Source organism: Pituophis catenifer, unplaced genomic scaffold (assembly GCF_029215685.1).
Source record: "Pituophis catenifer annectens isolate HBS135680 unplaced genomic scaffold, rPitCat1.0.hap2 SCAF_6, whole genome shotgun sequence".
Classification (NCBI taxonomy): Eukaryota; Metazoa; Chordata; class Lepidosauria; order Squamata; family Colubridae; genus Pituophis; species Pituophis catenifer.
The window spans coordinates 43,329,868-43,401,956 of record NW_027256886.1 but is presented as its reverse complement, the minus strand read 5'-3'; the positions used below and the strand labels follow the sequence as shown (position 1 = coordinate 43,401,956).

At 37.7% G+C, this 72,089-nt stretch overlaps 2 protein-coding genes across 7 annotated transcripts; both read right to left on the bottom strand.

Moving 5' to 3' along the window:
• Positions 1 to 19,569: 19,569 nt before the first annotated feature.
• Positions 19,570 to 31,705, bottom strand: NPM3 (nucleophosmin/nucleoplasmin 3). Of its 6 annotated transcripts, none has more exons than XR_011600491.1 (7): positions 31,625 to 31,705; positions 30,332 to 30,417; positions 29,571 to 29,690; positions 28,664 to 28,757; positions 27,791 to 28,245; positions 22,652 to 22,805; positions 19,570 to 19,863 (listed from the first exon to the last, which is right to left on the bottom strand). XR_011600491.1 is itself a non-coding variant. In XM_070945358.1 (6 exons), the coding sequence occupies exons 1-5, from the start codon at positions 31,698 to 31,700 to the stop codon at positions 28,139 to 28,141; spliced, it is 483 nt and encodes a 160-aa protein (XP_070801459.1). In that variant the 5' UTR covers positions 31,701 to 31,705; the 3' UTR covers positions 19,570 to 19,863; positions 28,127 to 28,138. The 6 variants fall into 6 exon arrangements, 2 of the variants coding, with proteins under 2 accessions (XP_070801459.1, XP_070801457.1); XR_011600492.1 differs by having other exon boundaries at positions 19,570 to 19,830; XR_011600494.1 differs by having other exon boundaries at positions 28,127 to 28,245.
• Positions 31,706 to 34,614: 2,909 nt separating this feature from the next.
• On the bottom strand, positions 34,615 to 68,882 carry OGA (O-GlcNAcase). The gene is made up of 16 exons (XM_070944986.1): positions 68,389 to 68,882; positions 64,971 to 65,022; positions 62,524 to 62,621; positions 59,731 to 59,861; positions 59,101 to 59,272; positions 55,590 to 55,688; positions 55,167 to 55,451; positions 54,169 to 54,327; positions 51,048 to 51,658; positions 50,119 to 50,293; positions 46,138 to 46,223; positions 45,187 to 45,291; positions 44,441 to 44,526; positions 42,797 to 42,989; positions 39,688 to 39,847; positions 34,615 to 38,125 (listed from the first exon to the last, which is right to left on the bottom strand). Exons 1-16 carry the CDS (start codon positions 68,612 to 68,614, stop codon positions 37,989 to 37,991), a joined length of 2,775 nt encoding a protein of 924 aa, XP_070801087.1. The 5' UTR covers positions 68,615 to 68,882; the 3' UTR covers positions 34,615 to 37,988.
• Between the last annotated feature and the right edge of the window lie 3,207 nt (positions 68,883 to 72,089).

The following is a 72,089-nucleotide window of genomic DNA, read 5'->3' as shown; positions in this document are numbered from 1 at the left end:
AAGCTCTCTGAGCGACTGAAGTAACAAATGACCAGTTGAGGCACCCCTTAAAGCAGGGGTGTCCAGCCTTGGCAACTTTAAGCCTGGCGGATTTCAACTCCCAGAATTCCCAAGCTAGCTTTGCTGGCTGGGAAATTTTGGGAGTTGAAGTCCGCCAGGCTTAAAGTTGCCAAGGCTGGACATCCCTGCCTTAAAGCATATGACTCAGAAGACTGTTCTCATTTTCTTAGGTGACAAAGCAAAGAGAAGGGGGTCTATCTTCCTCCCAATACATGTTGTCTTCTCCAACAGATGATCTCCAACAGATATGCAGTTAGGAACTCTAGGAGCTGTAGTTCCACAAACTGAAGCTTACCAAGGTTGGTCAGACTTCATAAAACAAGTGGGTGAGCAACCTGCAACGACAACTCACAGAGCTCCTTCTGGCCTCGAGTACTGAAAACTGAACTCCCCTTATGTTCAAGAAATAAACGAAAACAGCTGTAAGTACCCAAAGTTAAAAAAAAGAAAGAAAACACCCCAAACTCACCTGTAAACAGAGGTGGGTTTCAGCAGGTTCTGACCAGTTCTGGAGAACTGGTAGCGGAAATTTTGAGTAGTTCAGAGAACCGGTAGTAAAAATTCTGACTGGTCCCGCCCCCTCTATTCTCTGCCTCCCAAGTCCCAGCTGATCGGGAGGAAATGTGGATTTTGCAGTAACTTTCCCCTGGATTGGGGAGAGAATGGAGATTTTACAGTATCTTTCCCCTGCCATGCCCAAGCCACGCCCACCAAGCCATACCCATAGAACTGGTAGTAAAAAATTTTGAAACCCACCACTGCCTGTAAATCCAGCTCTGCCCACACTGTAATGTGGCCCCTCACAATTTGAAAATCTTACACAAAAATCCAACAATATTGACCCTATCACAATAAAAACAAAGCAACCTCAAAGAGCAGAACATTTTACAGTATAACTAAAAAACACAAAGACATACCAGAAGAAGCTTATGAAAATGAAAATGTTTGTTTACACTTAACCTAGTATCACCACCTCAAGCTCCTACCCAGCTCCTACCCAGAGGAAACCCTTATTAGCTGATTCTTAAAAAGAGGAGGCTTTATGTAGGAACCCCATCAATTTTGTTGGTTCCAGGTTGTTTGCAGCCAAAAGATGGGATGTAATGTAGATCAGTGGCCCCCAACCTTTTGGGCACCATGGATGGGTTCCGTGGAGAGAGATTTTTCCTCAGACGGGAGGGGTTGTGGCTTCACATGCTGCTTGCATCCCGCAGATGGGGCTTCGCTTGTTTGCGTGGCCTGGTTTCTGGCATGCTGTGGACCGGTGCTGGTTTATGGACCGAGGGTTGGGGACCCCTGATGTAGATGATTCCATTGCTGTTGGACAATAGGTCTGGTCAATCTGAAGCACTGGTCATGCTGGCTGAAGCTGATAAGAATTGGAATCCAAAAATATCTGACTATAGGTTCCCTACCCCTTTTGTTTAAAGCTGAAATAATTCAATTACTTCCAGACACTGATGCAACCAATAACTTATCATCTCCCTGCCTCCCCACTCCTCTACCTGTACATAGCCATGCACATTATTTTGGAATATACATCATTTAATTATGGGAAGAAATCAAGGGTGAAATCCAGCAGGTTCTGACAGGTTCTGGAGAACCAGTAGCAGAAATTTTGAGTAGTTCGGAGAACCGGCAAATACCACCACTGGCTGGCCCCAGAGTGGGGTGGGAATGGAAATTTTGCAATATCCTTCCCCCAGGAGTGGGGTGGGAATGGAGATTTTGCAGTATCCTTCCCCTGCCACACCCACCAAGCCACACCCACAGAACCAGTAGTAAAAAAAATTGGATTTCACCACTGGAAGAAATAACATATTTTTAAAACAAAGTTATTAAGATGAGCACGTACAACTATGTACATGATATACTTACCTATCAAGAATATAACAGAAGAAAGAGGGAAAAAGAGAAAGAGCAGCAGATGCCAGGATGCAACCCAACATGTCTTTGCCAACTGACAGATCAGTCTGGATATGTTTGTCCATCTCCTGCAATTTTCTTGCAACCCCCCCTCCCCACAGATTTGAACTTTGTTCCTGAAGCCCCACCTTAGCTAGATCCCTATATCCAGGCATAACACATCTGTAACTATGAATAAGATACAGTTGGTTCAAAAATGATCATAGTAAGCGTCTCACAGATCTAGATACTAAGCTGGGAAAAGAGAAGCTTGCATTCCTTCTCTACCACCACCACCCAAACTCTGGGAAAGCAACTGTGTTTTACTGAAATTCAATCTCCTTGTATCCAACCACAGCTCTGTTAACAGGAAGGCACAAGCTGAAGGCTGCCCTGCTTGGCTGCTTGAAATAAGGACATTTCTTATGGATCAATCCCAGAGACTGTAGATAGTAATAAAATATGATAAATTGATATTTTTACAATCACTTTCTCAGGTCATCCTGTGAACCAACAACAGATAAGCTCAGCACCAGTCCAGAGGACCATTCTGTCAACAGCATCTAAGAATTTATTCACTAGATGATGGGGTAGTATATTCCGATATACTGTAATGTTTCCATGATTATATAACAATTTCTTATGCAATTCCTTAATTTGAAATTTATAATCCACAGTGTGACTTTCTGGAGCAGGTGGAGTTTTTTTTTTTCTCTCCCATTGTAATTTTGTTTCTGGTAATGAGAGCAGCCAAGTGTTTGGGGAAAAAATGTTCACACATTGACAGTCAAACGGCTTGTCATGTTCAACACTCATGGGTGACATCAGCTGCAGTTTTAACCTATGCTATACTGCAGGCCTCCTGCCCTAGTGGCCTCCCAGATGCTTTGAATGTTACCTTCTATAGGCCTACTTCAGATTAAGGATGATAGGAATCGGCAGGGTCCTAGACTGGAGGAGGTTGGCTGGGTGCTCCTACCCCACTGCGACAGAGTGAAGGAAGGTGCTGGACTTGAATCATTATGCATAGAGCTGTGGAAATCTGGTTTTGTGGATTGAGACAGTCGACGCAAGCTACCTACAGCAAGTGATAGACATTCAAAGGATTAGAGTAAAGAACAAGAGTTTCGGGAGAGGAAAAACATGCTACTAAACAAATAAATAAGCCACCAAACCTATTATCTGTACTAAGGCTCATTATCCGCTTACCCGACTTCTCTCACTCTACTTTTAAGTCTGCCTAAGCCAGATTTTGTGATGGGGAGAAAACTGGTGGCATAAATACCTAGAAAACCATTAAAGGGTTCCAAAGTAATAATTCCTCTTGTCTGCTGAAGCTAAGATCAAGCAAGGATACAGTTAGCTAGAGGGCCAGAAACAACAGAAGCAGTGCAGCTTCTGTCTGAGAGGTAACTCTATCTGCTCAGCACGCTGATAAGGCCAATGGTGACAGCCTTGCTCACTTTACTGGGCATAGAGAGAAGTAAGGAGGCATCCAAAACACAGAACATTTCTTTCAGACTACTTTGCCTTTGCAAAGAGCTATGCTTTTTTCTTGATTAGGAAAAACCAAAATCTCAGATCTAGTATATAGTCAGTTTTAAATGGTTCAGACTGAAGTGTAACTCTTTGAAAGATCCATGGGGTCACCCTGCAACAGCTATAAAAGCCTTGTTACCTTAAAGATTAACTTTTTTTATTAGCCACAATAAGTTTGATAGCATTTAAGGTTAGGATAGGTCTTCACTGTTATAAGGTAACACTTTATAAACAGTTATTTCTCTTTATCCAAATCAATTATCTAAATATTTGGTCACCTTCCCCCAGCTGGCTGAATAAAGGAGTAAAGATTGAATGAGAAAGGTGTTTTCTCATTATTCTGCTCCAAAATCATGAATCTCAGGGAAATATGAATCTCAGCTGTAAAAAAGAGGTGTGGGTGAGCTATTCTATAAAAGTTGTGTAATTCCAGGCAATTTGTAAAGTATATCTATATCTGTATCTGTGCCTCTATCTATCTATCATCTATCATCTATCTAACTAATCTGTCAAAACTTTTACAAACTTTTACAAAACCCAAAGAAAATGAAAAAGAAAGGTATTTCCATTTAAGTGAATTCAGAGCACTGTATTCTATCTCCAAGGATGCCCATTGTTACTTTGACGGGGTTACACTTTATAAGAACTCATTGGATATTCCTTCATAACAGTTTGTGATATGTGTCTATGGAGATTCTCAGTCATCCATGGTTGTCTCAAAGGTGCTTTTTTCAAGAGGCAACTGCACTTTCCAGAAACTCCAGTTACTTCTTGAGAAAGCACCTTTGGGACAGTTTGTGATATAGTCAAAAAAAGCCAAGATGGTAGCCACAATCATACACTTGAAGTTCTGCTCCTATTTAACATGTAACATATTGTATATAAAAGGGGCAAATTGTACAATTTCAATTCAATTGTACAGTTTTGCAGTCAACTTGATTTTAAAAAATAAACAGATGCCCCTGTTTAGTGACACCTTGAATTCTAACTAAAATGCTTTAAATATAAATTTTCAATCAAATTCCAATAGGAATATAATAATAAGTGAAGCCATATAATTTTCTTTTAAAAAATGTAATATTTCAGCTGTTTCCAGTTACTATTAGGAGGACAGTTAAACCTGCTGTTTCTTTAGAGAAAAGACCAACAAGGAATCAGAGTATTAATATTAATTGAAAATTAAAAGGAAATGTTAGAGTAGCTTCTCCAATATGTATGACAGCCTTTTCAATTTAAATATCCTTGAGATATGTACATACTCAGCAACAACGGTTGTGCTTACTAGAACAGTCTGGAAGTAGAAATCCACATATTTGGAAGATGCCTTCAGTAAGAAGGAAAAGGAACAGCTTTGTGTGGCTCTATACTTCTATTTGGAGCTACTATTTATAAACAGGAAACAAACACCATCGCTTGCACTGATGGTGTTACCTGGTTGGGTAATAAAATGTCTGCAAGCAAACAATCAAGCTCAGAGAGCACCAAGGACTCCATGGCTCCATATTTCATACAGCATAAAAGTATAGGTGGCTTATCTCTGGAAGTTGTTTCAACGATTCAAACAGGGCTGTGTGATATCTTCACTGTTTTTCAAAAACCAGGTATAAATTTAAACTTCCAAAAAGTTTTCAAAATAAATAATCATTGTGTGGGTTCATTTGTTCTCATTCAGGTGCAGCATTTTAAAACTGTCTGCTTCGGTCATTCTGTGCTAATTTATTTATTTTTGTATTTGCAAAGCTATCCATTTCAAGAATGGCACAGACACATGTCCTCCTTCATAGAAACTAAATTGGTATGGTACTCTATTTTGGGCCCTTTTTGTGAATTGGGAAGACTATTTATATTTTTCTCAGATTTTTCTGTCTTAAAATCTCACTTTTTAAAGATTTTGTCCAAATAGTCTTTTACAGGTACTGGTTATGGTCATGTTTTATGTTGTATATTTTATCGTGTTTTGGGAGTCTTGTTTCTTTTTTAAGTTATTTTTTCATGTTAGAAATTTTATCATTGTAAAACATAAAAAAAGGAACTTTTTTTAATATATACTGTATCCATTTACTGAGTTAGTCATATTGTACATCATTTAGAGACTTCTGATGGGTAGCTGGAATAGACAATGTTTATACTGGACAAGAAATGGACATTAACTCAATGTACAAGGAAAACATGGAAACAGGTTATCAGAACCAGCGGTATTTCTTGCTGCTAAACAAAACTCTCTGGGTGTATGTGTGTGTGTGAGAGAACAAGAGAGACATATCAACCCAAACAAAGCTTAAATACAGCATTCATTTTGGCTTGATTTCTTTCTTTGATTAGGGATGAATGTCTTCCACGTATGGAATCATCAGTCATATTGCAGAGCATGGTACATAAGCACTGCAAGCAGAACTACGGTAGAAATGGGTCATTAATGTCACAGCACTGGTGTATGTAACAGACCATCTGTCCAGTCTGAGTCTGTCTGCTCTGTAAAGGAATCTCAAGAGGATCCACTTAAGCCAGAAGTAAGAGGAATAACTAGAAAGCAAGACTTCTCTGCAATAGCCCTTGCATGATGGAGCAATCTCTTCTAAGGTTGAAGAAGATACTGAAATTCTTCCTTTTTAGAGAGGCTTTTAATATTTAAGGTCACATATTCTTTGATTTTGGGCTTTGCTGGTTAGATAGGTTTGTTATTATAGAAATGGTTCATAAATATATTATTATGTAAAAGTAAAAAGTTGGAGTTCTATACTATTACCTTATTCTACTGCATCAAATGGAGTTGGAAGTCCATGCTTTTATTTTTCTCTTCCCATTCACTTTTTCCTCCTCCCCTTTTCCTCCCCTGTTTTCCCATTGCTTTCATTTCTCTTTGTAGTTTTGTATTTTATATTCTGATCAACTAATTAGATTAGAATATTGAAAAAAACCCATATATTTTATTGATGGGTTTTAATTGAGATAATTGATGTGTGTCACTTTATGTTGTACACTGCCCAGAATCCTGCAACCGAGCAACATAGAATATAATAAACCGATACAGGTAGTTCTCATTTAACAATGCTAATTTGGAACAGAAACTCCAGTGGTGATGAGGTTATCAATTGAAAAATCATGTTATCATGCCACTTAGCAATGGCAATCCCAGCAATCCCAGGTGCTGTTATTAAACTAGGACCACATCAGTTGTTAAGCAAGGACATCATGTGAGTGCAACTTGCACCTTCCTGCCAGCTTCCCCATTGAGTTTGCTTGTAGGAAGCTGGCAGGGAAGATTGCAAATTGCAATCATGTGACTGTGGGGACGCTGCAACAACCATAAGTATGAGGTCTGGCTGTATCTACCACTTGTTTAGTGCTATTGTAAGTTTGGTTGCTGAATAGTTGCTGATCCATCCATATACATCTTATTCTTTTGCCTACTTACAAGAAATTAAATGCTTAATCACTGGCATACCTAATCAGAATTAAGTCTCACCAAGTTCAATGGCACTTATTTCCCAGTATGGCAATATGGGATTAGTGCTTTTGTTTTTAAGTGGAAAGAAGAGTTTTAAAAAAATGACTTGCCAACAGTGGATGGTCCTGTTGTACAAAAATGAAATAGAGAGGAAAAAAAACATAGCAAAGGGGCATTAAAACATTGAAGTGCAAAAATATCAAGAGACATATTTTGAACAAGAACCTCTCTGCTAAAGCCCTGCTGGGGATCAAACCAGAGAAGAATCTTGTTCAGAACTAGATGGCAAATGACCTCACAGAGATATGCTAAGTACTGATAATTAAAACACTTGCAAGAAATGAAAGGAGAAATTGAAGACTTCAATGAGGCACACCACAAAAACATGAGAAATGTTTTTGCTACGGTTCCAGCTAATTAGCTAACTACCACTTTGATTTTAATCTCTGTCTGCTTACTTAGGAGTTAATCCCATTCAACTCAGGCAGAAATAAGGAACTGCAGAACTGGACTGCACAGCACCAAGTCATTATTTCGGCACTTGATAAATCCCAGGTCATCCAGGTCTGCACTGATTTCAGAAAACTGTAAGATAGACGTCCTGTTGTTAAGGCATTTTCAAACACAGGTTGCCCATAACAAGAGAAGTCCTCGGCAGTGGAGGGGAACAACAAAAGGTTCTCACTCATTTTAGGAAGATTAAGGATAGCTTTCTTGAGGACCTGTAGATTGCAAGTGTTACCATTGATCAGGAGGCAGTGGCATGAGTGTCAGTGAATTAGTGAAACTCAGGTCTCTCACATAACTCAGGGAGAGAAAGGGGGAGTGAAGAGAGAGGGAGGGAGGTAGAGAGAGAGAGAGAGAGAGAGAGATCATCTATTTTCTTATCATAGGTCAGGTGTGGGGCCATTCACACTTGTACAGAATTTGGAAAGGAAAAGAGGATTCTCCTGTGGCTAAGATACCCTCTAGCTCTTCTACTTTACAAATAAATTATAGAACAAAGAGTGCTCCCACTGTGCTCCTGCCCAGGATGGAATGAGTGACAGCTGCTAATTCAGTGTAAATGGCTGGTGATGGCTCAGGACTCTCCCCTCCTCCCCTCAGAAGACCTTATCTTATCAAGGCCCGTAATTACAACTGCTATTTTGTTTCCTCAAATCAGCAATCAGTGCTTTTTGCCACCGGGACAGCTCCTGTCAGCCTGAGCCATGAGTGACAGATTAAAGAGCTGGTGCCCTGTTTCTCTCCCCCACCTCTCTCTCCCTCCTTCTCCCTCTCTCTGAGAGAGAAAGAGACAGACACAGAGCGAGAGAGACCCAAAGAGCAAAATAAGGGCACAGCTTGCTTCAGTTCTTCTTTGTTCCTTCAACTCCCAAATAAATGAGGCTCACATTTTCATTTGAGTAGAAAATAAAAATTTTTTGGTAGAAAGACAGTGGTGAAATCTAAAATTTGTTACTACCAGTTCTGTGGGTGTGGCTTGGTGGGGGGTGGGATAATGTGACTGGGTGGGCGTGGCCAATTAAATTTTTTTTTTTTTACTTTTAAAACCATTTTTTCTACAACCTCTTTAGTGAAGAGGTTGTAAAAAAATGCTTTCAAAAGGCTCTGACGATCCCAGCTGAGTTGCCTGATCGTCAGAGGGTTTTTAAAAAACCCTCTGATGATCAGGCAACTCAGCTGGGATCGTCAGAGCCATTTAAAAGAAAAAAAGACTCTGATGATTGCGCGGCTCAGCTGGGCATGGGGAGAGGCAGGGATTTTTGCTACCGGTTCTCTGAACCACCTGCCTCCATCGCTACCGGATCGGGCAATCCGGTCCGAACTGGGAGCATTTCATCCCTGTAGAAAGGTATTTTGAATTGACATATTTTTTTTAAAAAAGTTTCAAATTCTACCCCCTCAGGTATTACTTTGCTTAATAAAGCATTTTTCTTGGATTCATTTCACTTTTTGGACGTAAAAGTATGCCATCCTATTTGGATATTATAGAATTTTTGGACATCAAAGATTTTGAATATGCAATTAGGTAAACATTAAGGAATCTGATTTCTGTTGACCATGATACTTATTTCAGTTGGGGTTGTTTCTAACAAGGGTAACATTGGATAGGCAAAAAGTATGAATCAATCCATCTATGACATGTGATAGAGAACCAGTTTTCTGTGGTGGTTAAGATATCAGGCTGGACTGTGAGTTCTAATTTGGCCTTAGGCATAAAACCAACTGGGTAACCTTGAGCCAATCATCTTTTCTCAGTCCTAAGAAGGAGGTAATGGCATATCACTTCTGAAAATATTGCCAAGAAATCTACAAGGGCGTGCCCAGGCAGTCACTAGGAATCAACACTGACTTCAAGCCATATATATGTGTGTGTGAGTGTGTCTCTCTGTGTGTACATATGTACATATACATATATGTTTACACATACACACAGACACAGACACACAGACACACACACACACAGACACACACACACACACACACACACACACTAAAAATATGTAAAAGTTCAAGGAAACACAAAGGGGTCCCTGTTCTTAACATACTTCAGGGAGGAAGGGAAAATAATGGGCTGTTATAAAGATATCAAAAACAGTTAATTAGTTTATTCATCCAACCCCAATTTTTCTAAATGTAGCTCCCAACAGGCCCAGTTATCCACAGGGATAAACTACCAGCACTCAATCAGACCTATTGTAGGAACTCCTAGTACCAGTCAAGTGACATTTTTGCTTAGCTAGACTTCCAAGAAAAAGAGCTGGAGGAAAAAAGAAGAGGGAAAACCAAGTCTACTACAACATTCACTGTCAAAGCCTGCCAGCAAAGGACATTCCTCCTTACTGTGACTACCCAGTGCTTACCCTTGTCCCATTGACCAACAGAGTTGAACTACAATTGTCAGGCAGTCTTAGCAATACTTGTCTGGCACCAGAACTAATGGGATATCAGGCAGGTCCTGGTTGCAGTTCCAGAATCTCCAAACATTTATTATTGAGTATAATTGTGTGCTGGCAGAATCACTAAAATCTATTATCAGTTTATAAGCATGAGCTTATAAAGACTTAAAGAAGCAATTAATGAGGCAGTCCTGGATACATTCTGATCATACAGAAGGTCATGAAGAGCCAAAAACAACTGAATGGTTAAACAATGACAAATTGACCCAAAAGCAACTGGGTAATTTTGTTTTGTGAAGAAAAGATTCGTAAGTATATAAATGTGTCCATGCATCCTGATGGTGAAAAAGGTCTTCAAGTGGTCAAAAAAGCCAGAACCCATACCAAATGCATTATGAGAAATGGGAAGTGCTGAGAAACAAAAGAGACTGGTTATATGGGGGCAGGGGCGGGGGGGGAAACAAGCAATACTGTATACAAGACAAACCTATACAGAACTCTTCTAAATAGGACTATAGTTCCTATTATTTCCAAGATCATGGCACAATCTTGATTAGGATGGAAACTAATCCCACAGACATGGAAATCACTGTTAGAGAAGACCACTTTACGATTATGTGCATAAGGTATGTTTGCTGTGTAAGCTTAGCTGTTGTCCACCAGATGGCATTCATGCCCCTCTAAAGACATTTTACAGACCTGAAGAAAAGCAAACCCGGAAATTCAAATAAGTTTAGCTTCTTTTTGAAGCTTTTTGCAATATAGTTCATAAGGCATCTTCAGATTTGTTACATCTTCAGTTACCAGATTATAACCTTGTTGCTGGTATCCTTATGATTTATATTGACTGTTTCCTAATATGATTTGATTGATTATTTGTACCCTATGACTATCATTAAGTGTTGTACCTTATGAGTCTTGATGAATGTATCTTTTCTTTTATGTACACTGAGGGCGTATGCACCAAGACAAATTCCTTGGGTGTCCAATCACACTTGGCCAATAAAAAATTCTATTCTATTCTATTCTATTCTATTCTATTCTATTCTATTCTATTCTATTCTATTCTATTCTATTCTATTCTATTCTATTCTGCTTGCTTGTATTTATTTATGTATGTATGTATGTATGTATGTATGTATGTATGTATGTATGTATGTATTGGTTCGATTTATATGCCGCCCTTCTTTGGAGACTCAAGGCGGCTTACAATGCGTTAAGCAATAGCCGTCATACTTTTGTATATACCTGCTTAATAGGGCTTTCGGCCCCCCCTAAGCGGTGTTCTTTTTTATACAAAGTCAGCTTATTGCCCCCACAATCTGGGTCCTCATTTTACCTACCTCGAAAGGATGGAAGGCTGAGTCAACCTTGAGCCTGTTGAGATTTGAACTTGAAGTAATTGCAGGCAGCTGGTGCTACTTAACAGCACTTTAATCTGCTGCACCATCAAGGCTCTTGTTTGGGCAATTATTTTCATGACATTTATCCGTATTTTCATCTCAGGACAAGCTGTTTCCTTTTGAACAAACCTTTCTTCTCAGTTTTATTCTAGTTTGCATTCATCTATTTCAATCACAATTATTTTCATGACAACCAGAGTTAGCAGCAGAATCCCTGCAAGGCCTACTTTAGTGACACGAATTCTGTGCCTCTTGCATGACAAAGCTAGGTATCTGATATTAAAATATACTACAATCCCTGGTATAAAATTGCATCAGAAGAGGACTTGTAATTAAAATATGAGACTCCTCACAGTTCCTCCTTTGCTGGTACTGATGGTCCTTGAATCAGTATGTAACACCAGCTGCCTGCAATTACTGCAAGTTCAAATCTCGCCAGGCTCTAAGTTGACTCAGTCTTCCATCCTTCCGAGGTGGGTAAAATGAGGACCCAGTTTGTGGGGGCAATCAGCTGACTTTGTATAAAAAAGAACACCGCTTAGGGCCTCCCGAAAGCCCTACTAAAGCAGGTATATACAAAAGTATGAAGGCTATTGCTTAACGCATTGTAAGCCGCCCTGAGTCTCTGGAAAAGGGCGGCATATAAATCGAACCAATAAATAAATAAATAAATAAATAAATAAATAAATAAATAAATAAATAAATAAATAAATCTGATACTGACTAATATTAAAATAAACCAATTTTCATATAAGTAATTTTCTACTTGATAAAAAAAAGGGACACCCCTCCCCCCCCCACACACCCAGTAATTAACAAAGGAACAAAGGACAAATTGGAAAAAAAGGCTATCCTAATCCAGTAAAGGAGATTCCTTTTCCCAATTGCCTTCACATATAAAATCGGGTGCATATCAGAGGTGAATTATCTGGTAAGGACATTTTGCAAAATATTCGTTATCTGGAATACATTTTGCAGAATAGAAGAGCCTGCACATTGTTGCATAATATCACAGGGTTGCTGGCTTTCTAGGTCAGCCCATGAGAAAAATTTAAAATTCATCCACATTTTGTGTCAACAGGGTTGGTCCTAACTACTCAGACATGGATTTTAAATGAGAATGGGCTACCGTGTTTCCCCGAAAATAAGACCCTGTCTTATTTTTTTGAACCCTGAAATAAGTGCTTGGCCTTATTGCCATGCGCTCAAAAGCCTGATTGGGCTTATTATCAAGGGATGTCTTATTTTGGGGGAAACAGGGTATGTGCATTCCCTTATTTTATATCACACTATCCAGAGTGGAGTCCATCTCTCGTCATTTTTAGGGAACACAGTGTTACCAAGCTCATTTTACTCAGTTCATTTTAAGTGCTTCTCTGGTTTCCATTTCAGTTTGTACAAGGATCAGCATGAATGATATGTTGGATATGCTTCTCTGGAAGCACTAACATGCATAAACCTTTTCCTGATTGTTTTCTTCGCATACCCACTTTTTATGGATATTGTTTCTCTTATATTGTATATTTATTCCACAACATAAATATTTTGTTCTTAAATAGTATCCTTTTCCCATTCTAAAAAATCCTGGACATTCATAGTATGAAGGAAAAAGTGGGAAATGAACATTCAAGTTCTCTGCAACAGAAAATTTACAATTATGTGATAGATACATCAAGCTAACGATTGAGGGCAAAAGAAGAAGGGGACAGCAGAAAATGAGGTGGCTGGATGGAGTCACTGAAGCAGTTGGCGTGAGCTTAAATAGTTTCTAGGGAATGGTAGAGGATAGGAAGACCTGGAGGAAAGTTGTCCATGAGGTCGCGATGGGTTGGACATGACTTCACAACTAACAACAGCAACAATACATCAAGCTAATTTTAATAGATTAAAAAGAAAACCTATCAAAAAAATTTCCATAAAATAATTGAATCATAGAGTTGGATTACTTCTAGATCAATCCCCTGCCCAAAGCAGAGTCCTCATGTCACCCCAGAAAGAAGTTGTCCAATCTTTTCTTGAAAATCTCCAGTGATGGAGCAGCCACAATTCTGGAAGACAAGCTGTTCCACTGCTTAATAGTTCTGAATCAGCTGTAGAACTGTTTCATCACACTGTTATAAAGTATTTGTTACAAATTCCATGGAAATGGGAAGGAGTATCAGTTTTTTGCTAAAATGGAAGAGATAGAGTTATTCACTTCTAAAACGTAAAAGTAAACAATTGTGGGGACAACCAACCAACTCAAACACAAGAAGACTGAGTGGCTTTCAGTTTTAGGGCCTCCTGAATCTAGTGATTTTCATCTTTATTTCTGGACGGGCTTACATCACTCCAGACAGAACCAGTGTGCAGTTTGGGGTGGCAGCTACTGGACTTGCAGTGTCTATTCAAAGAACAGGAGGAAGCAATGGACAGGAGGGCTTTTGCACAATTTTTGCGCTGTGGGTCAATTGTGCCTCTTCCTGGATCAGGAAGTATTGCACGCAGTCACTTGTGCTTTGGTTACCTCCTAGCTTAATGCAATGGGGCAACCCATGCAGAACATATGCAATTGATAGCGAATACCGTGAAAGCAATTGGTGTGCCTTAAAACATTTGTGTGACACCTTTGGTTCATTAATTGCATCGAATCCCCAGTGTTTCTAAATGTAATTCTAGGTGTTGGTTGTCACCTATAAAGCCCTTTATTACATGGGACCAGGATATTTAAGGGAGCACTTATCTCCAATTGTTTCCACCCATTTCGTTAGATCTGACAGGAGGAGCATGTTCCAGGTCCTGACACTTAAAGAGTGACACTTAAGGAGTGTCCTCTGATGGGAGCCAGGAAATCAGCCTTTTCTCTTGCTGCTCCTGCTTTTTGGAAAACCATTCCACCCAAGATTGATTGGCCTTGACCTTGCTGGCCTTCCATAAATCCCTTAAGATCTGGATGTTTTCCCAGGCATGGGGGTTGGAGGTAATTGAGCTTGTATGATCTTTTTCTGATGGCTTTACCTTCAGATGCCTTTTTTTCCTGTTGGTGAGCTACATGGGTTACTACAATTGATCTTAGCCAAAAGGTCGGGTTACTAGTAAGATTCTGGTTGTGATTCAAAGTGCTGGTTATTACCTTTAAAGCCTTATATTGCATAGGCCTAGTTACCTTAGGGACCATCTACCATCCACAGCTTCTGTCTGTCCTCTATGATGCAACAGAATTGGTTTACTTCAGATCTTTTCAATTAAGCACTAACATGAAGCAGGACCTGGGAAATAGGTCTTCTCTATTGTTTCCCTCTGAAACACGGGTGTCAAAACTCGTGGTGTCACTTTGCCATCACGTGACATTTTGTGACATTTTCCCCCTTCACGGAGCTGGGGTGGGCGTGGCCTGTCCATGATGCATCCCGTCTGCAGGCCGCCAGTTTGACACTCTTGCCCTAGAGTTTTTTATTATCCCTACCCTATCTACCTTTAATCAAGCCTTAAAAACTTGGTTTTTCCTCCAGGTCTTGAGTTAGCACATGATCAGGTCAATTTTAATTGGGGGATAGGATAAGATATATAAATATAATTCTTTTCTTTTGCTTCACATTTCTTACCCTTTTCCTGTTACATAACCCTCAAAGGAAGTAGCATGAGATGTGTGTGTGTGTGTGTGTGTGTGTGTAAGAAACAGGATTTGCTACCTTGTGTAAAACCTTGGCTTGCTTTGCTAATTTACATTTGGGTGACTGGGAAGCATCATTTGGGCAGCAAGAAACCTTGGGCTGGCCTTGGCCCACCTTGTTCCCAAGGGCAATCTGAGAACAGACATCCAGTTCAACCAACGACTAAGCATCTCAAATAACTGTTGGTCATCTTGGCCACTGCTATGCTTTCCCCACTTCCCCCCCTCTGCCTGCCTCTTCCTTAATAAGCCAAAATGTGGGACACATGGAAATCAAGGTAGATATATACCTTAGGCAAGGAAGTACCTGGACAACTGATGGGATTGGGTCAACAAAAACAATCTCAGAGTTCACAGCACAGGCAATGATCTCTCCCACCACCTCTACAAAAGGAGACCCAAATTAATGGAACACTTTAGTGACAACAGCACAACTTTGCTATGGCTGGGTGGCTCCCAGTTGCCGCAGGCAAGGCTGTAAGACCAATTAACATTGCCTCTCCCAGGCTCAGAGTGTTCCCTCCCCAGCCTTCTAGGGCATGCTCCATGGGAATGACTTTGTTGTTTGTACCCACAGCACAAACATGGCCCCAGGGCAGCAACAGCCATTCATGGGAGCAAGTCTTCATTTACCTGCTTTGATTATTAGAAGGAAAACACACAATAGCCGGCATTTTCAGAGCAGGGGATCACCCGTGAAAATGTCAGTACTCCTGTACTGGCTTTCTTCATTCTGCTTGTATGTTGGATTCCAGAACAAAGCATTAACTCCAAAGTGAGCCAATAACTTTCCAGGGTCAGGATAGAGGAACACAAGACCATTTCCTAATATCTCATATCCCAAAATAATGCAAGTAACGATTGCTTCCTGCACATTTATCTGGAATGAACCATGCAGGGGGTGCATAGAGGTGCAATGTCCCATCCCTTGTTTCATTTGTCGCAGGGCTGACTTTTGCATGCAGTCTACAGCAATGTAGTTCCACAAGAAGGCAGTTTCCAATAAGTGATTTCATCAGTACTCGGCTTACATGTGGAAGGGAACCTACTGTATGTTTACAGACACAATTTTTAAAAATACTTCCTAAGATTAAGACTGGTTTAATGGTTTAGATAAGACTGGTTTAACAGTGTAACTAATTACTTTAGAGGTGGTGGGATCCTTTCACTGGATATGTTGAAACTGAAGATGTACTGCCATCTGTTCAAGGAGCCTTTCCATTGACTAGAGGTTGAAATGGATGATCTATAGCAGGAGTCCCCAATCCCTGGCCACAGCCCACTTCTGGGCCGTGGCCCATTCAGAACTGGGCTGCAGAAGCAGTGGGCAAGTGTGAACGTATGCGCAGCTCCACTTGTGCACACAGTGGGTGGGCAAACACTTGCCACTCATGCGGAACCATCCCCTCTCCTCCTTCTCTTCCCCACCCCCACTGGTCCACAAAGCCAGAAAGGTTGGAGACCACTGATCTAAAGGACCTTTTCCCAGTTTTCGATACTATTAAATATTATGTTTCTTTTGGGGATAAAGTATTTAGCTATCTCTGCATATATAGAAGTTATTCTTGTTCATGTAGATGAAGTCTGCATCTATGCATATTCTCTCTGAGCCATAAGGCATAAGCATACCATCATATAAGCATTAAAAAACAGACAGGAAAATGAGTTTGTTGCTATGTTCATAAAACTATGGACAGAAACAATTGCTAAATAGCCAAGGATCTCCAAGACTGCCCAGGGATCAGGTTATTACATTATTATATAAGTCAGTTATTCAGGCAGGAGAAATTAATGACATTTTTAGATTCCATTCATACCTCTACCATCCCTTCCACCTTTAACTTGCAGCAAATAAAATAGTAAGTTTTTAAAAAGCACAAATGAAGACAGTTCAGCAAAAAGAAAACCAGTCTGAAACTGTTTAGGAAGCACTTTGAATTATAATTATTTTAAGTCAGTCTAATTCCTATTTCACAGAATTAGCCACATGTATAGGAATTGAGGCTGTTGCTTAGAGAAACAGTCACCTTCAGAGTGACTATGTTTGGTATGTTCAAGTCATCAAAAGTAGAAACGGGCAGGACAGAAAGGTTCAGACAAATGTCACTATGAGGAAAACTGTAACTTGAGATCTGTGTGTGTATTTTAAAAAGAAGCCTAAACAAACTTTATCAAAGAACCTTTAGGGCTCCTGCCAGAGTTGTGGGTGATTTACTGAGCACATGAATTAGCAAAACTCTGGGGCTTCAATCTAGACATTCTAGCCTGCAGGCGATGCTGCTTCTCATTGTCTATTTCAAATCACTGAGGTGTTTCCTTATGTTAAAGCCTGGAAATTGCTGGAATGGGAGAATAAGCAAGAATATATCAACATCTCCAAATTGAGAAAAGTGGCAAAAATAAATAAGATGCAAGAGAGAGAGAGAGAGGGAGGGAGGGAGGGAGGGAGGGAGGGAGGGAGGGAGGGAAGGAGAGAGAGATTTAAAAGAAAAGTGAAAATGTGAGAGAAAATACAACCATTTCTATTGGAAGTGTAAGTCCATTTTAGCTAAGGCTGACTGGTTAATCCTGTTTTCTCAGTTTTTAACTGAGAGGAAAATGAAATGTACATCCATGCCATTTTTCTTATGAGAAGCTTGTTTTTGCTCTTGGTCCGGTGGTCCATCTCTCTTGATTAAGACTAAGAAAATCTCAATCTTCACCAGAGGTGAGAAAGCACCTTTAGTTTCATGTTATAATTTGGCCCCATATCTTCTATACAAGCAGAAATTCTACAAGGAGACCTGAAAGGTGCTTTTTAGGACTTTACACAGTTCAAATAATCATTAAGTTGGGCATTCTGGGTAGAATTATGCCAAACAAAATACCTTTTAAGCATCTAAGACCGAAATAAAGCAAAGATCCATGGTGTGTGTATGTCTGTGTGTGCATACACACTTTTGAGTCATTCTTGATTCCTGGTGAATACCTGGACTAATCTCTGCAGTTTTCTTGGCAAGGGTTTTCCAGATCTGGTTTGCCATTGCTTTTTCTCTAGGGCTGAGAGAGAATGATTAGCCCAAAGTCACCCAGCCTGATGACTTAACCACTATATCAAATTGACTCTTAAAGACACTTGGGAAACTAAAAACCTATGCAAAAGTTAGGTGGTAGTATATACTGGTAGTTCAGCTGAATTGTTTTCAAAATGTTTGATAAATATTAATTGTGAAAAATAATAACCTATTACCTGGAATTTCTTTTTAAATTCACTTTTCTCCTTTAGTGCCTTAATTGTGCACTTTTTTCCCAGCAGGATATTGGTTTCCCTGAATAATTCTCCTCATTATTGTTTAATTCTCCATCCCCTTCTCTCCTCACTGCAGTACCATACTTTCCACTTCATCACACATGGGAAGCATGTTAAGCTCAATCAACATTTAACAGAGAGGCTCTTGTGGTACTCCAAAAAGACATTTCCTGCTTATAGATACATAAGGGATCCACCAATCTTTAGAGTTTTGCTTAGTTCACAAATTGAGAACCAAAACGGGACATACTAGTTCAATGCTCAGTGTTAGAGTCATTATATTTACTGGAGACCATTCATTTGTAAAAGCCATCTAGAATTGTATTCAGTTTCACTCTTGCACAATAGCAAAAATAGAAGCATGGCTGGCTGAGGAATTCTGGGAGATGAAGTCCACAAGTCTTAAAGTTGCCAAATTTGGAAACCTCTATTCTATACAAAGAAGTACAATGTTGGAATCTCCTCCTGCTGATGATTTTTTGATATGCTGGAGAAGATGGATAAATGTGATTTTATTCTGGATATACACACACTACGAGGTTTGACCATACCTAGTTTCCTCCTTACTCCTTTAAATTCTCTCCTTCAAATCTGCATGTGACCTTGACCTTAAAAATGTGATGTCTTATGCTCTAGATCAGGGATCTCCAACTTTGGCAACTTTAAGCCTGGTGGACTTCAACTCCCAGAATTCCCCATCCAGCAAAGCAAAGCTGGCTGGGGAATTCTGGAAGTTGAAGTCCGCCAGGCTTAAAGTTGCCAAGGTTGGAGACCCCTGCTCTAGATAATATGATATAAATACATTTAATGATGTTTTTACATACTAACAAGTCACATATATCACAAATAATCTCCCTTTGTTATTGCCGATCCCAAGGCTAGTTCACATGTGTATATTCATTTCTTCAAGTAGTGAAATGCATATATGAATAAAATATTATAGATACGACACAGAATTTCTTCTTAAATTGGGGTAATCTCAAATGTAGTATTTTTTTTACTGGAGTCTGATCATACAAACGGCTAATCATGACAATGTATAGGACCTGCTGTATTAAAGACAGTAATGGATTCCATGACTTTGTTTCTCTCTTAAACCAAATGTCACCACCTGCTGAGGGGAGAATCATAACTCTCCTTAATGTGGGATGAGATGGGGTTGGAGACACGTTTTCACAGATGGCTAGGTTATTGGGTTTGGCCTCTGTCAAAACTCCCTCTAATTGGGTGAAAGTATTTTGGACAGTTGAATTCAATTGGAGATGAATGATCAATTCTTGCCCAGCACAAATACTGTGCACATTGCATTCAAAGAGGACTGCTTTATATATAAACGTATTTATTTACTCCGTCATTTTGAAATAGCTGCCCATTTCATAATAACTGTGGTGTGCACCTTACGTTATAAAAGCAATATATACCAGAACAAACAAAGCAGATTAAAAGGATGCTTAATCAATATGCCACTGTGCCTGCTAGAGATTCATTCCGTATTGTGGTCCAGTGCCCAAGGGGAAGCAAGTTCTTCAGAGCTTTATGAAACACCAATAGGTTGGAGCCATCTGAATTTTGGAGATAAACTGTTCCAAAGGACAGGCAACACAACACAACAGCATGCTTCCTGCACCCTTCTGGATAGAGGTTTAAGAAATTAGCAGCTGAACCTATGTCCAAAAGAAATACAAAGATCATCTTATAGTTAGGTTCCCTTTTAACCCACCCATGCAAAACATTTGTGCCACACCAGAGCTAATTATTGGGCTCCTTTTGGATGTGGATTTAATGTTATTCCCGAAGGGTATCTGTATTCAGAAATAGCCTGAACAGCGGCGGTTGTGAATGATAGTGAAAGCCAGCACCCTGAAAATTCTTACACACTTCCTAACAAACTATGGTCCAGTAATAATTAGGGAGAAATTACATATTAATTTCATTTACGCTGATGAAATAATTTTGAATTTCCTTAGCTAATGAGTACTCATTTATGATTAATCTCTATAAGGATGGTGTAGGATCCCACTTTTGCTCTGGAAGTTATGAGCCGAGGTGGTGCAGTGGTTAGAGTGCAGTACTGCAGCTACTTCAGCTGACTGCTAGTTCAGCAGATCAGCGGATCAAATCTCACCAGCTCAAGGTTAATTCAGCTTTCCATCCTTCCGAGGTGGGTAAAATAAGGACCCAGATTGGGGGCAATATGCTATTTAGTATACTGTCTTTGGTGTAAGCAGCCCAGAGTCCTCAGAGAGTGGGCAGCATAGAAATATGACAAACAAACAAACAAACAAATAAACAAATAAACAAATAAATAAATAAATAAATAAATAAATAAATAAATAAATAAATAAATAAAAAAATAAAAAAATAAATAAGTCAGCTGTATTGAAAAATTCACCCCATCTCATCTGAGGCCATTGGTTATACATTTTGCTGAATGGAAAAAAATTCTTATTTCCAATTTAAATATTTATAATTTGTTAATATTCTACCGATCCCTGAAAAGTTAGGATCTTCTCTTATAAAATTTTGTTTTAAAATCTTCATAGAATTCATATCTCTTTTTCAAGATAGTAGTTTCAGTTTCTTTTAAACATTTGTTCATTCTCTGTGATATATCCATATACTTTTTTTTAACAAATGGAGTTGCAATCTCAGCAATATTTCTTTATAAATCAGGAAGTAAAAATTTATTTCACAAGACTGTTTAAATCCTGGGATTACATTATCTTTTTGTGCTGTGATATTTATGATAGGAGCACTTATAGAGCTGCATATTTATTTGGAGAAAAATAGGCTTTCTATTTGTTTTCTTAGTCCTAGTAAATGGAACAGAAACAAATATACCCACATGTATATCTGTCCTTCTTTGGGAAAAATAAACCAACAGCTCCTTTTCTTGGAAAGGTTTGCAACAAGAAATCTGTGACATTAAGATCTCCTTTTCCTAGACAATCCTCTTTGTTTGCACAAGGTATTTAAGTCTATCCTGATAGCATCATCTCTAAAGAAGAACTCATTGCCCCTGCCTGACCCGCTAATCCTATTCTTCCTCTTAAACACGGTCTGTATAACTAATCTTTCTCTCTTTCTCTTATACGCACTCTCTCTCTCTCTGTCTCTCTCTCCCTCCCTCCCTCTCTTGATGACAATCTCAGTATGGATGTTTGAATCTGCAAAGGTTAAATATTAACTTTAGGCACTTAGTACATAAGAGTTGGTTGCTGATAAAAGTGTTCATATAAACATCACAGTTGATACACCAGGAAATTTGCCACATTAGGATCCAGCTTCAGTCATTTATACATGAAAAGCTTTGCTTTGATACGTTAATTCTCTGCTCCAAAGATTCATCAAACACAAGAACGTGGTTAAACTGATCAAAGCCCTGAGTAGCATTTGAAAACAGGTGTGATCTTGCATAGTACAATTCACCAATTTCCATTCTACATTCCCTTCCTTCTCTATCACCTGAACAGCTTTTTGTCACCACAGTAAAATTTTAGCCCCTTGGAAACTGACAACGAACCCACAATAATCATTGTCTAAGTTTGGTGGGGATGAGAGAGCTTCCTTCCAAAAAGTAATGGGAAGATGAGAAATGAAGATTGATATACACTTAAAAGTTGAAGTAAATTTACAAAAAATATGTGTAACATTCATGTATCAACTTTACCTTACTTAATAATAATGAGAGCCCGTTTGGTGTCGTGGTTAAGACGCTGGCCTAGAAATGACAGTTCTAGTTCTGTGTTAGCCATGAAAGCCAGCTGGATGATTTTGGGCCAGTCACTCTCTCTCAGCCCAACCCACCTCAGAGCATTGTTTTTCTGGGGAAAATAGGAGAATTAGAGTATATAGAATTAGAGTATATATGGAGTATATTCTCCATTTTGGATTACTTATAAAGTGGGATATAAATCTAATATAATAATTCCCATTTTGTCATATAAAAACATAATAGGGAAAAATCTCAACTGGGGGTCTCATTAAGATATTCAAGAACCATATTATGATCCTGGGGGCCTCAGGGGTTTACCTTATGGTTGTATCTGTAATAAAATATTGATACGAATGAAGGTTTTTAGAGGAAAAAATCCACCACAGAAGCTTTCCTGGCCTGAATAGATTTTAGGGGTTTTTAATTGTATTGCTAGGGGTTTTAAATTGGGGCGGCCATTTAATTTAATTTATTTTTAATTATTTTAGCTTTTATATTGCATGTTATTTTAATTCTCGGCTGTTCACCGCCCTGTGTCCCTTCGGGGAGAAGGGTGGGATATAAATTTAATAAATAAATAAATAAATAAATAAATAAATAAATAAATAAATAAATAAATAAATAAATAAATAAATAAATAAATAAATACATACATACATACATACATACATACATACATACATACATATTCTGGGAGGATGGACAGAAAAATGACAGGAAGACCTATACATATTTACCTGGCTTTACGTATAGTATTCCCAGGAAAGAGAATGAGGTAAAGCTTGGACAGGATGGAATTGGAGGAAGAACAACTTAAACAGGATAAATTTATGTGAGAAGGTAGAAGCAGCTGGTTCTGCAAGGAGACGTGATTCAATGAATTCCTCCTGCCTGTAAATACATAACCTCAGTATTGTAATAACAATTTGGTCAATTTATAATTTCACCTGTTTAAAAACTACTCAAGATGTCATGCAATGGATTCATAACATAAAAGAAAAAAAAAAGGAAGGAAATACAGTAGGGTAGTTTGGTAAAATCTCTAAAAAAAAATCTCTGACTATTCAAGTTCCTATTACTCTTCTTCTAACGCAGTTATAATCTTCCCTTGACCACTAATTCTGCACCATCATGCCAGCACCAATCTTTAGGAATCACATAGATCAGGGGTGTCAAACTCGATTTCATTGAGGCCGCATCAGGGCTGTGTTTGACCTTGGGGGCCGGGTGGGCATGGCCAGCTCAATGTCACTTGTGTTGAGGGGGGAGCTGTGGTAGCCTGAGCGCTCTGCCAGTGAAAACAGAGCTCGGGAGGCTGCGACGGCCTCCTTCAACCCTCTGCCAGCGAAAATGGAGCTTGGGAGGGCCGCATGTGCCCTCCCAAGCTCCGTTTTCTTGATACACTTGATAAACTGTTTTCTTATACACTTGTATCAAGAAAACAGTGTAAGAGACTGTAACTTTATTAACCGTCTTTAAAGGATCTCAGTATTGTTCAAAACCGTTTATACAAAATGGTATCACTGGTTTTTTTTAAGGCTTTTGTCTAGTTTTATAAGGGAATCTGTTGACAGAAGATACATTGGCAGACCCATATATTCTGACTGTCAAGAGTAATGATGATTTAAAGCTGACCAGCCGATGTAAGGCTGATGCAATTGTAAAGCTGATGAAATATAAGGCTGATGCAATGAGAATGAATCAGCATTGGTATAGCCAGTTTAAGACTCAGAAAGGGTCCACACAAGTCTTTTACCCCTTTAAGACTTGTTTATAAATTTCAGCCAGGAGAGGGCATACTCTCTCTCTCTCCTTGTCTCCAGTATTCATTGCTGAGTTCTCCGTGTAGAGTTAAGAAGTTTGATTGCTTGTAAGGTATTTGCTAACCACGTATATTTCTGTATAGGTGTTGTATATAAACCACTGTTAAATGTCTAAATCTCTGTGTGCTGTGTTTTGCTCCTGGGTTGTCTCTTAATAGTAATCATGCTGCAAACGCTCTGACAGACTGACAGGTCATCACACGGTGCTTTGGAATTGAAGCAGTGAAAAGCAGCTTTTAAACAGTTTCAAATGTACTGGCAAATAGGCAATAGCAAATATGATGGATGTTCAAAGCAATGCTTACACATTGCTTATACATTTTGGCTGAAATAACCAATACAGATTTTTCAGCCTCTTAAAATGAAGTGCAGGTAATTTTATTGCATCATAAACCATTTTTCTAACACATCCTGAGCTCCATCTGAAACCTCTGAAGAACGGGTAACGCTAAATCCTTCAAAGTCCCTAGAAACAAATTTTAAAGATGTTTTTGCTGATAAGGCTGCCATCCTGTGGCTGTAGGAAGAATCTGCTCTTTCATAAAGAGCTGTTTAAAACTTTTTTTGCTTGCAGAAAAAAATCCCATACTTTCAGGAAATTTGTTGAGTTATGTCACCCCATTCCACAAATCATTTGAATCGTAAATGACTTGGAGACCTTCTTGTCCTATTGTTGCCATATTCCCAGCCTGGTATGAGGAATTCTAAGTAGTTGGTCTGCTTATCTAGAAAAAAACAGCCTGGGGAAGTTGATTTGGAGATTGTCGTGAAAACTGGTGTTCACAAACTCCCATGTGTCTAGCTTTCTTGGAAAGGCTTTCAACATCAGGTTATCAGCCTCACCCATCTATGAATCTTTCTGACTTCATCTTTCCCCAAAGCTTTTTGTCCCAGAAATGTTAATTTGAATTTTATTTTATTAATTTGAATTTAATTGAATACTTTATAATTTATAATTTATTTTATTAATTTGAATTTAATTGAATACTTTATTTGGCCAAGTGTGATTAGACACACAAAGAATTTGTCTCCTTTTGTCTGATAAAAAGATTTGTTGGGCATTCAAGGATTTCTACAAATAGAACCAACCACAGAACACGCCTGATCACCTAGATGACCAAAGAAACTGTTCATGTCTGTGCACTATTGTCCTTAAGGATCCAACCCAAGTCTCTAGTTAATGGAGTTAAAAGTGGATTATTTCCCAAGTTTATGCTTCTTTTGCAATCTCTTTCTTGGGCAAATATTCAATAAACCCTTGAATATTGGGTTCAGTCTCACACTATTTAGATGCACTTGATTACTAGCTCTCATTTTCCCTCAACCAACATCACCTGTGCTGGCTGGAGATGATGCAAACTGATAGTTCCAACAAAAGTCCCAAGCCGGGGACAGCCAAAGTAAAAGAACTCCAGCCAAGAACCAACAAAATGTGTTTTCTCAGATCTGGAATCCGATTTAATCATTGGACAGGAATTAAATGGATTTGTTGCTCAAAATATACTTATTTTGCTGATGTGTGCTTATGTATATATTTGTACCTAAATGCCCCATCCATATACATACCCAAAAGGAGATAGGACTGAAGCAATTTGTTATCTTCACCAAAACCAGGAGAAGCAGCAAATTTCAGTAATAGGGTATAATTTAATTTTAGGGACCTTGCTAAGAATTTATATTTTTCTTCCTTGATTGCTTTAATAAAGAAAAACCCTCCCAAACGCCCTTTGAATAGTGCAAAACCAGCCATGCTGGTCCAACCCTTACAGCCACCTGACAATGATTGCTCCACTTTTCTCTACCAGAAGTAGATCTAGACCTTCTGGAAGCCGCAATCCCTACTCTGTTAGGTAGAGCTCTGCAATCTCTGCTCTGTCATTCTAGACCAGTGATGGCTAACCTTTTTGCTGTCGCGTGCCAAAAGCAGGGGAGTGCGAGGTCGCCCATGTATGTGCCCACACCCATAATTCAATGCGCCCCGCCCCTGTGCATGTGCTTTTAGCACGTGATGGCACGGTGGGCCTGGTAGGCCTGTTTTTCACCCTCCCCAGGCTCCAGAGGCTTTCTAGGAGCCTGGGGAAGGCAAAAACAGCCTTCCCCACCCCTGCGGATGCCCTCCGGTGGCTGGAAACAGCCCATTTCCCATTTTCGGTGAGACCGAAAGGCCAAAAATCAGCTGGCCAGCGCACACATGCATGCTGGAGCTGAGCTACAGCAATGCTTGCGTGCTCACTGATATGGCTCTGTGTGCCACCCGTGACATAGGTTCGCCATCACAGTTCTAGACTGTACTCTCTGTAGTGTCTCTGCTTCTGTCCCTGCCAGCCAGCTAACAGAAAGTCTCTGACAGACGCTTCTGCTGTAGTGGGTATGAGAGTCTATACGTGGAGACTACTTTCAACAGAAAGAAAACACAAAACCCAGAAACATGATACAGGATAGCGAAGGAGTTGCTGGACCTTCAGGAAACCAAAGGACAGGCAAGCTTGAAGGGGCCTGGAGAAAAGAAAAAGCTAAATTGTAACCAAGAAAGCAATGGGGAAACAGAAGGTTGAAGGATGCTACTAAAGTGACTCACGCAGTAGGGAGACAAAACACTGGTTGGGTAAAAAAAAATACTGGTTGGGGAAGAGTCTGTGGGATAGAACAGCCTGAAAGTGAAAAGAAGGGAGCTGGAGTGAATGCAGCAACATCTAACAATAAGCCACTCTATGGCAGAGCCTGCATATGAGCTGGATTCAACAGACAACAGTTTGCATTCCTCAGACACAGCTGGAAGAGAAAAACAACCTAGGAGACTTAGCACATAAAGCTAAAGCCAAAGTGCTAGAGCACTATGTAAATAAGCTAACAGGTTTAATAGGAATAAGCCTGGGATTAGGAAGCTTGATAAAATAGCATAAGAGTAGCAAATAATTCGGATTAAAGCTAAAGTTTTACTTTTGTAATTGTTGAACAGCAAATACATCCTTGCAAGGTTGAAACAATCCTACTTGTGTCAGCACCATCCAAATGGACAGTGACAATAACCGTAGGCTCTTTTAGAAAATGCTAAAAATTCTCATTAAACCCGTTATATATTTAAGGAAGGGAATGAATAGAAATGATAGAAAAATGAAGTAACAGGACTTCGTTTTGTATTTTTCAACACTCAACATCGTTCAAGAAAATACAAAGCAAAAGAGAACATGTATAACAAATGTGTTTATTAAAAAAAGGACACCAGTAACAAGGACAAAACATACAGGCAGCATTCTCAGCTATCTATCAAGGGTAAAAACTTGTCTCTCTCCAGCTTGTTCTGAATTATAAATTGTAATAAACTCCATCTGGCCAATAGTGAGAATGCTTCAAACTCTATGAAGTTAAATAAAAAATATACCTTTATTTTTTTCTCAGAAAGTGAATCTAGGAAGTATCTTCAATAACTATGGAATATATCAACTATTGCAGAGAATGTGGCTCATATCAAAACAAAATTAGGAGCCACCCAATGTTAGCAAAATGGAGTCAGTAATTTTCCCTGAGAAGTTGATAATGTTTACTAAAAAAATGTAACCTTAAAAACAGATATAAAACATTTGGACAACAGACCTTGCTTTTTACCTGGAAAAAATAAATAATATCAGGAGCAAAGGGCTTATAATTGGATAGTTTTCTTAGTATCAAGAAATTCTTATTAGAAAGCATCACAGTATTGATTTTTTTTTCCAGGAGTGGAAGTTACACGCTTGCAATTCTCCAACAACTCCACAGATTTTTTTTCCACAGAATAAGAAACATCTGTTATTTCTAACAGCCACGAGATTCAGTGAGCTATTTAATTCAGCTCCAGCTGAATTAAGTAGCACTTGTCACAAACAAAAGTCTCGATCATGGCAGCAATCACATCCAGGATATGGGCACCTATTTTTTAGCCCTACCACTAACCATTTCTATATGGTTCTATTACCCTTCACGCCTTGGGGAGAAGCAGAGATCCCAGACCAACTTCATTAAGCTGCTATCACAACTGCCAGTTTTCCAAGATCAGCACATACGTCTGTAACATACCATGACAAAGAAAGCTGGATACTGGAGGGTCCCTGCTGAAGTATTGCAGATAGCTACTTTCCTTGTCCATCTGCAAAAGCAAGTTCTTTTCCACACTACACCATGCTATTTAGAATATAAAATCAGAGATGGGGTTAACGAGCAAAAAGCTGTAGAACATTTCCCGTCCAGAGCCTTTAAATGAAAAGGCCAATTTCAGGAGGTCAGTACTAATAGTGTGATGGAGCACTGTCCATGGTATCCTACAATAATATAACAAGCTTAATTAATGAAAACAAGAACTCTACAATATTCCACTCAGGATGAGCATTCTCAGGTAACTGAACAGGTACCTACAGAGAAGCTCAGCTATGATTTTTGTTTCTTCTTGGCTGGTTTGATAGGTGGAAGCTCTTCCTCCTGATCCTCTTCATCATCATCACTGAAGTCATCATCTGAAAGATCCTTTCTGTGAACTGAGAAACAATTTGTCTTGTTTATACCATCCAGAGAATTCCTCAAACCTCTATCTTTCCTATTACCCATTAATTTACATTCTAAAAACAATGAAGTTTAAATTGGTAGAGCACCCCATATTTAGTAGTTCACACAATACCCTCAGTGGCTTGCATTGCTCCAAAGCAGAAGGTGGGCAAAAATGCTAGTTCTGTTAGATAGCAGATCTCTTTTCCGTGTAAATGACAAAAACCAGCTTATACCAGGAAAAGTTCCAGAATCCACAATATTGACTGTATTAGTTGAGGTAGCCAAGACACTTAAACTGGAATTGTGGTCACTACTCCAGAAAGAACTACTACTTTTCTATGTCCTTTAACTACTATGGCATGCTCATTGTACCCAATGGTTTCTTCTATCCCATTCCCAGGTTCTTACATATTTGATGTTGTCCTGAAAGATGAACAGGGCCAGATCCTGAGCGCAGACGGAAAGTCACTGGGGGCTGGAACTCAAAATTATCTAAACACAACTGTGGAAAAATAAGGAGACAGAGCAATTGTGAAACAAGATGAATATCTCCAAGTCTCATTTAGTTCAATAGGATTTGAAGTTTATTCAGATGCTTTATTGCATCTGTGGTTATTGGGGGTTTTTTTTGGGGGGGGGGAGGATGTGAGCCATTTTCACATAATTAAAGAGAAATACTGTGTTCCTAATTTGCAAATTTAACTCTCACATCTATGGAGATTCAGAGCTCTCATTAACACCTTTTAAACCAGTGCAATATATCCAGTTAGTCTAATGATTCATTATTATATCAAGCCACCTATTTAAGCTGATTTAACAGATAGGATATAGAAAATTATGGGTCAAGAAAGATTTTCTGATACCAAATTTTCAAATATCAAATATTTCACTCAGGACAAACATTCTTTGGCCCATTCTGGAGAAACCACAGAAGGCAGGCTCTGGAAAATCTGGTGATAAATCTCAATCTTTGGAGAACAGCAATAGCTCTTAGACTTATATACCACTTCACAGTGCTTTCTAAGCGGTTTACAGAGTCAACATATTGCCCCAAACAATCTCGGTCCTCATTTTACCAACCTCAGAAGGATGGAAGGCTGAGTCAACCTTGAACTGGTGGGAATTGAACTGCTGGCAGCTGGCAGTCAGCAGAAGTAGCCTGCAGTACTGTATTCTAACCACTGCACCACTACGGCATATCAGAGGGGCCATCCCAAGTCTGACCAATTATGTTTGAAAATCTTTCAAATCAACATTCTGGAACCATTACACTGATTTTCTCTAAAACATGCATATTCCCAAAATATCATTTTACCCAGGGCTGGCATGACAACTTCAGATTGGCCACAGGCACAGCAACCTCCTTGTTCTGATAGTCACGGCCCACCACCTCCACAATGTTGCATTCATCTTTGGCACCCTCGGACAGACAAGCCTTGAAAAGAGGGGGAGAAACAAAACTGAAGGGGCATACTGAGGAATGCTTAGCTAAGAATGAAATGCTAACTTAACCTCTAATGATGGACCTCTTCCAAAAAGCATTTGGAAGCAGGATCAGAACAAAATCATCTGGTAACAAACATGAACAAATCCCAAAACAGTAAATTTAGCCAATTTGCAGGCTATGTAATCCATCCCATATATATATGGGATGTATACGGGATGTATATATGGGATATACACACACACACACACTGATTAAAAGAAGTATGCAGAATCACAATACACTTAAGAGAGTCTGCTTTAAAAACACAATTCTTGCTTTGTGATTTTAAGCAAGTAACATTTGGGATGATACAATCAGAAAAAGGTAGCCTTCAGCACAAAATATTTGATTTTTGTGTATTCATGGGTGCACATGCACACATTGTGATCTGTGGCATAATAATGCAGAAAAATACAAAGGCTCAGAGCCATCTTGTCCAAGCAGATAGATATTAAAACAGCTTTGCCAGCAAAGATATGCAGCTTCATTCATGGCAATCTGTACAAAATTCTACCTTATTAATACTAACACTAGCTAGGAAATAGCCTGTAGCTAGTCTCCCCATTTCAGAGTGAAGTGAAATATCTTACCATATTTAGAGCTAGGAAATGATCTGAATCATCTTCTTCCGAGACTTTAAAAGTATAGGAACGTGCACTGCTGTTCAGCTCACATCCTGGGTGGGAAATCCAAGTGAATATTATAAAAAGGCATTAAAAAAAAAAGCACAGATTTTCTTAAGTGGAAGAGGCAAGTTTCTCCAACTGCAGAAATGCTATACATTTCAATATGCTTTCACTCTGCAGAAGCCAAAAATAAATCCAGCATGATCAAAAGCTTTTAGTCTCTGAGCTGAGCTTGATTTCTGCTACCTCATGGAAATACCCATCTCACTTTTTAGGCAACAATATAAAAGTTTGTCACTGTCTTCTTCTGTGATGCTTTTTCAACGTGCTTTGTATTGATTTCCCCTATGTTTTCCCCAACTTGAAAAATGAGAGTACTATATCTGATTCTAAAGCCAAAGGAATTAACAAGTATTTTTGATTTTCAGAATTATCCGCAAAATCAACCAATGATGTTTTGGTGTTATATAAAAGAACACATTCTTAATTGTGAAAGCAACTTCAAAGCTGTTGCCCAACAAAAGTATCTCTTATGAAAAATTTTGGAGATAATTTTCGGTGACATGTTGCATTTCAAATCCCCTCCATCAACCTTTATAGAAACAAATGAAAATAGGCAGAACAATCTCCATTGCACATTCACTTCAGTATTCCAGGCTGCATGAAAAAAACGCAACAGGCAACAAATTTTGACAACTTTAATTTTTAGTTTACCAATGTTAGAAAGCCTTGCTATGCAATTTCTCCAACGTGAGTTGGAATTGAGCGAGACCTGCCTCCTGCCCTGTGCAACACGCGTTAAGTTCCACCCTGATTCATGAAATTCATGAAACATTTCGCCACGTTTATTCGGCAGATAAATCCTTCCTTGCAACCGAAGGAAGGCTTGCGTGGCTTCCCAGCCTTTTTTTTTTCAACAAACAAGCCAAGGCGCTTGCAAGAGCCGAGCTGGAGAGCACGAACTGAATCAGGACAGGGAAGCACGTGGTGCCTCCATGTGCTCAGCTTTCCAGAATAAAAACCCGAAATGAGGCTACTTAATTATGCAGTCCAATGTATCGTGCTAATACGATCATTAAAAGCCCTATCCAAGCGGTTCTCGGAGCGATCAAATCCTCCCAAACGATCGCTACTCCGGGAGCAAAGCGCCTGGTTTTGCCTTCCAGCCTCCCCCCCCCATTCGACCCCCGGCGTTTCTCAAATATGACCGGTGGGCAAAATTTCCGGCCTGCGAAATCCCCACAGATCTTTACCAACCGAAAACGAAACGACTCGTGCAAATCGGCGACGTAGCTTCACCGTCCAGGCTCTCTAGATCCAAGAGAGAGGCCATGTCTGGCCAGGAAGCGCAGAGCAGAAAGGAAAAGGGACGGCAGGAAGACGCTCGAGTGCCGCCCCGCCTGCTGCCCGCCCTGCCGGGGCTGCTCCAATCGGCGACGCGGCTTTTCTCCAATTACGAGCTTGTCCGCTCCAGAAGGGAAGGTAGACAAGACCTTATTCATTCGGTACAAATTTTAGAAATTGCGCGTCCATCTGAGGTGTTTTACTATTTTTCTTTTCTTAAAAAAAGAAAAGAAAATCCAAGTGAGATTCTGAAACTAAACTAAGGGGAAAAAAAAATCTAGACTGTCCTGTTGTAGGAAATAAATCTTTCCTCTGCTGAACCGTTTTTAGGGTCCCAAAATTGAAATACAAAACTCCCTAAAAGAAAGGTAATGCAAGGGCTGTAGTTGATGGAAATTCTCCGATTCTAGTCCTTCTTTACCAATGAATATTATCAGAACTTCGTGTAGGGCTTGCTAAAGGGAGTGTGAGCAAAGCTCTCACCACACAGTCCTATCGTGATCTGGAAAAGGTTATAAAAAGGGGTTCCACCCATCCACGTATCAGTGATACTGTCTTAAAATGGAGAATAGAAATAAAAAGTGGCTAGCCTGTCAAAATCATTCCTAAAATCACACATATGATGAAAATAACCTCCAAGGATCTGTGTTTGCTAAAGGCCTTTCATCCTGACTAGACAATATTTACCAGAGAAGATGGGTAAAAATAGAATTCATGGGAGAGTAGCAAGTTGGAAGCAATTCTTTATTAAGAATATTGATGCTTGTTTTAGGTTTCACAAAAACCAGGTATCCACAGAACTCCCCACAGTTCTGGAAGAATGAGTCACATGTGGAAGTTTGGAGGCTTAATGGGTGATATATAAGCATCAGTCAAGAATTTCCTAACAACTATCAAGAAAATGATAATGCAGGTAGTCAACTTACAACCACAATTGAGCCCAAAATTTATGTTGAGAGAGATTTGTTAAGTGAGTTTTATCCCATTTTACAACTTTTGCTACATTTCTTAAGTGACCTGAACAACTGAAGTTGTTACATTAGTAACACAGCTGTTATGCGAATCTGGCTTCCTCATTGTCTTTACTTCTCAGGTTGCAAAAGGTGATCACATGACCTCAGGATACTGCAACTGTCATAAATATGAACCAGTTGCCAAGCATACAAATGTAAATCACGTGACCATGGGAATGCTGCCACAGTCTTAAGTGTGAAAAGTAGTCATGTCGCTTTTTTCAGTGCCGTTGTAACTTCAGGCACTAAATGAACTATTCTAAGTTAAGGACTACCTGTACTGTACTGTGAACCTGAAAAACTTGTCCTTGCTTAACAAGGCATGAATTCTGCTTTGTATCAGAGACTTCACCTGGAGAGTATGTGGCCATCTGTCTGTCAGCTGAAGCAAGACAGTAATTCCAATTCCAATACTTGCTTCCATATACAAGCAAGTCTATAGGAGAATGGATGGAAAAAAACAAATTCAATGTTTGGAATGATCAAGGTTTAGATCTAAACCCAACAGAAATGTGGCAAGAACTGGAATGAACAATTTGTTATAAAACTCTGAAATAGGATTCAGCTGAAGCAGTTCTCCATGGAGATGTAGGCCAAACTTTCTGTGATGTGAAATCTACCGTTTCCCCCAGAATAAGACATCCACTGATAATAAGCCCAATCAGGCTTTTGAGCACATGGCAATAAGGCCATGCGCTTATTTCAGGGTTCAAAAAAATATAAAACATGGTCTTATTTTTGGGGAAACATGGGTAGGAATTTCAGACAGTCAACTTGACATCTTTATTGGACAAGTCCTGAAGCAGATTTGAATAGAGATGCAACAATTAACAGAAGCCACAATGGGCTTTTCGCAAACTAGTCATTAGTTAATCTCATTTTCCTATAGTTCGCTTAAAAATAGATTGGGAGAAGTTCCATGGCATAATATTGAGATGACTCCACAGGGTTCTTTGCTAATCAATTTTGTGAGCGACCTAGATGAAGAGGTTGTGGGAATAATGATCAAGTCTGCACATGATACAAAACTAAGAGTAACTAATGCTTTTATTTTTCATTTTTCATGCAGTGATCAGGATGCTCTAAAAATAAGAGAAATAAGGAAATGTTTGAAAAAATATTAAGAGATGAAGTGCTCCAAAAGGATTTTCTTTTGTTTTGCACTTTCTCTGAGGAAAATTAAAAGTACCTGAGAATTTTAGAGAAAACAGAATGCAAAAATAACCATTGTCTACATTATTGTATGAATAAGAGTTAACATACTGATATCTCCCTATACACTGTTCCTAAATAATAACCTACAATATACTACGGTAACTGCATTTTAAACTACATGGTCTAGTCAAAACTTGGGGGAATTTGATGGTCCATAGATGCTTCAAGCAGGGAGTACATTATCTCAGTGTTACCTTACATATCTAAAGATCATCTGTTGAGACAATAATTTCCCTTCTTAGAAAAAACATTTGAGGTAAGAGTTATTAAATTACTTACCATATAGCATCATGACAAGATATTTTGTTTTTTCTGGGTAGATTTGAAAAAAAGATAATGTTCACCTTTGGCCTTATCTTGTAAAAGCCGTAGCTATACTGAGCCTGAGATTTGCTATTTTGGAGCAATTTAAAAAATTAAGGTCAGTGATGTAACTTTACAACCATCATGACTAATAGGCAGGCTCATTTAAACTTTCTACCCTACACTGAAAAGCATGTTTTAAAATGCTTGAACTAATCCTCAACCGAAGGCAATAATTACTGTCTCACTTCTGCTACTACATTGTGATCTAAATCTAGTTTTCTAGTATCTTCCTTGGTCCAGACCTGCAGCACAGAAGGAAGACATTCAAGGATAAATACTTGGGCCAGTAAGAAATACCTATTCAATTCCCAAGTTCCAAGTCAAATATTTTATTAAACTTAGAAATAAGAACTAAAAATATAGAACAAGAAAAATCAGACAAAATGACAAAAGAGCGACATGACAGTTTCAATTTCACATAACCTAATTAATACTATTCCCAAACTTTTAGAAGTCCAAGAAGGCAATTTTCAAAAAAAAATATTAGAATTGTTTTCTGTTTAAACAACATGAAATTGAGAGATAAAAATTATGATATATAAAAGAGCTAAATCTCAAAAACTGAGCAAATGACATACTTGGGAACCAAACAAGGAGGCAAATGAAACTTCAATTTGATGCCTTTGAAGTCCTTGCTTAATTGACTAAGCCAGGTATCTGGATGTGTTAAGGCTATAATTTCCATAATTCCCAACCAGTATAGGCTAATGATCTGACTTGCATTGCGAAGTGAATTGATGTCCACTGTATTGCAGGACAGAAATGGCACCAAAATGATATATCACAAATGTTAATTCATATGTAACACATTTCAACTATCTGAATAGAAATTTAACCTACAATAAAATTTATTCATTAAATATTCCATTCATCATGCTAAAATACTTAATTCTAGGGTGAATTAAAAAATAATCCAGACATGTTATATGAAAATTGTTTCTCTCCCTTATCTAGTAATTATGGAATTCAACGGTTTGAAAACATATCAACTAAAATGGAATCAAAAGGATAGGACTAGTATTAAATATCAGGTCCCTACACAGCTTTCTTAATTTTTCTTTCAGCTATCTAGAACTATCAGGCAAAATATAAATTTCAATAAAAAGTTACGGTTAGGTTTTGACCACCAGGGTCCCTGAGCTTGCTGCTTTCTTGCAGACATTTCATTACAAAATTAGATATCATAACTACTAGCACTGATGTTACCTAGTTTGGTAATTAAAAGTCTGCAAGGAAGCAACCAAGCTCAAAGAGCACCAAGGACCCCACAGTTCAATCCTAAAGTACAATATTTTCTCCTATCGGTAGACTAGGATCCATACTATTTGGAGCGAAGAAATATGTAGAATTCACTTTAATTAATTAAACATAACATTATTACTTTCATTTTCCATTCTCTCACATTGAAAATTTCTAATTGATGGATCCTTGGGAGTTTTTCTTAGGGCTTCGGAGGGGTACAAATTACACACTTCTGCTGTCAGCAGTGGTCTTGATCATATATAGTGGTAAAGGACCATTATTACCCGAAATTACTAGTCTCTTTTAAATTAGAAGATATTATTTGTGAAATCTCAATAAGAACAAACAAACACCTACTTCAGTAGCCTTTAGTAACGTCCATCTGCATTTACAGAAAAGTATGCCCAAGAGAAATGAACACAAGAGGCAGATTTGCTATATCCAAACCTGCACAGTGGAGCCAAAATATGAACTATCCATTGCTACCATACATTCATTAGAGAATTATAAAACACAACAGGAAAATTATTTTTCTCCACTAATTTTCCTCATTCTCTAACATTATACCAAAACATGCCTTTACATTGACTTTGCAATTTATTCTATTTTTCACATGGTTTCCAAATACAATTTTACAGTCTGTGGTTTTGCTACAGATACAGCAGATTGAAAGACAGTCATGAAAATTGCATTCCAACTGTATGCAATGAAAACTGATACCGTAACTCTGAAAGTTGTGACAGTGCTACGCTTTATACACAGAGCAAGCAACTGACTCAAACTTTTCAAGATGCACAGAATTAACTTAAACAGTGATAAATTTATATTTGTTAACAGTATAAAAATCCAGATGCCCTCTTCCCACAAAATTGCAATAAATCCAACTACTGTACTGTATATACACACGCTGCCTAGTTAAAACCAAATGAAATGACTGTTTAGTATTCACTCAAAAGCATAAAAAACCCATGAAAGTCCTTTTGTCCATTGTTTTGCTCCTCAAATGAAATGTATTTTCTGCTTTTCATTCAGTGAAAATCAAATGTCAATAAGCAATTATAACTAAGTACAAACACTAGCTTCTATGAAATGGGTGCAAATTAAAATGGCAGTAAAATGCCATTTAAAAGTATATGATATTTTGAAGTTTTTTAAAAAAACAGGATCAGTTCAATTTCTATTTCTTTTGAAATAGTTTCAAAAGGAAATATAAAAAGATAGTTTCTTGTAGTAGATGAAAATAATGAAGCATTATGTTGGCTAACAGCTTCTTAGAACAAAAGAAGTGCATCTATCATCCCTCCTACAGCTCCATACAGTTCGTCAGATTGCAGTAAAAACCTTAAATGTTTGGAACAGGCAGTGATATTAAAATTAGGTAACATTTAAATCATATATAAAATGTGCTTTTTCTATTCCTGCCCCCTCCCCCGAAGTCTGTAACAAATATGTATGACTTGAAGACCCTGATTTAATGAGACTGAACAGGGAAGAATGGGGCGCTGAAGTTGTAGTATTTTTCCATTTACCCACTGAGTACAGGTGAGCAACTGAAGTGACTGTCAATAAGTTTTTATTTTCTTAGTAGGAAGCAATATTTACCCATTTTCTAAAAATTCATTTTCTAAAGGATTGATCCCTCTAGTTCAGCACTTTTTAAAAGCTTTCAAATTGGCATTATAGTAAAGGGAATGAAACATAGCGGTCTAGATCAGAAATAATATGAGCCTCAGCCTCTGTTTTTTTGAAATTGAAGGTGCTGTCTCAGAAAAAATACCACTTTGCTTTGGAAAGCAAAAAAATTACAAAAACAATTCAACACAAAGCGTCAGCATTCAGCAAGTTTATATATATATATATATCTATATATGTATATATTTACACACTGAAATTTACATTTCTGCCACTGAGTGACTTTGCCACAGACAAATGCACAATTTATCCCTACAAAGCACAAAGCTTAATCAATTTTCTTTAGAGGTGATGGCCATTTCCTTACTAATAAGCAAAACAGCCAACACAACCATGAGTTATCGTTCATCTTTCATAAAATGACCTGTGTCATTTTCCTATGTTTCTCTATACAGGGATCCCACTTCCGTGTTGCATCCCTTTTCATGATACAAAGGAATCGACCTTTCTGCTGGTATGCAGAGATGGAAAAGCCCCCAATCCTTCTCTTGAGAATCCTTGTGAATCTTTTCCTGAAGCTACTTCATATGCAGTATCCCTTGGCACTTCATGTAAGACCAGGAAATGAGGACCAGTAACCATTCTTCAAACTGTTTTCAGCAGCATAAGGGAGAATGTAATGGGTGGTTCTTTCCTGTCAGGCCAGCTGACTGCTGCCATAGAAAGGGCAGACAATAACAAAACTCAGGCTCACTACTCTCCAACCATTGGTTTGCTCCAGTCTCAACAGGTTCACTTAAAAAAAACCCTTATAAACTTCTTCCAAGGATAACAACATCTTTTGGAAAGCCTTCCATTTTGGCTATTTCAAAGCATCCCAGCTTGCTGTAAAATTCCATGATTCTTTTATCATCCGGTCTCACCTCACAGAAAGCCCCACGGGAGCCTAAAAAAGAGGAAATGAGAGATTTGCAAATGAATAAAATCAAAGGAAGACATTTGGTAAAAGAGTAGAAGCAGAGAGAATCTAGACTGGTGACTGAACAGAGAACAGCACAGATCATTGTACATGGAGTCCTATAGTTTGATCCAAGTTCCAATCATGCACAGCAGAATGATCAGCTTTTCAGTCTTCATGAAATTGCCTAGCATCCAGAAAGTTACTTCAGGCATGCCTGGAGCTCTTATAAACTGTTCTGGAACTTTTTTCAGGGTTTCCTGTAAAACATAAAGTTCAATTTTTTTGGGCATATGAAACTAGCTGTAACTGGATTATGCACCTTGGTTAAATCATGGACCTAGGCCTTCTCAGAAGCTAAAGAAAAAGAAAAGTGAAACGTAAGCTATTCAAGACATACAAAGGTGATATATTAATTTCAACCTGCAGAGTCACAACCTTTTTGGTGCTTTTCTGTATCAATTGATGGTTTTCTGTATTTACTCCCAACTCCTTGAATTTGCTATGATGAGTATGTTCCTGATAGCCTCTTTGGGCTTTTTGTTTCTTTTTTTATATATTAAATGTACTAACCCATGTTCGTATTTTTGAATGGAAACATAATATGCAGTTTATTCCATTGCAATGGTTTATGACAAAAAGTCAATAAGAACAAATCTTCCACAAGCTCACTGCCAATACTACTAACAAGTGCCTTTTAGTATTTACAACTCTAAAGGAAATTAAGTAGCTAAAGTCCATCTGAACCAAGATACTTAAGGAAATTGGGAACACCGTTTCACATGAAGGTTATAACCACCGACCCTCTCTTGATCTCACAGACTCTCAGATGCAGATGGCTTAGTAGGCTTTTCAAGATAGATTTTAAGATAATGTGATGGAGAGACACACAATAGTAAGTCTTTCTCATGTTACTGATAGCAAGCATCAAGTAAGAAAATGAAGTATTGAATTCTGGAACAATTGTTATTTCTAAATATTTTTGGAAAGTAGTTTCATGTGAAACTCATTACAATAATTTAAACATGAATATTACATATCGCTCCCAGATTACAAATCTAACCTCTTTACTCTGTACTGGAAGTATCAATAAGCAAGGAATATGATTTGCACATTCCTGATTAGTTACATTCCCCACCTGATATTTAAGTGTGTAAAGCACAGGTCCACTTTTCTGGCTTGGCAGCTAAGTGGGTGGGAGGGAATAGTTTCTTGTGAGTGGCAGGTGGGTGTGCAGCTTCATTTGTATGAAGGGTGGGCACATGTGTCCACCATTCACATGAAAGGAGCTTAGTGCACGAGCGCAAGTGGCTGCTGCTTGCAGGAGGGGAGTTTTGCATGCCAACACAAGATGGCTGCCGCTCGAGCAAGGGGAGCTTCGTGCACAAGGTCAAGCTGCCATGTGCTCGCCCACCGGTTGTGCGGCTTGGTTCTGAACAGGCCGTGGCCCGGTTGGGGACCCCTGGTGTAAAATTATAACCTTTTTGGAAATGCAGAATGTTACTGCATTTAATACCTCAATAATCTGAAAAGCAACAACAGCAGTTTACCATTTGCCTTGAGAGAGGACAGTAGACAGGCCATCATGCTTTTAGCAACGCTTGGATCTGTCACTTTTTTATGAATATCCATCTTTATCAGTGATGGGAAGTTGGCAAGGAATGTTTCTGGCAGAACTTCTTGCTCCTCATGAAAGCTTAGCATGATTTTCTGTAATATACAAATATATATTTTTACTATTAACAGTATACATTAGAAATATTATGCGCACCCGCTAAACAAGGGCTGTTATAGCATCTTGTTAGGCCAAAACATTGAACAAACCACATAGAAAAGATGCTATACTGCCTAAAAGCTATGAATGCTAAGATATCCCTCTCGTTATTTGATTTAATATGATTTAAATTAAATGCTAAGACTAGAAAAACTGCAGGAGCTTCTCCATTAAAAATATTTATACTTAGAATGTTTTTTTTTTCTGAATAATTACTTGTGAATGGATAGGAGGAGGAATCTTATATTCCCTTTATAAAAAATGGGGGGAAAAACTGTTGAAAACAAAGCAAGCAGCATAAGACATAAATGCTTGCAAACAGCATTGTTATGGAATATGGATGCCTTTAACATCAGTTGCTGCTAGTAAGATTGCTTAATCCTTTTTGTTAAAGTCTTAAGAATATTATTTTTGCCTATTTAACCATATCCTTGTTATGCATTCTAATTCCAAACTTCCTTTCCAGAGGATTTCAATTCTTCCTCATTACTCAATTTCAGTGGTTCTTTTTCTTATGATTTTGTTGGAAGGAGATATATGTGCAGCAGTTGGGTGTTGTTTCATAATGAAATGATTAATCTAAATCATACTCATATACAGATGTCTAAATATAAATGTCTTAATAACTTAAAAGGATATTATGATAAATTGTCAGGCAGAGGTTTTGTCAAGAGATTCCTAGACCTTTTTACAAATATTGCCATCAACCTTTGAAAACTATGTTCAACACTCAACTCATAGGTATGCACACAAAAAAGCATAAGCTATAAAGTTTTCATAACCTTGATAGAGCAGACCTTGCATGTAATGGGCAACGTTTTCATGAGCTGCCATGGAATAATCATGCAAATGATCCAAATTACATAGTCTGCTCTCTTGCAATACTGCATAATGACAGTATTATACTACTGACATATTCTGAATCATTTGTGGAACATCCTTCCTGAACACATATACCCATCCCATCGGTTCGAACAGGAGGTGTATGCTGTCGGCCTTGTCTCTTAAGAGAGTTCTATCAGATGGGCCCCAGAAAAAAAACATGCCTCTTCTGCAGTGGAACATCATTTCCACCTGAAGTGAGATTGCCCTCCATCCTTGGTTAACTTCACTTGGTGGTACTGAAAATGTGGCTCTTCTAGCAACCTTGGGGAAGAATGGTTGTACTATGTTTAAGTGGATGTTACAATCATGCAATCTTGCCTTACAAAAAAACCTGTCTGAATGGTTGCAACATTATTTTAAATGTTAATAGTAAACCACCCAAAGTCACGTTCAGGCAGATGGATGACCATATAGATTTGTTCTAGACTAGACTGGACTGGACTGGACTGGACTGGAGTAGACTGGACTGGACTGGAGTAGACTGGACTAGGCCTAGGCCTAGACCTAGACCTAGACCTAGACCTAGACCTAGACCTAGACCTAGACTAGACTAGACCTAGACTAGACTAGACTTAGACTAGACCTAGACTAGACTAGACTAGACTAGACTAGACTAGACTAGACTAGACTAGACTAGACTAGAGTTGAAAAGGACCTTGGAGGTCTTTTAACCCAGCCATCTGCTCAAGCAAAAGAACCCAAAGTATTTGACTATTAAATAATTAAATACAACTGCACCAACAAGTTCTATCAAACTGTTTTGGGCCTACCATAGATCAGCAAAACTCAGAATGCCTTCATTGTTCTGATTCTGGAGAAAACAAAATTCAGGAACAAATAGAGCAATGCTGGTGCATATACTCACTTCTCTTAGTATTCCAACATAGCATACGGGTAGTCCTCAACTTACGACCAAAATTGAGACCCAAATCTATGTTGTTAAAACAGAGCCTTGGTAGTACAGTGGTTTAATGCACCCTGTAATTAACACAGCTGCCTGCAATTTCTGCAGGTTCGAATCTTACCAGGCTCAAGGTTGACTCAGCCTTCCATCCTTTCTAAGGTAGGTTAAATGAGGACCCAGTTTGTGGGGGCAATAAGCTGACTTTGTATAAATATACAAAAGTATGAAGGCTATTGCTTAACGCATTGTAAGCCGCCCTGAGTCTCCGGAGAAGGGCGGCATATAAATCAAATTAAAAAAAAAAAAAAATAGGGCAGTTAAGTGTGTTTTGTCCCATTGTACGACTTTTTGCCATAGTTGTTGAGTAAGTTACTGCAGTTGTTAAGTGAGTCATACGTTAAGCAAACCTGGCTTTCCCCAATGACTTTTCTTGTCGGATACTGGCTGGGAAGGTTACAAATGGTGATCGCATGACCCCAGGACTGTGCAACTATTATAAATACATGCCAGTTGCCAAGCGCCCACATTCTGATCACACGACCATGAAATGCTGCCAACGGTTTTAGATATGAACACTGGTCATAAGTCACTCTTTTCGGTGCCACTGTAACCTCGAACAGTCATTAAACAAATTGTTGTAAATTGAGCACCAACTGTGTTCCGCTAGAGTTCCCATTTTCCCTGTGCCTTCCTACATCCCTGCAGCCAGCAGCCCTTGGCTTTTTCCCCATTTCCCCTCGTGCTGAATTATTTCTGCCTGGGCCACTCAAAATCAGCTGCTCCATTTGTGGAAAATGTTACATATCCCTATAAAAATGGTTGCTATGACAGACAATAATTCGAGGTAATTTTTAAGAATGAAATCCAATCTCTTCAAATCAATTTCAAACAGTGAACTGAAGATATATATTAATAGAGATTTCTTGAGGCAAAGAGAAAAATTATGTACAGGAACTTTTTATCATATGCATTTATAAACTCTGTAAGTCTAAAATTTAACACTGGACAGGACCTGCATGAATTGTTCCCACTAAAGTAGAACTGAAACATTTATCATGTTACTTGTTCATATAATACATAAACTGGCATGACTAACCTCGGCCTCTGATAGTTCCTTATCGCCGCTTGGCTTGCTATATTTCTCCTGCATGAAAGGAATCCAGGCAATTTTACATTTCTTAATGAAAGGGGTTACATCAACAGTACCGAGTGCATAACCACAGATGCCATCTTCATCTTCAAGAACAAAGCAGTAATCTGGACTCAGGGAAAGCAAGCCACCCACCAACCTGAGAGGAAAGGAGTAGTGAATGAGACCAAAAGCAACAAAAACTCAAATCACACAAATTGCATTAAATAACAGACAACAGCTGCAAAACATATCTACAGAAAAGCAGAACCACTGATATAGTGCATGAGAACAAAACCTGGAGGATATGAATTAATGAATGAAATCAATAAAAACTGTGCATATTATACAATACCTTCAAAGTAAAAACATTAGGTCAGTAGGGTATGTGTTATGCTTTCTAATGAAACTGCATATTCAAAACTTAAAGGATCTGGTAATATCTTATAGGAAATTTTGAATTGTAGAGGTAATGGCAAAAAGAGAAGATGAGGCCATATCAGTTCATGAAAATCCACGCCAAAGTGGATTTAAAGAGCATTTGGAGAAAACAGACCTGAACTAGCCATTTCTTAAACTTGAAATTCTGGACTGAGCATGAAAAGGGAAAGAACAAATAAAACAGTAAAGCTAAATCTACTAATCAATAGCAGAACAATCTCTTTCCCCCTAATTTATAATACTAGGGTAACATGAAATAAATTTCTGAAGAGTGAATTTTTCTAAAATATCTGCCTTTTGTATCAATGTTTTGTTGATCTCAGCATTCTAGTATTAAGTCCCAGAGGTGGACTAGTGATAGAAGATTTGAAAAATTGTAAAATAAACAATTTTATTAGTTTATTAGTTGAGACAAATCTCAAATGGCTTCAGTTAGTGACTAAAACTAATAATCCTACTTAAGCCAAATAGCCTATTAGCCTAATAATGAAATAACCTTTTTTTGGTATGATTTTATTTCAGAAATCAAACTTATTTAATATGAATCTTCATTTTTTAAATTAAGACCTAAGTTGGTATATCCCACCAATTTGCACTCTCCTTCCTAATTCCCAACACTTTCCTTTATCATCTAACCACAGCTGACACCCTTACCTATATCCTTCCCTCCCAACCCCAAAATGCTTGTAACGGAACATGGATATTTGGAGTCTATGTCTGCACCAAATAATTTTAATCCAGGTCACCAGAAACTGGTTGCTCCATGCAAGGAACATTCTACACATCCCTATAATGACTAAATATTCCTACCTCAGTTTAGCAATGTGAAGTAAATAGTCCTCTCTAAGTTAACTGCAGTATTAGGCTTTGCAAGTCATCCAAAGTTTGTTAAATTCAGGAGAAATGTTTACATTGTATTCACAGTCCATAAATTTGTTTTCTTCTAACTTCATAACTATTTCTCAAGAGTCAGATACATGATTTTGTAATGTATGACCAATAATTAGTTAACCCTATGTCACCATAGTTGTGAAAACTACAAAAATCTCACAATGTACAAATGTAATATACAATGAATTGTATTACATTTTTTATAGCAAGAGGTATCTAATGCTGTACAAATAGAATATATAGCCAACACAATAAAATTTCTGTCAAAGTAATGCATACTTGTCTCCGATTAGATCTGGCTGACTGTGAAAAGGCTGATCAGTTCCATCATCGTATATTTCTCTACAAATCTTGTACACTGATGCCTAAAGACATACAATACATAAAAATTATGTTTAAACTTTGTGACATGTTATTTTTCTTTGGGAGTCATACTATTTCAATATGCTCATTTATTAGAACCATGGTTCCGTAAGTTCATATTTCACAGATATTGCAACTTCTGACAATAGAATGTTATATAAATTAAATTGGATTTATATCAAAAAAATTACTCTTCAAAACCTCACTCAGTAATGAAACACACTGGACAGAATTGGAAGGATATTAATTACAACACTAGTCTCCCATCTTCTTTGATTTGATTTGAGATTACAAAATGCAAAATTAGTTCAGGCTTAGTTTTCAAAGTATCAGGGGTATGTGTGAAGCTCTGATTCAGGCGTCTTATCAAGGGAATCAGCCAACGTATTTAGAATACTTACAATTTTTTTAGAAACAATAGCATCAAGCTAACTATATTCTACAATTTGGGAAAATGTTGGTATAAATAATGCCAGGACTGCATGTTAGTTACAATGAACCTGAAGTGAATCATTTCAACTCACTTCAATAATAACCTTTCCTATTGAAGCTATACATTTCTCAGCCATTCAAAAGATTCTTGAACAAGGAAACAGTTGCCTAGATCAAGATGTTCTCTCAAAAATCAAATTTGCATAAGACCACAAAAGAATTTAGATTACCTCATCTTTAGGAAAATAGGGCCTGATGGTGTAGATTTTGGAAGTAGGAGTCAGAGGAGGGGGCTGAAAGAAGAGGTCATTTGCTCCTTCAATAGGCAGCAAACGCTGTGAAAATAAAAAGTTAATGTAAGTGAGAAGCAAGAGACAATACATTCTTGGGTGCGCACTGCAGACTCCCAAGATAACTTTTGGTATTGCAGGCACCCCAGAGGAAGATAGGATTTTGCAGGCTTTACAAACGTAAGGACCATTTTATCTGAATAGAAGTCTAAGATACACAACTGTTACAGCACTTAACATTAAACTCATTTTTTGCTTTAGCATTATCTTGCCAAATCTCATCTATGTTCTCAGCATAAGATAGCCATGTGTCAGGAGGAAAGGTTTGGTCTGAAGAGGGTTAACTGGCCAGAGACACTAACCCAAAACAACGTGCTGACTCAATTGGCTGTGCGCAGAGAGCACCTGTGAGGGGGAAGAAAGTAAGCCCCTGAAAAATCCATGAGCAAATTCAAACACAGAAGAAACCAACTTTTAAAACTGATTTTCCAATTGATTTGTCAAGTATGCAACCAATATTTGCTTTGAAAGAGTTCTAAACTACACTGCATCGCAAGCATCTCTTTGCTCATGGAGTTCTCACTGGAAGACAAGCAGGCGCGCATTGTGCAATTGCGGGCGCAGATAAAAACGCTGTGCGACCTGCAAAGAAACAATGTGAAATGTACAACTAAAGCCGCAGCGCTTCGCATGCGCATGGGAATGGCAGCATCTCCTTGGGATATTACTGTAGAAATGGGAGGAAAATTATTTTAAAACAAGCTATCAGGCTATTTGGGTTTTGAACCAGAAAGCCTTCGGCAGACCAAGCCTTCCAGCCCTCCGATGTGCAAAAAAAAAAGATTTCTCAAACAAAGACAATGTCATTCAGTTGTGAATTCATATTGATACCTGGAACTCTCCTGCTAGACCACCTCTAAAGGCCCAGGGTTCTTGGTCTCCACTTAAGAACTGTGCTGAAGATTGACTACGACACCCTGTGGAGATCAGATCCAAGCGGAGAACGTTACGAGAAGGGGGATTGACCTGAGATACTAAAATGTCCAACAAGCTAACACATACTTTGTGGGAAAAGCTCTCTAACTGAGCTATTATCCAAGAGCTTGCTGGGCTGTAATAATGTTGCACAGTACATAGCTTCCTAATCATAAGGCGCTTGTGTTCTTCATTAATAAAATCAAAAAAATGTTACAATGATAGCCTTAGAGCGCAGACAGTCTACTACTGCTAAAAGCTGCTAAGATGCTCCATTTGATACAGGTACATGAAATATACAACATATAAGGAAACAAATGTCTAATTTCACCCAGTAAGGGATGTACAGTTACTAGCCATTACCACAGCCCTTTAAAAAAACTTGGACCTGTCTGAAGTCACATTTTCGTACGGTTTGAATCTTGCCAGAAAACTAGGTCTGGGGTATGGGATAATATAGCCCAAACAGCTATGTGGAACAAAAGCCTCTTTTTCAGGGGTTAGAGACCAATATTATCTACTTCTCAACCATATAATACAGCAAGTACTTCATTACCAAGAAAGGCAACAATGTCTTAAATTACAGTTATTCTACAATTATATTAGAAATGCTATAATTTCTGACAGACAGCCTTACCATATGCTTTTAAATTTTTGGTACAATCAAGGATGAAGCTATAAATTTTAAACTATGACTCAATTGTGAGGAAAATTCTGTTTAAGACATTAGAAAACCAATCAGTATAATTAAGGAGATAAATAAATGATGTTAAGAGTATATCACCCATCTAGTTTTCTGATAAGATAAGCTGCGCAAGTTTCTTTCTTCTTGTGGACAGCGATCTACTTCCTGTTCAAGTAACAATCTCAGATCAGTAGTTACACACATCATGCTAGCCAGGCAGTCTCAAAGCGAATCAAGCTAAATATTGTTCCTTGGTTTCAAATTATAAAAGCAAGCCTTTAACACAGCAAGCTTGACATAACCCAAAGAGCCCAGTTTGAGCTTCAACTGCTTCTATTTGCTAGTCTCTCATAGACAGAGACTTTATACAGAACCCCTTCACAAGTAACTTGAAATACTTCTCCTTTGAGATTACACTGTAACTAGCACTTCAACTATTGTACATTTTATAGAGCTGCATGAATGAAGAGCTGTATGAATGAAAATCAAGAGTTAATGCCTAAGTCGCTGCGCAAATGTGACTTCAGCCCATGCCTACAACCCTAATCTGAACTGCCTCACAATCAGAACTTTCCCATCTTAAATTTATTAATCACGACACGCTGAAAGCATCTGGCGTGGTCCATCCAATAGCAGTAGACACTTGTGCTGAAGATTCTCCCATCTGCACACATTGGGGAAGAAGACAGTAGAAGGCATTAGTAATCCATAGTAGAATTATCTACGCTAGTTATATAAACTGAATGCTAGCTGGATTGCAAGAAAAAGTAAGAAAAATCAGCCTTCAGTGGACCACTAAGCATTTGAATGTTCACTGATACTGTTCTGATTTAAGTTTCTATTCGTTGTAGTTTAATATTTTATGTGTTGTTATAACTAAAAATATGTTTTATTATATAAATAGTATCAGCTAAAAATCATTAATCATTGGTATCAGTCAAGAATTCACCTTTTAATTAACCCCTTGTAGGGGTAAAGTGTAGAGTAGAACATGAAATGCACAAAATTGGTGATTAATTACTGTCAAGAGAGCACCAACTGGCGCAACCTATATGGCTAAAATATAAAATAATGTATATTCTAGTGGACTTCATTTTAAATTTATTTTATTTTTACTTTATTTTAAAAATATTTTTTCAAGAATCAATTAGTAACTTGAGAACCTATTTTATTCACTATTAAAATTATGTTTGGATTAGCTCCACAGAAAAATAGAATGCCACACTTAGTTCATTTAAGAAAATTACTGCAAGGCAACTTTGATTTTAATGACCACATAGGCTCCCAGCATCTTTCATCCAGAAGGTAATGTGTATTATTGTTACTTTAAATAATAGTGCCTTGTATTTTGGAATTCTATGCTCAATCCATTTATTTCTACTTCAATTTCTGCCCTATGGAAACAATGCCACTATTTCTATGTTGCATAAGATTCCATGACTGTGTGCCTGTATTTGTACTTATGAAATTACACAGTATGCTATGGGCAACATAGATTTGTCAGTTTAGATTGTTTGTATTTTTAAAATTTTAGAAACTGAAAGTTTATCTGTTGAGGCTGTGGGTTCACTATCCCTGGAGGTTTTTAAGAAGGGCCTGGATAGCCATATGGTTTACATGGTTTGACCGATTTTCCTACACACACCAGGGAGTTGAATTAATTGATCTATAAGATTCCCCTCAGTACACACCGCTATCATATGGAAATGTTATACTTCTAGTCCCTTATATTGGCCATTGTTATCTTTATAGAACAAATTTAGCTTTTATCTTGTTTAATTAGCCTACTCTTTCGACGTGGTTAGTTTGTCACTGACTTCAGTAAAGTGACTGTAGAGACAACTTGAACAGGAATCATGTATCTTAACCTACATATCCATGTAATGCTATTTTTGCCATAGCAAATTAGCTGACAATTTTGATGAATTGTCAGAGAATAATTTTATTTATCCAACTATGTAACTATTCTTAACTGGTATATCTTTTTTTGTCTTTATAATAGGAAAAATATATTGAAGGCAATAAAGATTGTCTGATGCTATTTTCTTATTTTTTTTTTCCCCTAGAAGTTACCAATAATCTCTAAACCTAATCCAAGGAGAAAGGGGAAGCAAAAGAAGTCAAAATCCTCACAAAAATGTATTCACAGCATGTGCTATTATAATGCTGTAACTTTGAATGATTCCCTTTTTTTGTCTGGAAAAAATTATTCCCATTACAGAAAATCTATACACTAAAAACTCAAAAGTGTTGGCTATCTTAATTTCCAACCCAAGATTCTATTTTATATGACTATTGTAATATAATTTTATGACTATAATCTTAATGACTTATGTGATCCAAGAACTGTAGGCTGACCAAATATGGAGCAGAGAGTTTATGAACACATTTGTGACTACTACAGAAATGGTGACACGAAACATCAGTTTTGCTGCCTGCTGTGTACATCAAACAAGTCCACAGCGTATTTCCTTACAGCTGGATTGAAACCTGAAAGTGAAACAAGGTCACTAGATGAACCCAGGCCATGCTGGTGCTATTCCCAAAAATATTTAATTTGTAAAAAGCTGCAGACACACAAAAAACGCTCTTGGTTTTGGCTTCAGAAACCATCAGTCTAGCATAAAAGCAGACTCCAGAGCACTATAATTTCTTACCCTTGCCCAAAATTAGGCTCCTTGCAAGTGTCAAAGCAAATCACTTTTGCACCAGAATAGCCTTATGCTAAAGCTCGCATGCGCAGAGAAAGGCTAGAAAGCTCGGCTCCCTCTTGGCCAAGCCCAGTGAAAGGTCACATCTGCAACTGTTCTGTTGAAGACAGCAATAACATTATTGAAACAGAGCAAGCAGCAGATAGATGAGGCATAGTCACATTTCATAGTGTTGTTTCCAATTTTGCTATAAGCTTGAAAATACTAAATAATGTAATCCAGTGTGCATTCAGTCTGAGTCAACACTCATATTTCAAGATAAACTTTCAGATTAATTAGCCCAAGGAAAAAAATATATAAATCAAGAGCTTTCAGCATAAGTTCACTTGTGCTTTTATTACTAGTTTAATATGAAACCATAGATAATGCACAAAAACAGAAGTAGTTTAAGTACAACAGGATCCCAATATGAATACATTTGATATTCTCTTTTTCCCGTGGGCTAATTGAAAACAAACATATATGCTAGCTGACACTATAATTGGTTCCTAAAGAACATACCTAGCCACTGCACAAAAGATTTCACCATTGACATGATGCTCTTGATGTCCCAGACGTATGAGTACATATCATAAAGGATTGTCCGGTTGGCACAGTTGGAAAGACGAGTGAACATTCCCATCACCAAGCTACACATCTCTTCAAATTTTGCTGCTCGAGTCTGCCATTCTTCAATCTAATAAAATTCATTCAAGTTATTTATGTTTCATTTTTATCAAGCAGCTATACAGGTCGTCTTCAATTTACAACCATTTATTTAGTGACTGTTCGAAATTATAATGGCACTGAAAAAAGTGGTTTTCACATTGATGACTGCTGCAGCATCCCATAGTCATCAAAATTCAGGTGCTTGGCAACTGATATGTATTTATGACAGTTGCACTATCCGGGGGTCATGTGATCACCATTTGTAACCTTCCCAGCTGGCTTCTGACAAAGTAAATCAAGAGAGCAAGCCAGATTTGCTTAACTATATGATTCACTTAACAACTATAATGATTCGCTTAACCATCATCGTAAACTTTGGGCTCAATTTTGATCGTACAATGAGGACTACTTGTACTTAATTCTATCCACTTTGCTTCCCTGCCACCATTCACTAAAAGTTCATCTATCTCTTCTATACCTATCATCAGATAGAGCTAATCAAAGAGTTAGCAATTAATGGAAAGTGTGACAAACTCTATAGTGCAGGCTTTCCTAACTGGACATATTTGTTTGGAACTGGACATTAATAGCAGGGAATTCTGGGAGTTGTAGCCTCAGTGTAACTAGAGAGTAACAGGTTGAGAATTACAGGACAGGGAAATGAACATCCATGTCTGCATGAACATTTTCTCTTTACATCAAGTTTATTTCAGAAGCTTTGCTTAATTTCCTTTGTTCTTGTGTCATCCACAATACTAAAAGATGATAAAAGAGTCACTCACTTTTTCAGAATCTTTTCCTTTGCAATTCACACTGACAACACTGCTATTTGCTCTGAGCCATTGGAATTCCCGTAACATTTGAGCCCCTTTAGGTCCATGTTCATAGGGCAAATAGAACAAATCTGCAAGTAGCTGTAGATCTTCTAGAGTCACCGGCTCAATAGCATATAATGGCTTCTCATGGGGCCCAGGCACAAACTGTTCCTTGTTAATCTGCTCATCTGTCTGCATTGGTGCAATATCATTACCACAGTCCTCCTGCATTGACATCTCTGGAGATTTTGATTCTGCTATGCTCTCTTTATCGGTATCCATTGGCTTTAGCTCTTCTGACATTTTTGCTTCAGAGATGTCAGTCAATATTTGGCTGATATTCTTGTCAGCATCCTCTTGCTTTTCCACCACCATATCCATTGGTTCTTCATCTAACTGCTTCTTCTCTTCCTCCTCTTTCACCAGAGTCTGTGACTCACTGCTTAGGTCAGCTCCTTGACTCATTATGGGCTCTTGATATACAGTAGTAACCACCGTGGTAGAATTTAAAACGGATGGTGCAATTAGAGGTACATCGACCACACTTGTTTTAGCTCCACTGTGGGCCACTTGCCTACCTGTGAAAACAGAGCAGACCAGCAATCTTTATTCTTACCTATTCAACTATTTCACTTGTATTTCACTTGTACAAAAACATGAATATGGAGAGTTCATTTGTTATTGAAATTCTTAAAAAATCCCAATTATTTGATTTCCATAATGTCATGAAAATTTTCTTAATTCTTTATATATAAAGAATGCAGTATGATCTTTTTGGAATATTGTGACTTAAATCTGAGCTCTTTTGATATCAAGCTATGTGACTTTCTCAAAAATAAAAAAATGGTGTACAGAATATAGAAATAATGTACTTCATTTTTCAACCTCTTCCTGCCCCTAAAAACATTTCCCTTCTACTGCAAATAATGGAAGGGAATGTATTTAGACTTTTCCATAGGTTATGAGTTTGTGGGACAGAGGGTTGCAGTACCTTTCTCTTTCTATTTTGGGGCTTTCAATGATTGCACACCCTGAGTTTAGAAAGAATCAGCCTGTCAGATAAGCAGGATAGGATAGGAAAATCTGATGTTCTAGCCATTCTTGTTATGACAGGGTCTTTCACATCTGAGAAGTCAAAAAAGCAAGCAACAATGGCACATCTATATATTGTAGAATTGTAGGTTACAAAATAATTCCACTTCAAACAGTTCAAATAAAATTCAAAATATTTTGCATGGCTTTATGATAAAAAACAAAAGAAATTCAAAACTTCCCCTCTGTTTGTCCTTGGACTGCAAAGTCAAGTGTTTACGTTTAATTCTGCAGAAACCTTATCAAGGAGGTATTTTTAAACAAAATGTAAACATTTTTAGAATTTCCAGACCAGCAGGGTTAGAAACATTTGAGCAGCTTTTACAGCCAGCACCTGCATAAAGAGCTGTGGAACTGGGTCCAGCAAAGACACTGTAACCATTTCAAGACTGTCCTTCAGTAATATGGTAACAGCACAACTAATTTCTCTGGTTGTTTGCTTAAGGATTCTTCTTCATCCACTTTCTTACATTCTTTGCCCTTAGCCTTATACAGATGTACTAAAAAACACACCACACGGATTATGTTTAGATTTGGCTACCTAACCAAAAAAGAAACTAAAGTAGGAGTCCCCAACCTCTGGTTCATGGACTAGGACTAGTCAGTGGCATGCCAGAAACCGGGCCACACAAACAAGGGAAATCCCATCTGCTGGATGCAGGCAGCACACAAAACCACATCCCCTCCGGTTTGGGGAAAAACCTCTCCCCATGGAACTGGTCCCTAGTGCCCAAAAGGTTGGGGCCTGCTGCACTAAAGGATCATTATATCACAACCTATAAAATCATTATAACGAATGTTCATTGTGTTTAAAATTTCAAACTAGGGTTGTGAGCACCAGAGTTCAAGTCCACCCTTAGCCCCGGAAACTGACTAGATATCCCAGTTCATCCTACTTTAAAGAACTCTATTGTGGGGATAAAATGAAGTTTGAGCAAGAACCCTACATCTGCCACCTTGAGCTTATGGAGGAAAAGATAATTCACAAATCTATCAAACAAAAGTACTAGACAGAATGATATATTACTTATTTTGCATTATATTTATATCCTATTTTCCCACTGGGAATCTTATGGGAGCATAGATGACAGTCTTTCATTTTATCTCACAAGAATACTTCCAGAAAGGTTTGATCAGGATATATAGTGGATGAGCTAAAGTCATCCAGTAAGTTACATGTTCATTTCACTCTTTGTCTCTAAAGGAGCCTTGGTAGTACAGTGGTTTAAAACACCCTGTTATTAACACAGCTGCCTGCAATTACAGCAGGTTCGAATCTTACCTGGCTCAAGGTTGACTCAGCCTTCCATCCTTTCTAAGGTAGGTTAAATGAGGACCCAGTTTGTGGGGGCAATAAGCTGACTTTGTATAAATATACAAAAGTATGAAGGCTATTGCTTAACGCATTGTAAGCCGCCCTGAGTCTCCGGAGAAGGGCGGCATATAAATCAAATTAAAAAAAAAAAATTGTACCTATTTCTCCAGAGGGAAAAGAATACATAATAAATAGGTACAGTGAATAGTATCAAGCTACATGAAAAACAGTCTTATACTCAGTCATAATATTAAGATGGAGAGAAATCCAAGGATTGTTATCTAGACTCAAATTGAAAATCATTTAATTGTGTATTATTGTAATTGGTTAGAGTTTACAAAACAATTTGAGCTCAAAAGAGGATAAGGTATGCTGTATTGTGTGTGCTCTGTGTTCTTAATACTTCACTTTTTCAAGCCAGTAAGACACAAAGACTCGATTTAAAAGGTTATGTCAGTGCTCCATGTCCTACACTTAGTTGAGGGGAATGTGGAGGCAAAGGAGATTCAATTAAGCAAAATTTATTCCAAAGAAAAATATTTCTTTTTAAACTAAAATAACAACACAGGAATTTTCTTTAGCATTTTGTTTCCTGAGAGCATGAAAGTCATCGTTCATTTGAAGAACATTCTTCATTCCATTTAAGCTTAAAGCTGAAACAAAGCTATAAATCTTTCTTACTGCTATATTGATGGGGTACTGCAAATTCCTGCAGCCATTCTGTTAATGATAACTTCAAAGCCATCTGTGGGCTATAAAGAACATCTGTTTCAATATCTTCATCACTTCCTTCATTTTCTAGTTTAATCTGGATTGACACTGTACTGTCTTCAGTGTCAGCTGCAGAAAACACAGGAAATAGCATATTAAATGGTGAAAACTACAATCAAAATTGCTGTGTTTGCATTTAAATAGAATCCTTTAATCGTTAATACCACCTGCCATTTTAAGATTAATATAATTCTGCAATAAAGTAACATAATTTGCAATTGTTCTAAAGTTTGACCTTTAAAGTTATTAAAACTGACTATGCAAGGCAGTCCTACAGCAGCCAGATAAAATTTGCTCCAAATTAATAATTCCAGAATAGATAGAATTTGGATGTTTTGCATAAAAATCAACAATTGAAGTCTTTAGTAAGAAATCCCAACTAGTAATCATGTAATCATGTTCACTAATAACATTTAATTAATTATTTTCTTTTGGGTTTTTTCCCTTTCATTATTTTCCCCTTTTATTTTCCCCTTTCATTATTCTTTTTTGTCAACATGCTTGAAAGCTTCATTAATACCAGCTCTGGGGAGCCACCGTATTCCAAATGTCAGTTACAATTTTAAACCAGTAAACCTAGGTCAAGTTACATGTTTAATTCAGCATTATCTGGATGGTTTCTGATCATTGAATTTCACTCTTTACCATAGTTGGTAAAGAGTTAACAGCCTTTTTAAATATTAAGTAGATTGCAAAATTTTCCTTGCCAACTATCAACAATATATTTTCATGTTAGACAATGCATCATATTTCCTAAAGAAAGCCATTTGATTTGAATGTAAATCTTCCTATAAATCTTTGTTTGCCGTCCAGAGTTGCTTTCAGTGAGCTGGGCAGCTATGTAAATTAGATACATAAATAACCATTATTACATAAGACAGTATGCATTATGCATTCAATAAACTTACTCATCACAACATCTTTCCTCACTCCATTCATGTTGGATTTGTACCAAGTTGCAAGAGTGTGAATTGCAACAAAATTAGCTTCAAATTCACAGTTCGGATTAGTCAGGACCCCTTTTAAGCGTGGTATGAGTTCTGTTGATCGGCCTTTATACGGCCCAAGAAACAGTCTTTTCTGATCATAGTCATTAGCATGAATGTTGTCCCAGATAACAGGAGCTCTGCGAATTATTTTTGAAACCTCCTCAATAGACTCCACTGAAATGTCTTTAGATACCACTTTGGGACCTAAAATGAAATAGGTGGATTTAAAAATGTGGACACTGTTTATAATAACATGTAAAAATTGCACTAAAATTTTCATTTAAAAAGGCTAAATTAAGCTGGCGATCCTTGCTCAAATTAGAGCAGAATACTGATGCTCACCTGTCCATAATACATCAATTGCTAGCAGCAGTTTTTCTCCTACAGTTCGCAAGTAAGGAGACTGAGCAACATTTGGATAACAGAAAGTGCCACAATATTCTGGAAGAGAGAAAAAAAACATTTTTAAGTTGAAAGCCCAAAACAGGCAAGAGTACTTTCAGGTACTGCTAGATATCCTGCCAAGAGAATTACTGTAGGCATTGGAAACCAGATATATGAATTATGTATCTATATATCTTAATATTGGCTAAAATTGCCTAAAATATTTACAATATAATCAAGCTGCAAGATGAATGGCATATAAATTTAATTAATATACAAATAAAAATAAAATACAGACAAAAAAAAAAGCATCAGTATTGTATTTTGAATGGATTGGGAACCCACTGCAAGAACAGACTAGACTTTCTGGCTATTCATTTTACAGTTCTAAGAGAATCCAGAAGTTTATCACAGCATTTTTCAAGTAAAAAAAGTTAGCTTTCAGAGTTAAAAATAAGGATATGCAAAATATTCCACGCACAGAACAGCTAGTTTTGAATGGTCCTTGCACACAAGAAACACGTTCACTTACTCCACATTTTTGGATCTTTTCAGAGTAGATATATTAGGTAATGTATAAATATCTAAATTATAGTTTGATAGTTTGTCAATTCTGTTCCAGAAAACATGAAAACAATAAATATTTCAAGAAAAAAATATTTTAAGCTTTCAATCTTGCAACAGTTTCTTCTGAATTCTAAGAAACATATGAAGATGTGAAAAGCTATTCCTGGAACAAGCAATATAAAGCATATATCCAATTTTATAATTAATAACTGTATTAACTTTGTAACAGTAATTTAATATGGTATAGCATAGTCAAAGATGTTTTACCATCAGTTGTGCTCTCTGTAACTTTATAGGCTGAAAGGGAATTTCAAAATTAAAAATATATGTCGAGTTACTTTATCTTTTCTAGTTTTTTTTAATAAATTTGTTAAAATCCAATGAATTATGCAGTGAAAAAAGCATTCATTCATTCATTAGACAATGTATATGGCCACCCATCCTATGAAATATAACTCAACACAACTCTGGGTGGCTCACAAGAATAAAAAAAGTAAAAAACCAAAAATCTGGCATTTAACCAATCCAACAAAAAACACAAGCCTCAGGCCCCAGTCTCACCTTATGCAATGCCTGTGGGAAAAGCTTTTTTTTTTTTTTTAACAGGTTTTCAGATTGCTAAAAGGTGAGGGAACTGCTGAATCCCAGAGGTTCCACAAGTCAAAGGCTATTTTGGAAAAGGCTTGCTTCCTCAGTCCCAGCAGATTTAAGGGAAGTGACCTTGAACATGTCCATCCTATCTAACCTGATGGGCAAGGAAGTATTCTCATGAAGAGGCAGTCCTAAAAATTAACATGGCCCTGTGCAATGCAGAGCTTAAAGGTGATAATCAGTACTATAAATTGTAGCTGAAAATGACTGTCTTGCTAGGGTTGAATTGGAACTGGCTAGTTCCTAGCCAAACTCTCCATCAATTGGATCAGAAATGAAATAGCATCACTTGCCCAGCTAGAAATGGGTATGATCAGCATACTGATGGGAGCACACCCTGTGCTGGCAAATGACCTCAACCAGTGATTTCATGTAGATAATAAAGAGGAGCACCGTAAGATCCAAACTCTGAAGGAAGAAATCAGGAACCAATACAGAGATCAAAAGCATTGCAAGTTTATTCCATGCTACTATCAAGGCAAATTGGCACCAGATAGGTGCCAATGGATTTCAGGGGTGGGGAATCATTTATCATCCTCTAAGAAAGGACTATGGCATACATTGAATAGGCTACTGGAATTAATGATGTTCAGGCTTCAACCAACATACCAATGCATCCATGCCTCATATCAGTCTACAGCCATGAAGGTGAACCTATTGCACATGTGCCGGAAGTGGCATGCAGAGCCATCTCTCCAGGCATGCCAGCCGTCACCCGTTGCTCTTCTGGGTTCCAGTGCACATATGCACGCTGGCCAGCTGGTCTTCACGCATGCGCCGGAGTCTGAAGAGCAGCTCCCTGGCACGCATGCATGCACCAGGAAGCTGAGCTTCCAGTTTCTAGCCCGCAAATGCGCGCCAGCCAGCTTGTCTATGCGCAAGCATGCATGCCAGAAACCAGAAGACCAGGTGACTGGCGTGCATGCACACACTAGAAACCGGAAGCTCAGCTTCCTGGTGCGCGCCAGGGAACTGCTCTTCTGGTTCTGTTGCTCCTGCGCATGCATGCTGGGGAGCTGCTCTTCTAGTTTCCAGCACTCCCCCGGATGTGCACTTGGTGCTGAAAAGTTCACCAAGACTGGTCTACAGCTTTGTGGAACTTCCAGAGGATAGCTAAAGGCAACTCTATGGCCTATTGGATGGATCTTTTCTATCAAACCACAATTGAAGAAGCACTCCTTATGACTCTTCTATTGAAATAGATATTGTGATTTCATATAGGATCTCAAGCAGAAAATGAACAGCAACTCAATACAGCAAAAAGATAAGGAAGAGGAGCCATCCAGGCTAGAAGGGGAGAGAGTAAAGAGAGAAAAACAAACAGCGTTATCATCTATTTTAGAGATTGATGAAGCTGCTCCATCTTCTGCTTCTTGTTATTTCCTATTGCCTGTTGACTGAAATGAAGTTGAGAAGAAAAAAGGCCTCTCCTTGTTATCAGAATGCAAAGCTGAGTCAAGACAGGCTACTTTCCAAGATGTAGGAGTCTTAACATGCCTGTTTTCTGCTCCATCCTCAGTGGATAACTAGCCTTTCATATAAATTATAATAAAAGCTCTTCCATAGGAACCACTTTGATAGCATTAGAGATATCTGCTCTTTCTAAACATTGTTTTCAATGTCTTCCAAAAGATCAATTGATGAATATAGTTATTGGAGTGAATAAAGATCTCCATTTGGGAACACAATGTATGTTTCTAGTATTAATCAAAGATGTAGAGACGAAAGCTGTGATTTTATAAAGTACTCATCTATCAACAACATAAATGTCTCCAAAAAGAGATTAAAAGGATTAAATACAACAGAGTAATTGGCTATTCTATTTTTATTTATTTATATATATTTCTACAAACTTCAATTACAAGACTCTCAGAGACGCACAATAATAACAAGCAACCAAGCATTGGTTGCAGATAACATTGCTCTTGAAATGAAGTATTAATAATCTATGTACACGACCCCTGAAGGAATCAGGAAGGGAATCCAAGCAACAAGTGGTTGAGTTTTTATCAGAGCACCGTCTTCACTTTCTGTGAGTCCATAGGCTAACATGACTTCCAAGTAACATGTCAAGGTGCTGTCTTCATCACCACAGAATCTGTCCATGGAGAATCAAGAGATTGCCCACCTGAATAACTATCAGCAAGGAATCGTGCAAACTGGTAACAGAGTGCAGGTGGAGCTCTGCTTGCCGCACCTCCTAAAAGGGAGTTGCCTTTCCTATGATTCAGAATTTGACTTAGCAGCTTACCTGTGGGGCAGAAGAGGAATGTTTCTGGTTCTCCTAGATACTGATAGATTTCATTGGTGATTGAAACCTGAGCATGGGCAAAGGAGCTGAACACTTCTTTATCTGCTGCACACATATTGTGATCAATGTCATCAAACAATAATGCAAAACATTTGCAACCAAACTGAGAAACCTAAAAGAAAGACAAAATTCTGAGCACTGAAATTAAGAATTAGCAAACCTATTTCAAAGGTTATTTTATTTTTACCTCTACAGTTCAGATAAAAAAACCTCACCCCCTAGCCAAGACTCCCCTCACCCCCATTTCAATTGCACATAGGTTTACACAGGAAGAATAAAGGAAGAAAAGAAAAGCAGAACATTGCTTGATAGTATTTAATGAGTATATATAATAAATTTCAAGTTTGTTAGCTATAAAAATAACTACAATTGTTCTAATTATTTGATTCATGTCAGATTTCCATTGCTGCAACAATAGGCCTAGGCTACAACCAATAATCCATATTGCAAGTTAGCAAAATAGTGCCCAGTATTTCAAACAATGCTTCCTAGGAATAGTTATACTATAATTATTTTAATTATGATTTCATTAACATTTTAAACAACATAATATGCACAAATGGTCAATACCTGATCTAGCTTGCGTTTCAATGTAGATACTTCTTTAGGATTTGAGAAAGTAATATCAAGTCCAGGGGAAATGGCATAAATAAATTCAATCTCATATTCTTGAGCTGCTGCAATCAGTGTCATGAGCTGTTCTAGAAATAGAAACCAATTATTTTAACAGGAGTTGACCATAAGTTAATTTATTTCATCAAATATTATAATATCTCATATATATCATTTAAATATTTTATATACATCATGTTGAATATATTACCATGAACTGTAGATAACTAGTTTTATTTTTATATATTTTAAAAGTGATTAAGGAAGATATTAATTGGGGTTTACAAAGAATATTAAGCTAGTTATTACAAATGGCCTGAGAAGCCTATTGGTAGATACTGAAACACCTTTGATGTAAGGGAGGACGATCCTTTTGATGAATTATGATTTCTGTGTTACATTCAATTAGGTAAACAACTTTCTGATAAAGTTGTGTTGAAGAAAGTTTTGCAAGTATTTAATTTTATTTTGTAGTTCTTTTGTATTGCAATATATTATAACCCACATAGCAATAACATTTAGCAGTAGCATTTAGGCATATACTACTTTACAGCCCTCTCTAAGTGGTTTACAGTCAACGTATTGCCCACAACAGTTTGGATCCTAATTTCACCCACCTTGGAAGGATGGAAGGCTGAGTCAACCTTGAGCCTGGTGAAATTTGAACTGCCAAATTGCAGGCAGCAGAAGTAACCTGCAGTACTGCACTCTAACCACCATGTGCCACCGTGGCTCATAATATGATTTTGATGCAAGTTTTTAAATGTGCAGGTGAATTTAACTATTAAATTTGGTTTATGTGAGTAACTTTTCTTTGGACTTTGGTCTCAAGTATCACATTTTTTTGCTAATGAGGACATCTAGAAAATATAGTTTGGTATTTGCTTCTTGTACTAAAATGATACCATCAAATGCGTGGTTGTTTAGGTTATTTGGTTTTCTATCTGTTCTTTTTCGATTATGATATAGGTTGGTTGTATTAACAGAAGCATTGGTTTTTAATTGTTGTATTACTGCTTCTGCTATACATCTTGAAAGGAGGGGTCTCATTCAGATCCCCTTGATCTGTTAGTAAATTTAATAATTAAACTGGTATGTCAATGAGTTTCAGTATTTTGATATTTCTATATTCCATTAGACTGGGTCTAGAATAGTACTGTGATTGCTTCATTAGCTAATTTGTGCAGCATTAATTAATACATTAATTAATTGTGCACTAATTTCATTAGTGCAGCGATAGTGAATCTATGACATGTATTTATAACCTTTGCAGCACTTTTACTCATGTGACTGTCATTTGTTAGTACACATTGTCCTGTATCAGACTCCCCCCCTTTTTTAAACAGCAGATAGATTGGAGAGGAAGGGATTACAACAGTAATCAGGCACACATTGGAGAATACACATCAAAATGAATGCAATGGTCCCAACAGTCCTGAACACACTCAGGGCTGGGAGCCAGAAGTGCACTACATACACAGTCCAATGTATTTCCCTTTCTGTGCTTGCTTATTCTATTGTAATCTCTTCCCCTCCAATCTCTCTGCTGGGGGCGGGTGTGTGTGTAATGGTTCACAGTAAAGATTGCCTACATATCATTTCAAGGGTGAGGGAAGTTGAGAAATAAGAAGCTGAAATAAAATTGTTAGGAGGCAAACAAGTCAAAAATGTAAAAACTGATTACTATAGTCGTCAGTTACAGATAGCAGCTGTGAGCTGGCTATCCTAACCCTGGGGGAAGCATTGTAAAGGGAGAGGGGAAATACTGTAGGAAACGGTTACATGATTTCCTACTTAACTGTTTCACTTAAAGACAGAGCTGCGGGTCTCAGCTATGGTTACTAAACAAATACTATCTGTAAATCTTTATTTTTCCTGATGTTCTTTTGATAAGTTGTATGTCGATGCCCAGCTCTATGTTTGTATGACAGAATATGTCAGAATAGGTTTGTGTAGTTTTGGTTGATTGTAGAAACACATAAATTTATATTCAAATTAGATTCCAATTATAGCATGCATATTTGGAAACACATTAAGAAGATGTGTTATATTTATGTTACATCTGCTTCGGGCTTTCAGAGCCAGAAAAGATGTCAGCTAGAAGCACAGGCTCCACAGCATTGTATTCTTCCCCCTTTTCCATTTGAAAGACATTACGAAGTTGACATGGTTACATATGGTTTTTCTTTCCTGGTATTATAGCAAGAAGTCTGTTGGTATATAATACAAAAACTTCTGTAAGCCTGACAAGTGCCAGAATGAAAACTGAACAAAGAAATGGGAGAATGAATAATGAAATACAAGCAGTTCTCATCTTACAATTAATTCTTCAGTGACCAAAGTTACGATGATGCTGAACAAGTGGTACTTACAACCAATCCTTGATGTTCCAGCCATTGTAGCAGTCATGTAACTGCATTTTCAACATTCCCTGCTGCTTTCCCACAAGCAGGGTCAGCTTAGAACAGCATGCAAGAAATTGGAAATTCACATGAGGTCCTCATTTGAAAACATGCATTTTTTGCATTAAACAATGGCAACTGGGACTGCCAGAATTGCCATCCTTAAGCCGCGTAGTTACATGACATCACACTTTGCGATCCCATTGTTTAGTAATGGTAATCCCAGTGAAAATTGCTATTGAATGCTGAGGACTACCTATAAACAATGTCCATTTAAGGTAAGACAACACTGTTCTTTCATTACCACTTCTTATTGAATAAATTTTGAAAATTCAAAGAGGTTAATTACCAGCTTCCTCTACGGAATACATTTCTCGCCAAAACATACGGTGCTTGTAGTCATCTTTCGGAGCATATAGGTAAGTATTTAGTCCCCATTTCTGAAGTCTATAAGGTTAAAAGATTTTTTAAAAAGTATAAAGATGAGAATGCAACTGCTCTTCAACTATGGTGAATTGTACACTACCAGTTGTAATACTTATACAATACTACACAGTGGATATAAAAATCAACACATCCTTGTTAATACCAGATTTTTGAGATGTAAAAAAAAAAATACACCAAGATAAATCATTTCAGAATTTTTTCCACTTTTAATATAACATATAAACTGAACAATTCAACTGAAAAACAAACTGAAATCTTTTAGAGGAAAAAATAAATATCTTGCAATAATGTATTGCATCCCTAAACTACAGTATTCTTTACACTATAAGAAGCACCCCCCCCCCAAAAGCGGGTGGAAATGTCTGTGCATCTTATAGAGCGAATAGTACAGCGGGGAGAAGGGGGCTGGTACGGTGGTGGTGTCTGTCACTACAGCCTGTTACCACTGCCACCATTTGCCGCCGGCAGCACATGGCTCATCAAGGCTGTTGCACCCACCACTAGTCAGCTGAGCTGCTGCTGCCGCCGGAGAATGCTGGAGCCTTTGTTGCCAATCAGCTGATCAACAGTTGGATCAGCCTCCCAATCTAACCCTATCACCACCAATGATCCCCGCTGCCTAGAATAGCTAATCAGCATTATTCCAGAAGGCTGATCCAACCGCCGATCAGCTACTCGGTAGCGAAGACCAGCGTTCCCCGGTGGCAGCAGCAGCTCAGCTGACTGGTGGTGGGTGCAACAGAGCAGAGCCCTGACGAGCCACATGCTGGGGCTGCGATAATGTGTGTTGAAGCTGACCAGGCTGTGTGCTGCAAGGACGCTAGCCAGATGAATACCAGATAGATGCTGGGAGGCAGAGGCAAATTTTTTCCCCCTTGTTTTCCTCCTCTAAAGCTAATGTGCGTCTTATGATCCAGTGTGTCTTATAGTGCGAAAACTATGGTAATACTTCGTTGAAGCATCTTTTTATTTTATGACAGCATTCAGTCTTTTGGGGTAGAAACCTATCTTGCCTTGGGAATCTTTGCCTACTCTTCCTTGCACAAGCTTTCCAAATCTTTCAGATTGTGAGTGCATCTCCTGTGCACAGCCCTCTTCAGGTCATGGCATAGAAAGGTGAAACAATTACTATTTTTCAAAGGGAAAAAAATAATTGTTTCCCAAATCGTTTGTGAAGGCCAGGAGCTGAATAAACATTGTGGAAGCAGATTTCATGGTATCATAAGTGCAACAGAAAAAAAAAACATTTCCTATATCAACAAAATATAATATAGAAAAATACTAAAAAAAAATTAGAAAGCTCGTTAGACTGCTTGCTATAATGTCCCATACTATTCATAACTTTAAAAACTAACAACTAGCTCTTTGAAATAGGATGAAAATTACAGTTTCAAAAGGATCCTTCACTGAATATTACAGTGACTCATTTAAAAGCTAGAACAATGTGATTAATAGCAGTCAAGAATATGTAGAGAGTTTATAAATTGGAGCTGAATAAATGCATTATGGACAATAGATGTCACTTCAGATTACTGATATTATTCGTATTTCAAATTATTGAGTCATTCCAATCTGGCAGCATTGCCAGCCCACATACTTAATATTGCAAAGAGAGAACACTGTTCCTAACAGACATTTTCATAACCAATTTAGTATACTGATGCTTAGATTATAATCACCTTATCTTGATTAAGTTTATTATGGTAAGGTTTATGTCTGCAGTTGCCAAAAAGAAGAATCTTAGCTGAATTAAATTCTATTTCAGCAGAATACTCCCAAGAAGGGTATTTATTGTGGATAGAGGCAATGAAAAATGTGTATCACATCAGTGAAGGATGGGATATGCAATCCCTTTATTTATTTCTCAGATATCCCTGTTCCTGCCTCGTAAAGTTTATGTTTTTACTGCTGATAATGCTAATGATTGTGTCATTTATTTGTGGATGGATCTTCATTCAGAATCATGTTCCTAATATCAACAGAATTGGACCAATTTCTCCAAACCACCTGAAGCCAAAGTAAGCCATTGGAATGTGAAATACAATTCTGAAGCATAAGGTATAATATTGCTTTAACTTTATTTGCTGGAACCTGCTTTTAAAAAAAAATTAAGGGAAGAAAAAGTAAAAGCAGTTGCATGCTTTTAAACCACAAGTAATAGATTTATTAGTCATAAAGTGACATCCATTTATAAGTCTTTTGCAAAATAACAAAGGCCCAAGAATTACAGAATTTTGTAATATCTTACTGTTTATTGTTTGATTCTTTAAATCTATGCTTTAATTGCATTTTTGGACAACCAAATAATTACATAGCATAAAACTGCAGAACAAACATGATGGCATATACCTTCTAAAAAGCTCCTTTCTTTGTTCCATAATCCAAGGTCTTCCATAAAAACCTGTAAGAAATATTGAAGGTATAAATTTAAGTATTAAAATTATTTTGAAATAATCAACCTCCGCAACAGAAAGCTTTGACCAAATCCTTGTTTTCATAATATTCATATGAAATAGAATTTATAATCTTGCATTGCCTACCTAATTTCTGCACCTGTGAGAAATAGTTGAAACAGATATTTTATGTGAACAGATGTAACAGCAGACAGGAGTGTACTACTTTGAAGAACAAGAGTGGAATTTAGGAATTCTCCTGGATTAAATACTACTTAAAATGGTTTAGGTCAGGGATCTCCAACCTTGGCAACTTTAAGACTTAATTGGTTTTTTACTGTGGCATGTGAGTTGTTTGTCAAAAGAATGATTACTGAAATTTTTTTGAACTGTTATTTGAAACACTGCTTCATCCATATTACTTACCAATAGTTTAAGATTCACGAGAGTATTCCTTCTCACAAACCCATACTATGAAGTACTTAAGATGGGTGAGATCAGTATTTTCTGCAGCAATAGCACCCTGTTTTAGAAATGTATTAACTAGAATCTAAAAGATTCCATCATTTGTTTTTAAAAAATTAAATGATTCATTTGTCTTTGAGTGTTTTATTAGATTGCCAAATTGTTGCTTTTTAGTTTTTATTTATTAGATTGTTATCCGCCCTTTATTACCATATAAGTAATTCAAGGCGGCATACATAATACTCCTTCTTCCTCCTATTTTCTTCGCAACAACTCCTCTCCGAGGTGAGTTGGGCTGAGTGTGTGTGACTGGCCATAGTCACCCAGCTTTTTTTATTGTAGAAAGATAAAGGCAGATTGAAGATGTTTAGCATTTTAAAAAATTAAATGAACAATAGCACTCAAAAATTATGTGAACATTCATTTAAAAAGTACAAGTCATTCAGTTAAGTTTTGCCCTGAGCAGTTTAGAGCTTTATAAATTAATTGAGCTCAAAGGAAACCTTGAATAAAGCTAATTCAAAACTATTACACACCCTGTAAAATACATATCATTCAACAATATAACTGCCATATTTTGCATTACCTGTATGGTACTTTCTAAACATTTCAGGGCATCCCTATATAACAAAAAATAAACACTTAAGGTATATGAAGGAATATACAGCTGCCACCTGATCTTCCAACAGTGGCCTCAGATCCAAGATTATTGCAAAATTGCACATACACTTCAGGAATAAACTAACAGTAAGGTTTAATGGTTTAAAAGGCACTGGAGAATTAATCTATATAAATTAGTATGATTATATAAAAACATCCTCCAACTTTTCCTGAATAAAAATTATTCACTAGGATTTGTCCCAATGTATCTGAATAAAAATTAATAAGCTTTTGAAATAATGTCTATCTGAAAATCTGTTCAGATTTAATACCAATCTAATACACTGGTATTAGTTATCATAGCCACATCTTCTCCCACAGACCTCCATGTGGCTACTATGCTAGAAAGAATGAGTCAAAATGTTAATGTAACATTGTTACAAGTCTTGATGTAACTCTCAGAGATTACCTCTCTTGTTCTGATCTTGTTTTGATACTAAGTCTTTCAGCACACATCCATTAAAAATGGAAGCCTCTAGCATTGTCAGGGTCCTCTGAGGTGAAAGTGGAAGAGTATCTCCTCCATGATTCCAAAACCACAGATTATGCTTCTTCAGGCATGTATTTTGTCCTGACTGGATCCATGAGACAGTTTACTTCAACAAGTGTCTTTTTAACTACTAATCTCAAAAATGTGAATATTCAAAATAGGATCACAATCACCAATAAGGTGGTTAATCCAAATAGCTAGAGACAACTCCATCTCCCAAAACTGAGAGGAGCATCTATTTCTATATACATCAGTTCACCAACAAAAAAAATGTGCTTTTATTATTTACCATCTTTTTTTAATGGCCATTGTAAATCTATTCTGTATTTTTTCTTCATTTTGTTGATAAAAATCCCAGCATAATTCAGAATAAATGCTACATATAATACAGAATGTTTATATTAAAATAGATTGAAATCTTTTAAGTTCCTATAATTATAAGCACAAACATTTCAACAATTGCCAGCATGGGAAGCTATTATGCTCCTTCCAAGGTTGTCAAAGCCATCTATCTGTCATTTTTATCAAAAGTTTCTTATTCTAAAAAAGGCAAATTCTATTGTTCCTGAATATTGCACAAAGCAATTATTAACCTAGATGCATCTTCCTCCATATTAACCATATTACAAAAATTGAACACAACCTTATTTTTCATCTTTATATATCACTGCTTTTCTCTGTTCTGATATAAAAATTCTGCTATAGCGCAAGCCAATAAAACAAACTGTAACTGCAGCCAATATGATTACTATGTGGGTAGAAAGAAAACCAATTCAAGATTTGAATGATATCCTTAGCTATATGTTTTAGGCTCACTCTAGAATAGAAAATGATACAATTATCTATGCAAAAATATTTCCTAAATCTGCAGTAGTCTATTTTTGTAGGCAACAGTAATTCTAGTAATTATATCATATGGACCTTTAATGTTAAAATAACCAATTATGTATATCCAATGAAAGCACCCCGAAATTGTCATTTTAAAAATAAAGTTACTGCTTTCAATGTATTGAAAAGACAAAAACCAAAGATAATAAAATATCAATACAACACACATCTGTTAGAATAAAATAAGAAAATCTCAGTATTTTTAGCAATTGGTTAAAACAAACACATGGAAGATTATTTATCATTTTTGCTTAGGAAAAAAGCCTGAGCGAATAAGCAGATATGATCAATCTAAGATTTTATATCAGGTCTCACAGGCCATCTTGGGTGTGAGCACAAATCTATCTGCATCAACCGTCTTTATTAGATGGAGTTAACACTATAGCCTACTAGTGGGAACAATCTGCTAAATATTCCCAGAAAGTTTGCAGCTCAGATAAATTAATCTTCAGAGGATGCACCCACCTCTATATTATTTTGCGTTTTTTATCCATGCGCCCAACATTTAACTTTAGAACCTAACCTAGAAATTTAATATATTGCTGTAACCTTAAAAAAAAAACAGTTTATACACAAAAAGCGCTTCGCAAACAATTCAATCTGTGACTCTTCTTTTAAAGACCATGTTAATCATCGGGCCAAGATCACAGAAAGTGATCAATTGAAACTGGGAAGGGGAGAAAAAGGAGCCAAGTTAAAACCTCCGCTGCCGCCGCCGCCAGATTTTACTGCTAGGGCGGAGTCAGGCGCTACACAAAGAGGTGAAGAGTAAGGAAGGCGGCGGCGGGGGTGCGGGGAAAGCAACGCTTTGTTCGAACGGCGGGTCCTTTTTTTCAGCGCTCTTTCCACTTTCCGAGCTCTCTGCCATTACCTTCCACAACGCCGCAGAGGAATCGCCGCGCTCCCGCATTGCCCACAGCTCCGGAGCCATCCTCGGGAACCGCTTCTGGGCCCGAGGGGTCCGGTCTTGTAGGGGGCGACTCACTTCGGGGCGAGGAGACGGTCGTAGAAGTAGGAACGGAGGTGCCCGGAGATTCCCCCCGCGTTTCAGCCACCATCCCAGCCAGATCCGCTCCAGGGCTACCGTCCGCCGCCATCGCCCTTCCCTGCACTCTAACCAGGGTAGGCTGCGCTTGCGCGGAGAAAACCAGCCCCAACTGGTCCAAGCCAGAACCAACCGCTCCGCAACCTCGTTTTCCAACCGGAGCCGCGGCTGATGATCACGTGCTGCTCCACCGCTCTTCCCTCCGCGCGCCAGCCAAAAGACAGGAATCGCGAACGAACCACTCAAACACAACCCTGGCTTCAGTAGAGAACGAACGGGCTATTGTAAGGGTGGGGGGCAGAACTGACGGAAAAAACCTTACAGCGCAGGCGTGAGGGGCTCGCAGGCTACTAACTGCGCATGCTTAACAGGGTCAGAGGCGCAGGGACGCGCCTGTACGCACGCGCAAAAAATGAAGCCTTGCTCGACTGCGCATGTGATAGGCGTTGGCTTCGCAGCGAGGCATTGGAGCGCATGCGTAGTTACCGGACAGACTCCGGGGGCGGTACGGCGCAAGTGAGAAGGAAAATAAACAAAGTAGCCGGCGTTAAAGCGCAAGCGCAGAATTTAAAGCGCGAAAGGGAGTGATAATTTTGTTTAGGCTAATGTTGTGCAAGGGGGCGGAGTCTTGTGCAGGCCGAAAAGTTCAGCGCCGTCCTTCCGCGTTACTTTCGTTTCCTTGCGGTTGAGGAGGCGGAGCGGTTGAGGAGGAGGACATATTTTGTGTCTGGTTGCTGAGCAACATTGACGGCGCCTAAGGAAAATATGGCATTCCTTCAACCGATTCCTTAACCCACAAGATAAAAAATGAAATAATTCAGCAATACATACTAGAAATGTTGTGTTTTACCGGTACACCGGAAAGCTTTCCGGTTGCCGTGTTTTAAGCTGTAAAAAATCCTGCCCCAAAGCATGGAAAGGGACATTAATTTGTTTCGCTTGTTCAATAATTTCCCTGTTTCAAATTTTCAGCGAAGGGGCTTCTCTCTCCAGGATAAATGCGTTGCCCGAATATATTGTCTTTTATTCCTGTCCAAGCCGGAAAAATGTAAACTTTCCGACTCCAGCTCGACCGTTAATAACTGGCATCTTCGCAATTGCCTTCTGTCATGTTTTTTCCCCCCCTGAACACGCAGACAAGCCCTGAGTTTCCTTGCGCGAGGGAAAGGGCAATGCTGATATAAACTATAGTGGTTTGGGTGGATTAGGAAGAACGAGGAGAGAATCGAGGATATAATTAGTAAAAACCATACCAATCTAGCTAATTTAATTCTGTTAATTTGATAATCCTTGGATATGTGTATTGGAAAGTGTTGGATATGTTCACCAACTTGAGTTATTTATAAAAATAATAAAGTTGGGATACAAATAATAGCGAGAATGGTAAAATACTTAGTAGCCTTCATACTGTTTACAGCATGTAGATATGTAGTAATTTTATATAGTTACCAAGGTTCAATGGAACAGGGATACAAATGCTTTTAAATAAAATAAATATTATCTAATATCAAGTACTGATGATAATAGATAATAGAAATAAAAATAAAAATAATTGGTCCTTGAAAAACTGCTTGGAAGATTGCTAATCTGGAAGTAAGATGCCATTGGCCTAATTTAGAAAGAAATCCTCCAAGATTGGCTGCTGTTTTCTTGCAAATTACTTATGTTGAGTGTGTAGCTTTGGACTCCTGGATCTCCATGTTCCCGGCCTAAATTCAAGTCTTTTGTGACTTTTGTGCAACTCTTTGACTTTTCAAGGTTGAGAATTCAGAACAGGTAAAAAAAAACTGGAGTCTAGTAAGCATCTTTTCCAACTAATACATTTTATTAAAAGGCATAAACTTTCGTGAGCTGCAGCTTATTTCAGCATCCTATATAATTTATATAAAATTTAGCCAGAAAAGTTGATTTTTTTTCTTCTAGACTGGCACTTATTTTCCAGTTCTGAAAAGGAAAATTGAAATCGACTGTCTTCTCCTAGATGCCTAGAATTGCAATCAAATAACTCCAGAGTACAAATTTATGCGTTGTAGTTTTGAAAATAGAAGTGACTTATCAATTCTTATATCAACATAAGTTTCACCAGCTTGTGACAGCATAGCTATTTTGTTTTTCATTCTTTGATTTTGATATTACACAAACAAGAACTTGCATTTTATTTGTTTTTGGATACTTATTAGAAAATTCTTCAGATTGCCACGAAGCTGCTTGGATACCTTACATTGAATCAGTCTAACCTACTTCATAATGCTGTAAAAATAAAATGTATTTGCAGCATGAGGAATTTAATCATATGTATTGTGTCCTGAGTTTCTAGAGGATTGTCAAATGAAAGAAAGAACATTCCAATTCAGAAATTGTTTAGAGGTACTTCAAAAGGCAACAGAACATGGTACCGGTAAGTTTTAGCAATTTGGTTAGATAAAACCCAACGCTACCAACATATTTCACAAAAATGGGATGTACTGTAAATGTACTTTTAAAGGAAATAAAATAGATCATAGTTTATTAGAGGAAAAGAATCATGAAATCTTGAGCATCTGCATGATTTATGCCGTTGGGATTTAATGCATAGTAAGTAAAATAATGGAATATTGAATTGTATTATGAAATAAAATTTCACATCCTTTAATGAGCCCCAGCAAAAAGGAAAATAGAAGTTGTGGTTGCATAGTTTCTATATGTTCCATATGTTTATAGAGATCGTATGTATATTTGCATAGGTTTACATAGCATGTTCATCTAGAAAAATGTAGATGCTGTAGTGAAATGTTTTGAAACTAAATATTTACTCTTTCTGCAGACAAATTGTGAGAGTGATTATACCTGAACTGATAATGTCTAAAAGTACAAAATGAATCCAAGTTTCATCATGTGTTAGATATGTTCTAATTATGGTTGGGATGGCAGTATTACAATACAAAATATAGTTAGAACCTATTAGTTTCTAATTTGGGGAACCAGAAGTTTCACTTGTCAAAAGAATCAGAATCTAATATTAAAACAGCTACGTATTCCCTGCCAAAGGGCAAAGAGATCTATAAATACAACCAAAAGGTTTTAAAAACAAGTTTAAATAGAATCTGTAAAATTGATTATAATGCATTGTGCTATACTTTTGAAAGCAGGCTTTAGGTGGAATTTTTATTAGAAAATCTCATGACCTTATAGTGAAACATGGTGATGAACCAAGGCAGAAGAGATATTAAAGAGAAAATAGGGAAGAGTACGGTATAAATTCCCTTTGAAGGACAGATTATCCCAAAACTCATTATGAAAAGAATATAGCAAAGCAAACAATAGCAGAGGCTATGGTGTTTGTGCATAGCCATTAGGTGTGCATTTTATTGTTATATCTGATTGTTATTATACAAAATATACAGATGAAAATGCAAAGCTGATAGCAGAGCTTGTGCAGTGGAATTAGGCTGCTTGGTCCCACTACTGATTGTAATGACAGACAGGTAGAAGGAAGCAGCTAGTATGTGAGTAAGGAATAGTCAACAGAATCATCAGTCTCCAACTTC

Excerpts from the sequence above, each read along its gene's own strand:
- NPM3 (XM_070945358.1), bottom strand. The coding sequence starts at position 31,700 with ATGGCCTCTCTCTTGGATCTAGAGAGCCTGGACGGTGAAGCTACGTCG. Across the intron at positions 28,758-29,570 it reads AGTTGTCATGCCAGCCCTGG|TTGTGTTTAGATAATTTTGA; the intron begins GTAAAATGATAT and ends ATTTTTCCACAG. Across the intron at positions 28,246-28,663 it reads TTCAGGACAACATCAAATAT|TTCACAGAAAGGATCTTTCA; the intron begins GTAAGAACCTGG and ends ATTGTTTCTCAG.
- OGA (XM_070944986.1), bottom strand. The coding sequence starts at position 68,614 with ATGGCGGCGGACGGTAGCCCTGGAGCGGATCTGGCTGGGATGGTGGCT. Across the intron at positions 62,622-64,970 it reads AGAAAGGAGCTTTTTAGAAG|ACTTCAGAAATGGGGACTAA; the intron begins GTATATGCCATC and ends TTAACCTTATAG. Across the intron at positions 39,848-42,796 it reads AGGAACTATCAGAGGCCGAG|AAAATCATGCTAAGCTTTCA; the intron begins GTTAGTCATGCC and ends TGTATATTACAG.